Source organism: Carassius auratus, unplaced genomic scaffold (assembly GCF_003368295.1).
Source record: "Carassius auratus strain Wakin unplaced genomic scaffold, ASM336829v1 scaf_tig00215408, whole genome shotgun sequence".
NCBI classification, from domain to species: domain Eukaryota; kingdom Metazoa; phylum Chordata; class Actinopteri; order Cypriniformes; family Cyprinidae; genus Carassius; species Carassius auratus.
The window spans coordinates 57,088-129,176 of record NW_020528074.1 but is presented as its reverse complement, the minus strand read 5'-3'; the positions used below and the strand labels follow the sequence as shown (position 1 = coordinate 129,176).

The following is a 72,089-nucleotide window of genomic DNA, read 5'->3' as shown; positions in this document are numbered from 1 at the left end:
CAAGCAGATAATAGTGATGCACAAGGCATTTGACCGTGATTCAGTTTTGGACACAGTGGGAATGAGAATGGGTTGCAAATTCCAAGTCTTCTGGGGACAGTTGCATAAACATAGCAACCATGTTAAGACTGAAGAGGAACTATCAGGTTATGCAGATTAATGAACAAATTATTCTTTTAAACTTTTTTTTTTTTCTTTTTTGATTTTTAAATTCTGTTAATTATAAGTAAATTTGCACCTACATTAAACTGTTATTCGAGTATTAGGAAACTGGTAGGTTGACATAAGTTGACGCCAAAGTTAATTCTAGTCAGTGTAATGTCTAAAGGGCACCACTGAAGTAAAGTGTTGCCATTATACTTCCATGGAATTTTAACATTGTTTTTGATGCTTAAACATCTGCTGATTCATAAATATTTGCATGGAAAAGAGGCGAATCAATCAAAATATTTTAATTTTTTGTGTACCACAATAAAAAGTCAGTCCTACAGGTTTGAATCGACGTGAGGTTTAGTAAATGATAGCACGTTCATTTTTGGTGAACTATCCTTTTAAATGCATGTTGAATTTGCCCTCTTTGGATGTCTCATGTCTGCATTTGTTTACCGCCCCTCTCTTTTGCTCTCCCCTCACTCCGTCCCTTTCCACAAGAACAAGGTTTTAGTTTACTCATAAATTCATCAGGCGCAAGATTTGCACATAGCAATTTGTGACTCGCGTGTCTTCATTTCAGGGATCGTAGGACATGGCCACCGCTGAATACTGTTATGAACTTGATTTTTTTTAATGTTTCTGCCACACAGGATAAAATAAGGCAGGCTAATCACAAACACCAGCCCACCCCTCAATAGATTGCTATTTATTTTGACTGGAAGCTCAGGCTAAAAGGGATAGCAGTGAGCGTGAAGCATTTTCAGTCGAATCAGAGCTCATTAGATGTTGATTTTGTGTTTATGTGTGTCTGGCAATGTTAAATTCCTCACTGAATGACGAAACGTTATGTGTGCTTTGTTCACATAGGTACTTCATCGTGACCTTCTACTTTTTTATTTTTACAGGTAGTAAAATGTCTATTAACACAATGGCTGTATTTCCCTGTGGTTGGCATGGAAATAGTTATCAGGGTATTGTTAACTTTTAATGCATCTATAAATGTATCATTAGATGGGTTCTAAGCCGTGGAGAGTGCTGCCTTCGCCAGACTGTTTCTCCACAGGGTGGTGATAGCATGTTGGTGTTGTCCTGAAGCTTGCCTGAAGACTGCCTTGAGGGGAACTCCTCAGAGGAGTCCATGAGTTTAGTGAACTTCCCTCCCTGCACTCCACATCAGCCAATCGGCTTCCAGCAACTACTCGAGCCTGGCTAACCGCTTTGGAAGATGTTTCTTCTGAAATGTAGGTAGAAATATGAGTGGGTGTATTTGCTCGGTTTTAATTTTAATGAAGTGAAAATGCAGGAAAGCACATTTGCATGGGGGAATGGGAATAGTTAACCACATTATCCTTTTAGATTTTCAAAGATTGTTTCAAGTTCAAAACAAGTTTAGCTCTGTCTACAACATTGGTGGCATGCTATGGATTACCACAGACAATAATTTTGGCTCTGTTCTTAGTTTGTAAAAACAAACAATTAGATTTATAGTAATGCACTTTACTTAAAACAATCAAAAATCTTTTTCATTAAATTAAATCATGTTGAAATACTAGCTATTCACTGAAAATATAACAAATACAAACAAAGCTAAATATTTAATCTCTTCATGTGTGGGTACTAGGGAAGTGAATCTTTCGGTAGGCAGCGATTCAAATCGATTCACGATTCATAGGTTTTTGATTCGATTCAAGAATGATTTTTGCAAATTTAGAACGATTCAATTTGATTCGATTCACAATTAAATTCGATTTGATTTGATTATAACGATTCGATTCTGCATTACAAGATTATTTAAATGCTTCCCCTAAAAAAAACATGCCCAGTTGTCTGTTTGCTAAAGCAACGAACGCTACTTTCATGCATCTGATTATCAGATAAACCATGCGCTCTTATTTCAAGGTTGTTCTTAATGCTGTGATTATTTTAACAGTTTCCTTCATACATTCAGTTCATCAGCATTGTTAAAACACATTATTATTCAATGGAACTGTGCGTATGATCTAGACATTTACGTTTCTGCTCCGTCAATGCAATAAGCAGCTTTCGACAGCTCAGGCAACGCTGTCGGTAAGATGCAGAGAGCCATTGAAAAACTAAAGAAAAGTAAAACTACTTCACTTTAGTATTACTGGCCATGAGTCCTGAGGGGAGATCACAGGTCATCAGCTGGTGTCAGAGAGGAACGGAGCTCAAGCGCAATCCTGTGACAGTCACAGGTACAGTGGAGCACATGAAGGATAGATGCGAGGCACCAGCACAGGTCAAGCTCTCCATTCATTTGTGCGTGTAGAAATTTAATGTGTAGGCTATATATTTTGAAAGCATTGAATCGCTATAGAAATCGCGATTCATTTGATTCTTAGCATTTTAAGTTGATTTAAAGCGATTCACGATTTAAAAAAAAATCATGTTTCAAGATCGATGCATATTGGCAGGGTTTGTAATCGATGCATCGAGAAAACGAGTTCATACATATTTATGTATATATTTATTTTTTGAGGTTTTGTTTGTTGAATTAGGTGCATGCATTTGATGCGTAGCTAAATTATTTAATTGTTAAACTTTAATGATTCAGCATGTATTTATACATGATTGACATACTCTCTATTACAGTATACTCATCTATCAAATACTTGTTTTAATTTATGTATTTATAAATTTAGGTTAATTATATTATTTATTTATTTATTTTTCGGGTGGGGTTGGGGTGCATTGGGAACATTATTTTTAACCCTTCTTTATTTTTATCCTTTTATTATTGTAATAGTTCAATAAACAAATTAAGCAAAAAAAAAAAAAAAAAAAAAAAAAGAATAACATTTTATATATATATATATATATATATATATATATATATATATATATATATATATATATATATATATATATATATATATATATATATTTTTTTTTTTTTTTCTATTTGTGAAAGCCAGTAATAATTTTTGTTATGGCCGAACACCAATATATTAATTATATAAATAATACATAAGATTTCATCTTGATAAATTCGAAAAATAGTTAGTAATTAGAAATAAGCCTCATCAACTGAATTTAGGCATGATTTACATAAAATGTATATTAATTTTGAGATTTGCTAAATATAACATTTGTGTTAATAAAATGATTCATCTGTTTTAAATTTTACTTTGTCTTTACCATGGCATGAAAGCGCTGACTTGACTTCATTTATTGATTAAATGGGACACAAACCATATTATATCTTTGCCATCTTCAAATGATAACTGATAGACTGGCTAATCATTTTACACTCTTGCTCTGCACTTATCCTGCTCAGAACAATCAAACACACCTCTGTGTCTCTGTCTCTCACACACAGACACACATATAAGTTAAAAAACCACTGCCTCTGGTCCCCAGGCTAGAATCAACAGCTCCTCCTGATGACACATATACGTGCGATCTCCCACCTTTGTTAATCACCTCTTCACACAAACCGCTCGCTTCACAGCGCAATCACATCCGTTAACAGCCACCCTCATGCTCTCTGTGCAAATGGAGCATGACTCCAACCCACCAGAACCCACCCTGCCTCTGCGTAAGGGCGAAAACATGCCTCTGTGCCCTGCAATAACTGGCATAGCATCAGTCAGTGTCCACTGCACCATGGGAATAAATCTTTGCTTTTTAAGTATCAAGAGGGGAACATTTCTGGCAAAATGTGGGCTGTAAATTTGCATTTATAGCTCCCAAAAATCCTGGTGCTTTGGTTTGGACTGGGCTTCAATTAAATTAAGATCCTTCTGGCTTGTGGGACTCAGATCTTTGGTCAAACACATTAACTGCCATCTCACTGCCAGGATATCCAGAGGCATGTCTTTAGGGCTCCTGAGAAGTAAGAAAGCCGTTCTTTATAAGACACAGAGGGAGAAATGGACATTATTGGAAAACCCTGGGCAAGAATACAAAATGTTGCCACTGTTTATTCAAACAGCCTGAAATCTCTCAGAAAGACTCTTAACTTGTTATGCAAGGGGAAATTTTTTAATTATTATTATTTTATTATTTTTACATGCACATTACACTGTAAAAAAAAAAAAAAAAGGTTAGAATGTACCGTGTTATTAAGGAGGAATTTTCCGTATTTATTTTTCTACATGTGTTTTACCTGTATTTTGAATTTAGCAATTTTATTTATGAAATAATGAACAAATAAATAAATAAATAAATATATAAACAGTGTATTTAGCTTTCTTTAAGAATTTGTTCACATAGAAATGGATATTATAATTTACCTAGTCCTTTTTAACTCGATTAACTTCTTTCATTTGACTCACTTCTCACCAGTTTTGTTTCTCACACAGATCTTGACTGCTTTAGTCTTCATTCTCATTTGTTAAACAGAACTAGTTTGGATTTTCTTGTGTTGTTTGTTTTCGTTTTACCGTGTTTTTTCTCATTTTTGTTTGAATTAGTTTTTTGTTTGTTTTTAGTTTTATTTATCTATTACTTTTGTGCTTTAGATTTTTATTTCTATTTTGTTTTAATTGGTGTTTTCTTCATTTTTTCATTTATTTATTTATGTGCATTTCATGCAAATATTTGTAATTTGCTTCCCTTTTAAATATTGTGCCGTTTTGATTATAGTCCAGCAAAAAACATGTTGTTCAGTAATCTATTCCTGCTCTAATCTTGTAGCCTGTAGCATGACAGTTATCACCTCATTTTCAGCTCTAATGCAGTTGTTGTTTTTGGGTGCTGGTGTAATCACCAGCTTGCCATGTCCTTGCTTGACCAGATCATGGCATGTTCAACACTTCACCATCTGTTGTCTCTTCTTTTTCCACGGCGCCTAATTGCATGCATGCTCAACTCATCATGGACATACACCCTGCTTGTTGTTGTTGTTGTTGTTTTGGATGTTGTGCTAATGGTGTGTTTGTGTGCGTGTGTTTAGAGGAAGATGAGCCCTGTTGGTTTGTCCAAAATGTCCTTGGAGATCATATCTGTGCTTCTTCCCTGTAATGAAGCTCCACAGAGGGCGTTTGAAGGGAGAGGACCATGTTCCTCTGGGTCACTATGCTTTTAATTGGGTCTTAGTGGTCTCTTAATGTTGGAGATTCCATGACCTCCTGTGGCCACTTTGTAGTCAATATACTAGAATTGTTCATGAGGCTCTACAAAACAATAGGGATCTCATAGCTAAGTTTTGGACCTCTGTTGCAATATCGGTTTTATTTATTTTTAAGGAAGTAATATAGCACATATGGCATGCTTGTTGGCATCACCGGTAAGGAACTGTTGCCTATTCATTTCCATACCCCGCTTTTCCTGCTTGTTTTCAGATTTTTCAGAGGTAATTTATGGAGCATGTCAGGGCTTCCTTAAAAATATATTTTGCTTTTCACTTTTATTAGGCTGACTCTAGACAGCGCTGGCTGTGTGGTGAGAGCTGATTGTTGGGTGGAAGTGTTCCATTGGAGAGCAGCATCACAGCATCAAAGCCCCCTGTCAGCTTAAAGCTAGACAGCACCGGGGTAGATGGTTTTATTTTGAAACAACAGACAGGAGCTGTCAGCGTGACAGAAGTGTTGGCTAATTGATACAAAAGCATCTGATGTTGACCTACAAAAAATTACAACTGGGAAATATATTTTTTTTTTTCTTTTTTTTTTTTTTTTTACAAAATTCAAACAACAAATACCATTTTGATTCTCTTTAAGATGGTGCAACAGTTCACTAGGTGCTTCAGTTCAAGAAGAAAACTGAACTATCGGTATCAGCCGATATCATTCTGAATAATCAGTGTCAGCTGAGAAATTTAAATATTTAAGCATTTTTCCATAATCGGCTATCGGTTTTGTAATATCGGATTCGCCGATTTACGGCGCCATCTTGTGGCCGTTTTGAGATTTCCGCCATTGCACCCCGGGCGTCTGAGGAGAAAAGTCAACAACAACTCAGTGCACAGGTAAAGTATATGTTCTACTTGGTTTGCTTTAATTAATCAACTTTATTTAACATAACAGACATGCACAAATGAGATCTGAGACATAAATTCCTGATATAGTTAATTTATGCAGCTTGTTTCTAAACAATTGAGACGAACTCATTGAGTCACGTAGTGTTCGTCATGTCCTGCCCCAATAAAGACGTATCTTTACATGAATTAAATAAAACAGACATGAATGAGTGCATGTTGAAAATAAAAGCGTTGAATTTAATTCTCTATCTGTTGTATTTGCTCACCATTAGTCTAGAAGAGAAGGTTCGTTCATAGCAACTGACGGATGATCTGGAGGCTTAAGCACGGCCACTGAATTAAACTTTTGACAAGATTATCTTGTTTAAACACCCTAGATTATATTTTCATTTACTACATAACAATTATTTCGCTAATACACATATAAATATAGCCTACCGCTTTGTGGAAATTAATTATTTATTATCTCCATGCGCGATCGCGGTTGATTAAGTTATAGTCAAACAGCACTTTGTCAGTTGGCATTTCATGATTAAACATTAGATTACATTTAGATCATAAAATGCCAACTGACAAGTGCTGTTTAACATTATATAGTCTCGGGAAAAAAGTTCGTTCATATTGCTCAGCACCTGACTGGGTTGATGATCAGGAAGCCTCAAGCAATGCCACTGAATGAAACTTTTGACAAGATTATCTTGTTTAAACACACTAGATTATATTATCATTTACTACATAACAATTATTTCGCTAATACACATATACATATACCGCTTTGTGGAAATTAATTATTTATTACCTCCATGCGCGATCGCGGTTGATTAAATTATAGTCAAACAGCACTTTGTCAGTTGGCATTTCATGATCTAACGTTAGATTTAATCTAGATCATAAAATGCCAACTGACAAGTGCTGTTTAATTTTATATAGTCTCGGGATAAAAGTTTGTTCATATTTCTCAGCACCTGACTGGGTTGATGATCAGGAAGCCTCATGCACGGCCACTGCATGACATTTTTGAAGGAAGCAGGCTTACAGGGCAGAATGCTGAAAGACTCTGTTTTCTACACTAAAACCTAGTTCTGCTTAACTGGGAGTATTAAGTTACACTACTAAATAGCTATGCACTCCTAAATAGCCCTCCCGCCCCCACCAATATGTTAGAATCATTTTTGTGCTTTATTTTTTTACCTGTTTTTATTTTTTTACCTCATCAAAGCTTTTATTTAAAACAAAAACACTTAGTAACAGTGCACTTAAATTTTTTGGACTCAGACCCCTCTATTTATTTGTGTATAAATATAAAGTTTTTTGTATGCAAGGAGGGAGTGATATAAATAAAATGTTTTTTTTTTCAGCTCATTTGTGTTGTAATAATTGTCAGAAACAGAAGTATAACAGTAAATAAATATCGGTTCTGCATATCGGTTATCGGGTACATAAACATGCAAATAATCGGTATCGGTATCGGTTATAAAAAATCAATATCGGTCGATCACTAATATATATATATTGTGTATATATTATTAAATTAAAATATATTAACTTTTTCATTGTTATGATAAAATTATAGCCTAAATATTAAACTAAAACCGCCAGTAGGTGTCAGCAAGTCAAAATGAGTAAGTCTTTCAGCCATGAATTTAACCGATTCATACAAACAAATTATTATTTTGGAAACAAACCAAATGACTGACTTTTTTTTTTGTCCTCATTTCTTGAATTTTCCATACGTATTACTGCAATCTAATGTTACAGTACATAACGCATTCAGTTGTCATACGATGATAACTCATAGCTTGCAAAATTTTGTCAACCTATAGATATAATAAAAAAAAATCAAATTCAACTGCCATTCTACCACAAGATAAACAAGTGTTTCATTTCATTGCTGTTACTGTGTTTACGGGTTATTTTATTCCGACTTGTGGAGCCCTTTGTTGACCAATGAATGTCCAACTTGAACGTACAACGAACTATTCATTTTAGAATATAGCTATATTCCATGTTGAAAGGAGAAGCACAGAGCAAGATGCAGAGTATTTCCACAATCTCCCTGTGTCATCCTTAGTCATCCATTAGTTTTGATGTCTTAGAGATGGACGACTATCTTACCTAATGCCCATAACGCTGTACATTTTTCTTAGTCTCTGAAGTGCCTTATTTTTGCCTTTAGAAATATAAATTTTATATTTAAGAGCAAGTCAAATAAATAAATAAATAAATGAAATATTGTTGCCAGACTTGGGCCCTGGATTCATCTTCACTCTGGGTTCAGATTTCACTTTTGGGACCAGCGTGGCAGATCAGATGACACAAAGTGAGCCAAGAAGTAGTGTGCCCTTGACTACATGACTTTCTTTGTGTGTGTGTGTGTGTGTGTGTTTCTCTCCACCTCTCTCATCCTCTGTTTATCATGTGCAGGTTCCGCTTTTTGTGTACGTCCTGTCTGTCTCAGACTGGTTGGAAAGGTTGGAAGATTGCTGATTTCCCTGAAGAACAAACAGTACCTGCAGGCCCCATTAAAGCCATCTGTAGAGTGCGTCCATGTTTATCTGCTCTCCCATCCTCCGGGAAGACTCCCAAACACCCCCACCCCCCCACCGTACCACCGGAGTCCAGCTCCTTACCGAAGACCTATGGCACGTGTCCCCAAAGTGCCTGGCCTTGATGGCCCCCTGTAGGTTGGAGCCATGGTGTGCCAACTCCCTTCCTCTGCCAGCAACCTTCAGGTCCATTACCATTCGCTATCAGCAGGGACCAAGCTGGGGGAGCCGACAAAAGTGGCATTTCCAGAGCGCATCAACATACTATTCCTCAAGCGCTCCAGGCCTCGTAAAATTGGACTTATGGCTCAGTTGCCAGCATAAATAAGTCCCTTTGATAGTTAGGGGAAGAAGTTATGACACTCTTGGGTACGCGTGAGGGACAGTGGCACTGTCATCTCATTCCTGCTACCCTGGCACCCTGGTGCCTCTGATCTTTCTGCCGATTCAGGGCACGCTCTCTTCATTACAGCCGGCCACCGGGGACTTGTTTTTTCTGTAAGATTAATGAGTGCCGCGGAAATTCTCCAGCGCATCTCGATAATTAAGTCTTTGTTTATCAAAAAACAAGTTATATTAGGAGCAGGAAATTCGCAGTAATTATTCATAATCCTAACAATTCAAGTGTAGCTACCTCATTTGCCTGTGTAATTCTGCTTTTTAATTTCTTGCATACATTTGCATATTAATTTTGCCCGTTGGCTGCTGCAGGCCTCTGACAGTAATTTTTTTTTCCCCCTTTCCGCGTGATGTTTTTCACAGGGTGAGGCTCAGTCGGGTGGCATTTCGGCTGGGTGTAATGATAAATTATGAATTTTTCTAATTTGCTGCATAATGAAGTAACCCCTTCCAATCCATTTCCTCTTCCTGCGCTGCGGCTTTAGGCCCATCAGATGGTTGTCGGAGCGTGTTTCTTTATCTCTTTGAAATGGCCATGTGGTCATTAGAGATGGCGGTGCCATGCGGGTGTCAAAGGCTGTTTCTCCAGCCGGGGTGAGAGATCGTCAGTTCCCTGGCATCCGCTCTAGCTATGTGCAATTCCTATCCTCATTTCCACTTTGCAAATGGTGTCAACTCCCATTTTCATCGAGCCACTACAGAAAAGTCACAGGACCTGTGTCCAGTGCAAGTTTTGTACACTGTGTATAAGCGTTCAGTTGATGAGTGCATCTTCAAGACAGACTGACGTCCTCAAATTTTTCAGTGCGGTCTTTAAAGCGTTTACTGTTACTCAAAGTCAACTTGGGCTGTCAGAACAGAATGAATATTGATGATCTTAAGCATCATGAAAGCAGGATGTTATGCTTGAGATTCATCAGCCCACTTAAAGCACATCAAAGCCACATCGCACACTGAGGCACTTTGGAACTTTTATGATAAAATTTTGGGGTTCTGTTATGTGTTTGACAGATAATCATTTGAATACAGTCAGGGATGAGTGGACATGTTAAAATGCTTGAGCCAACATTTAAAGAAATAGGTTGTTTTATGTTTTTTTTTTCAGAGTGCTCTTTTCCATTTGATTATAATAAGAACAGACCCCCAAAAAGCTGATATTTACTGGAAATCAGCTATGTTGGATACTTGAATGAATCATCATTTTGAGTTGGTTAATTTCAGTGCGTAGTTGATTTGGTTCACACAATGCAAAATGATATGAATGATTTACTCAAGAAATAACGAATAATGTGCCTATTTAGGTTAAACAAATATATTGCATGGCTTCAGAAGACTTTAGTATGGGCCACTTTAATGAAAACTTAGGACAGAAAAAAAAAACTGCTTTAAAATATTCATTCTCAATTAATTTAATTGCACAGGAAAGAGCAATGTGAACTGTTTACAAAATTCCTGTGTAGTTTTAAGAATTCCTTTAAAAAACATTTTCTCTTATTTCAAGAAAAACTTAAAAGCTGCTTTTAGTTCCTAAACCACTTGATTTTTAGCCGTCTGCCTCTCCTCTGCACAAGAAATCTCAGCACTTTCCACTTCGTAAAACGGCTTGTCAGACAGCAAAATTTGTATTCCATAGTGCCGTTTATGTTGTCTGTAGGCAGTGCAACAGATGTGAGAGTAGCCAGACTGCTATATGATACAATGATACCGGCGTAACTAGAAAATGAGTCCTCTGAGTCTCCTCTGTTTTTCCTCCATATTCCCATTTTACTGCCTGTGAATCTCGATTCTTAGTGTGTTTACTGTAGTCAAACAGATATGGGGTCTATTTTCTCTAATCTAGTCTCCTTGTGACTTTGATAGTGGGTCCGCAGGGTTATTTTTTGCTGTGTTGATGTCCATATTGCTGCACCATGTGCAGATTACACTATATGCTTTCCTCTTGTATTCAGTAGATTTTGAAGCTTAAAGGCATAGTTCACCCCAAAATTATGTTATTTATTGCTCCCCTTTGTGCTGTTCCAAACCTGAATGACTTTTTTCATAATATTTTTACAGGTCACCGTTTGTCATGCAATGGTTGGGTTCTATCGAACTTAAAAAATTATGCAAAACCATTTTAAAAGTATAACAAAAGTGGTCCATATGACTCTAGCTCTATGATTCAATGCTTCTGAAGCCATCCAATAAAGCTCACACTAAGATTTAAGACATTACTCAATAAGTTATCCTTGGTGTCTTCAAAAGAGTTCATGAAGTAGCAATGTATTTAATTTGCAATAAAGGAATAATTCTTTTGAGTTTAATCATTTCAGTTAAACATTGATCCAGTTCATAAAACCAATTAATCATACAATTAATCATCTAGTTTGGTAACTGATAACAGCTTGAGAATGACAGTGAATACATTGATTTATCCATCATATTTAATGTAAAAGCTGTATGGACCACATTTCTAATCAATTTTATGGTATTTTGTGTCCTTTTTGAAGCTTGAAATTCAAATTAATTGTAGTTGCATGGGAAATAGCAACCATTGCAAACCTTCTCATTTTGTGTACCAAAGATTTTTAACTATGAAGGTGAGTAAATTTTAATTACAAAAACTAAGCAATAATTAGTGAACTCCAAATTATACTCTTATAGACAAAACAACCCTTGTGTTTATACCTTTTTGTTGCCAGAAACAATTGAACACTATGACAATGGCCCAGAGGGCGGCATTCTTTGCCTTTTAGTTTGTGCATTTATATGTCAGGACCTCGCACATATGATAATGCCAGCTTTGTACACAGGTTGCGCACAACTGACCTGCACTTGATTTCTATCTTATTTTCTGATGTCCGTATGTCTAGCTCCTATTAATGAGGCCATGCTGGTCATTATCGAAATCTAATCAATCTGGTTGAGGGGGCATATGCATAAATAATGATAAAGAAAGAGGGCAGCTGACTGTGAAGGTTAGACAGAGATGACTGTAGAGAAAGGCCAATATTGTCTGATAATATGGCGGTAGCACGGTTCTGTAATTATGAGGTGTTGCCCCATGCAGCTGCTTCCGTCCTGGTGACACCAGAGCGAAATATAGCACGGAGGTCTCTCCAAACAGCCCTAGTGTCAAAGGGGTTGACATTTGAATTCTGATGTGCCCAGAGACATTTACATACTGCTCTCATTTCAGACAACATACACAGTTCACATCGACTTTTACTGTTGAAATGCAATTAGTGATGGTGTTTCTGTTTTCTTTTTAATGAAAGGACAATGGAGAGGGGATGGGGATTGGTGGAAGGGACCAGGACACTATGCAAGCCATAATCGAACCTGCGTTTCCCGCACGAGAACCAAGGCTGAACTTATTTGCCAAATGGGCACTAACACTAAGGTATTTTTTACCGTTAGGAGTTGATGTTCATCAGAAAGGTTTCACAGTAATCAGACTCTGCAGAAAGATGTTTGCATAAGGGCAGGATTTTCCAAACAGAGGTTTGTGAGTTGAAAAGCTAATAATTATTTAAACTGAACGTAACATTAAAATAAACAAATGGGGCTGCACAATTAATCAAAATAAAACTTCTTAAAATCAGGATAATCAAAACAAAAGCTGTGATATAAACAAGAATATTGTCAAGAGAAGAGCAGCACTGGTGTTTGTTAACACGTGGAAGCTCATAATACTGTATTTTCAGAGTGGCTTAAATGCAAGGTACAATAACAAGTCAAACGCTTACTAAAAATATTTCATATATGTATTTTTTGTTCTGTTAATTTGCATGTCATGAAACCACCAACCGTCATTAGAGAACCATGAACAAGCAAATATTTGTGTAAAATTCAAGTTTGGCGTGGCTGCCAAAAATGTTTGGGAGCACCTGATTTAAACATTTTATGAGTCAAAATTAGCCCTTGCCTATTTTAAAATGCCCATTTTTCTCCCAATGTTTCCAGAACAGACTGAACTAGAGCTTTGGTTTACATAACTGGATACGTGGGGGCAAGATCACTGGGGTGAAAAGGTTCCTCCGAGAGAAAAAAGAAAGAGAGAGAGAGAGAGAGTTGGAGGGGGGTTTGACGTTGAAGTTGAAGCCTGTTCTTTTGTGCAAGCGCTCTTGATCATTTACATCAAGTTGACATTCGGAGAGTTTACTCTGGGGTCTGTAATTGTATTCTTTCTCCAGTTCTGCATTGCCAACCGTGAAAATGGAATCTTATCAACCCTGACCAATTTTTAATGTACAAAATGAATTGGCAGGGGTTCAAAAAAAGTGAGCTACAATTCAAATCAGGTGAATGATACATGCATTTTTTCCTCTCTGAAATCCTCCTAAATGCCCTACACCCCCACCACCACCACAATCAGCCCCCACTCACTGCTATCATATTACAATGGATTTATTTTTCTTTCAGGGGAAGGGCAGGAGCCAAGAGGGCTGAAGGAGGGTAATAGGAGGTGTTCTAAACAGGAGGAAGAGGTTGAATTGCTCAGATTTATTGTAGTCTTAGCGGTGGATGAACTAATTGAATTGATGACCTAAAACAAGGACGAACACTTTCTATTTGCTGAGATCACTCTATCAGAGAGATTGAGAGCCATATTTCATTCATCGTACTGTACCATAGGTTAGCACACTGAGTTACTGATCCAAGGATCCTTTCTCTTTCTGATACCTTAATACGGTGCACCTAATTGTAATAAAGGCTAGATCAGGCAAAAATGGATGTGACCTTAATGTGATTTTCACCATGATGATTCAAGTTTCCTGGAGAAAAGGTCACTGTGGTGTTAACGGTCACACCTCAGCTGGTTGTACTTCCATTTAAGGTCCCTAACTAGACAAAGTTTTGATAGTACGGGCAGGACCTTGATAGAATCTTTGGATGGCAATCCTATATTAGTGATTTGAACTTATAGTGATGCATCAAATTAGCATTTTCTCTGAAAATAGAATTCTTTTTCTTCTCCCTGTTAAAATGATATCAGTGGAAAAAAAACAAAGGGGGCGAAACGAAAGTTATACATATGTTAAAATCACATTGGTGACAAAGATCATGTAGAATTGAACAGCATCCTCAGTCATGCTTGTGGTGCTAATCTCTCTTTTTTAAATCAAAATTAGATTTGGAGCAATGGAACAAACAGGGGGCGAGACTTTGGCGTAATATTTTAATCAAATTGTCATGAATGACTGGATACAATTAGAGAAGCTGTCAATCAGAAATGCAGGGACCCTTTTGTTGCTCATCTGTCAGAGACTCGGATGCAGACAGGGCATGATGGGCCGGCATCGGAGATGACCTTTTCTGACATCAACATACATGAGCTAATTTCTCCTTTTCTGGTCAGTTCCTTTCTATTTCTTAACTTCTTTTTATGTGGAATGGGAGTGTTCTGCTCACTGTCAGGCTTATCTTTTGAGGGCTGTGATTGGCTGATGCATCATCAGACGGCAGTGAGGGACAAATCTGCTAATCTTTTTAAATGACATTAGAGCTCATGCAGAGCTGCATAGGCACGTTTGAGAAGGAACACCATCAGAAAAATGACTGCCGTGGATGACATATTCACCCTTATTAAAAGGAACAGCAGCAAGCTCTCCATAACCAAACCCCCCACCCCCTTTCTTTTTTCCCCACCCTTTTATTGTATTTTGCATGAGCACTTTAAAAACTAAACAAGTGTGAAAACGATCACTTATTAGAGCAATTTGGGCTCGAGAGTCCTTGACAGTGTGAATAAACGGCCTGATTTGGCTTAGCAGCAATAATCTTTGAACATTGGGGTGTCTGCGCATGGTGAGATAATCAATTTTTGACCCACCTAAAGAAAACAAGCATTTTCTTTCCTTAATTGGGCTATTATAAGTGCATGAGGCATAGACAAACAAGAAAAGCATTTTTTCATCGCTGACTTTTGGGAGGTATGTGTTTGTTTCCCTTCAGTTGCTTTGCTTTTTCTACTTCAATAGAAGAAAACTATTTTTGTTTTTTTATGATATGTATGAAAAAAAAATTAAATAATAATAACATACCACAAAATAGTTGTTCCCAAACAAAAGACTCTGCCAAGTCGCACATGTATATATATTTTTATTCTAGGGTACTTAGCTACAGTTCATTCCCTTGGGTCTAGCACTAATAATATGTGTTATTATCCATGAGTCGGTATATGTTCATGACTGATATGTTAACCGCCTTGACAGTAATCTCCATTAATTATGTAATGGTGAAGTATATTAATTTGTTCAAAAATTAATGATTGATTATATATACTGCCTTGGAGATAAAAAGTGCACGCAATCATGCATATGTATTTAACTAACGGGTACATGTCCCTGCACCTGGTGCAATTATAATATGATTCCACACATGATGTGCTGCTGCTGGAACCATCCACTGGTGTGACTGACTGATCATGTGACATCAGACAGAATATTTCACTCTCACATCATGGTGTCTGTATGATTGAATATAAATATTGCTAAATAAAATCATCAGAAATGGTTAGGTAGTAGTAGTAATAATAATAATAATAATAAAAACTTTATCAGCATCTAATTATTCTATGAATCAATTAACTGTGTATTCACACCAGTCTGTCTATATATGTATCTATCTATCTCTGTGTATAACTGTCTCTGTGTCTGTTTCAGTTTTTATTTAGTTACCTGTATGTATATGTCTGTCTGTGTCTATCTCAGTCTCCATCCATCCATCCATCCAAGTATGTCTGTCTGTAGGTATAGTTGTCTGTCTATCCATTTATGTATCTATTGGTCTTTCTCTCCGTCTGTTTTTAAGTTATCGATTTGCCTTGCTTTTGGATTGTTTGATTTTTCTTCACTTTCAGTCTCATTTATTCACATCAAGGGCTTCTTTCAGTTTGGAGATTGAACTGCAGCCAGCCTTTACCACTTAATCAGGGGGTTAATACCACACTCAGTGATGGTGGTGTGTTGGACATATTGATATGTCAACCCATTTACAAAGTGTGCATAGGAAATTACAGAGGTCCTGTGTCATTTACCCTCCACCTGCCCCCTGACACATTAAAACTGAGAAGGGTGGGATCTAGGAGGGACAAAGAGATTCTTGGACTGGCCGGCACCCTCTCCTTTTCCCCAGTTTTCTTTCCCCCCTCTTCCCAGCTCTGTCGGAACACGGAGGCAGCCGATCCTGTGAAATATAACTTGTGGTGTTGGCGGCCCGCGCACGCGCTCCAGAAATATGCTCTCACTCAATCAGATTTGCATAAGTAAGCTCTCAGCAGGCCTGCTCCACTGCCCAGGTGCAGGCTTATTTGCATATAGAGCTGTGAGAGGGCTCCCTAGAGTCACTTTAGACTCCAGTGGCTGCTGAGTGAGCTTACGGGCCGCGGCACTGGAGATGAAATTTGAATTAAAAACCTTGGCCATGCTGTTTTTTTTTTTTCTTTTTTCTTTATGTGCAAAGGAGGAAATGGGGCCGGCGATGAGGCACATAGGCATTGAGCTCGGAGACCGATAGATGGCCCGGGATGGGTAGATGGATGGCTGGACAGAGGAAGCTGGATGGGCTGCTTGGAAAGGCACGGTGAATCTTAACGTGGTGTGATTTTGACTTATGTGTTTGCCATGAGCTTGCTTGTCAGTCATACATCCCCCATTGGTGACTTTATGAAGTCATAGTGAGCAGATGTATTGTTATGTAATTTAAGGTTATCTTCTGAGGCATTACAATATGATAAGTGCTGTTTGAATTTTTTTTGTCAATGTATTTGTTCACGTAAACACACTACAAGACTAAATCTTTCACCCTGTTTAAAGGGACAAATGCCTGATCTGTAAGCACTTATCCATTGAGAAACAAGTTTTTCTTAATATTTTGAATTTGTTTTATATTTTATTTTTTTATATTTTAAATTTTAATTGAAGTTTGTGTTATTAATTTTGTTCTATTTTTGTCTTTTATTATAATTTTTTATCAGTTTTTGTATGCCTATATTTTTTATTTATTTATAAAAAAAAAAAAATCAGTTTTAGTCTTTAGTTTATGCATCACATTAAACTAAATGAAAATAAGATATTTGACATTGGAAACTAGCCAAAATATTATTATTATTTCCATTAAAGTAATAAAATTCAATTCAAGTTTTTCAGTTTAATTCATGTTTATTTGTACATGTGCTGGTCATTTAATTAGAATATCATCAAAAAGTTGATTTATTTCACTAATTCCATTCAAAAAGTGAATATTGTATACTATATTAATTCATTACACACAGACTTATATATTTAAAAATGTTTATTTCTTTTAATTTTGATGTTTATAACTGACAACTAAGGAAAACCCAAATTCATTATCTCAGAAAATTTGAATATTGTGAAAAGGTTCAATATTGAAGACACCTGGTGCCACATTCTAATCAGCTAATTAACTCAAATCACGTGCAAAGCCTTTAAATGGTCTCTCAATCTAGTTCTGTAGGCCACACAATCATGGGGAAGACTGCAAAAGACGACCATTGACACCTTGCACAAGGAGGGCAAGACACAAAAGGTCATTGCAAAAGAGGCTGGCTGTGCACATATCTCTGTGTCCAAGCACATTAATAGAGATGCGAAGGGAAGGAAAAGATGTGGTAGAAAAAAAAGTGTACAAGCAATAGAGATAACCACACCCTGAAGAGGATTGTGAAACGAAACCCATTTAAAAATGTGGGGGAGATTCACAAAGAGTGGACTGCAGCTGGAGTCATTGCTTCAAGAGCCACTAAGCACAGACATATGCAAGACATGGGTTTCAGCTATTGCATTTCCTTGTGTCAAGCCACTCTTGAACAACAGACAGCATCAGAAGCATAAAGACAAAAAGGACTGGACTGCTGCCGAGTGTCCCACAGTTATGTTCTCTGATGAAAGTAAATTTTGCATTTCCTTTGGATATCAGGGTCCCAGTCTGGAGGAAGAGAGGAGAGGCACACAATCTGCTTTGCTTTTGGTCCCGTGTAATGTTTCCACAGTCAGTGATTGTTTGGGGTGCCATGTCATCTGCTGGTTTTGGTCCATTGTGTTTTCTGAGGTCTAAGGTCAACACAGTCGTATACCAGGAAGTTTTAGAGCACTTCATGCTGCCTGCTGCTAACCAACTTTATGGAGATGCAGATTTCATTTTCAAACAGGACTTGGCACCTGCACACAGTGCCAAAGCTACCAGTACCTGATTTAAGGACCACGGTATCCCTGTTCTTACTTGTCCAGCAACTCACCTGACCTTAACCCCATAGAAAATCTATGGGGTATTAGGAAGAGGAAGATGCGATATGCCAGACCCAAAAATGCATAAGAGCTAGGGCCACTATCAGAGCAAGCTGGGCTCTCATAACACCTGAGCTGTGCCACAGACTGATCAGGCAATTGCTGCAGTAATTCAGGCAAAAGGAGCCCCAACTAGGTATTGAGTGATGTACATGCTCAAACTTTTCTTTTTCATACTTTTTAGTTGGCCAAGATTTCTAAAAACCCTTTCTTTGTATTGGTCTTAAGTTATATTGTAATTTTCTGAGATACTGAATTTGGGATTTTCCTTAGTTGTCAGTTATAATCGTCAAAATTAAACAAAATAAACTTTCGAAATATATCAGTCTGTATGTAATGAATGAATATAATATACAAGTTTCACTTTTTGAATGAAATTAGTGAAATAAATCAACTTGTTGATGATGTTCTAATTATATGACCAGCACCTGTATAGTGCTTTCACAATGAAAATTTTTGCAAATCAGCTTTACAGAAAATTAAAGTTTCTACATTATATTTAGTAATAGCTTATCAGTGGTGATATAATTAATGTCCAAATGACAGAAAAATATGGTAAAAATCAAGCAGTTAGTTAATGTCATGTAATCAAACAGACGGTAAACACTATTAACAGCAATGATTATATTTTGCAATCAAACTTATATCAAAATTTGGTTGTTTTGTATGTTGTCTGAGGGGTTCGTCATCTCCGGTCTTTGTAAGGGCTGGATCCAGATTTAAGATTGTGTAATTCCTAGTTACCATGGGATGTCAAAATTGAGAAAATTTAGCGTAGCTGCTGTTCCAACTAAGCAAAAAATGATGTGTTCAACCCAAGCTAAAGAATGATAATGTACATTTGATCAGATGTAACTGAAGTACAGGGTTATGAGATATATTATGAGAATGCTTGGCTAAAGAGATGTCTTTAATCTAAATTTAAACCGAGAGAGTGTGTCTGAACATTATCAGGAAGGCCATTCCAGAGTTTGGGAGCCAAATGTGTAAAAGCTCCATCTCCTTTTATGGACTTTGCTATCCTAGGAACTACCAAAAGTCCAGAGTTAACATGATTTAATTTGTATTATTATTGTTTAAATTATTTTATTTTTAGTTATGCAGTTATATAACATACATACCAAAACAAGGTGTTTGTGAATGAGCTTTGGTCTTGAAGTGTCACTTCTTTTTATTTATTTATACTGCTGACAGTAGCAGTGATATTTGAAAGCACCCATTGCATTTCCATATGGTGTATAATGAGTACATAAAAAGAAACTGTTTAACTATTCTAGATTGAAGGGGTTTGTATGTTTAGCGATTTTTGTAATGTCTGGCAACACTCTCTGATTATTTCAAATACATTGGAACTGCATAATCTGGAGGTCAAATGTGTATGACCTTCAACATCTCCACCTCTAAACTGATTGCTAGAAATAGTGTGTATCAGTTTAATGCTAAATTATTCAGAATTTATAAAAAAATGCAGTAGAATTGGTGGATATGAAACATTGATCAATTTCAAACTGCACGACATATTTAATCTGTAAAAAAAAAAAAAAAAAAAAAACAGCCTGACCTTTGAATGGGTGCTTCAGTTTGATTGTGGCTTGGGGTCAGTTATCATTTCTTAAATTTTATATTTTTTGTCTGGTTCCAGGGTTTTTTTTTTTTTTTTTAAACAGGGAACCAAGGACTCCGAGGCCATCAAGAAAAGATAGATTTTATGCACGTGCAAATGGATTGACACAACCTATACGCTGTCTATGAATTCCATGTACAGTATTGACTATATTCAAGCTGAACATGAAAGGATTGATGGGAAAAGTGCACCCACACTGCAAGCTCTTTATTTCTCATGATTGCCATGTACAGTATAGACTATATTCAAACTGAACATGAAAGACTGGATGAAAAAGGATGCATCCACACCACACACTCTTTATTTCACATGTATAAAAACTGCAAACCTCTGACCAGTCGGCCCTTATCTGTGTGGCCAGATACCATCACAAAAGAGGCCTGTAATGGGCACATGCTTTCTTTGATAATCCAAAAGCCTTGTCCAGAGATAGGAATTATTTATTTGATATTTTCCAGGTCCCAGGCTGGGGTCTTATGGTCTGGAGAGAGCAAGTGAATTACCTATACAAAGGAAATGCATTTTGGTCCCTGTGCTCCTCAGACTGGGTTAACATTATGACTTTCATTCTGCCCCTTGCCTTGTTTTTGATTGATACTTTCTATTACGGTCTCTTCAACCACCCCCCCCCCCTCTTCCAGCCAACATTCAAAATGCTTTTTCTCCCTGACGTCTGTGATAACTTCAAACATTTAGGGGGTTACAGGAGCACCAGTAACCCTGTTTAGCTGGTGCAGTAAATTGGTTCCATGTTCAACATAATAGCAGTGACAGGGTTTTGCTAGGGAAATCAGTCCAGCAAAGGGACATGCCAATGATAAGACATCCAGCTTTGAAATTCTATTTCTTGGTATCAGAATTAAATCTGGACGTTATATTTCTTTGCCAGCAAGGCACTCTGTAGTTGCCTCCCGTCTATGCTATTTGATCATTGGTTGACAAGTAATACTAACCCAGCCTGTCCTGTCTCTTCCTTTAACACTTTTTTTGGGGAGGGATGTTTGCTCTTTTGCAATGTTTAATCAAGAAAACCTGTATTTTAAAATCATGAATTGTGTTGTTTCTGCTGTGGAACAACTTTTTGTTGATGTTTTGAAGATATCCTGTAGGAACCTCTTCACTGCATAAAATCATATTTTTTAACACTTTTTTAAATCTTATTTTCCAGTTATAATATAATATAAATATAAATATAAAATCCTTAAAATAAACACATTTTACTAAGAAACCCACTGTGTATTGGGTTTTCTAAATATAAATGAATTTATGACAGTGCTTTGTGTGTGTGTGTGTGTGTGTGTGTGTGTGTGTGTGTATTATTTATTTTTATTTTATTTTTTTAAGGAAGAACAAGTTTTTAAAAAATTCACTGATTAAAAACTCAAGTCTTTTTTGTGCAGTGTACTTGTTGAACTTCATGCATTATATTATAAACTCATTATGGATTCAAATTGCTTAGTGTTGCTCTCTGAAAAAAGTGGAAATTGCTAGTAAATTTCACAATTAATTGCAAAGAAACAGCAAGTAACACTGAATTAAACTTGACATTTTGAAATAGAAGACTGTATTAGTATGTAAAACAACTTCAGTAATCAGAAAGTTTTATTTAGAACTAAGAATTCTATTTTTTACAGTAAATGAAGCAGTTTTCTTGACATACTATTTTTTTTCTATCATAAATTTATCATGAAGAGATAACTCAGTGTGACATAAAGATTGGTGTATAAACAAAGCCTTTGAAATTGTTGATACATTTAATAATATTTTCAGAAGAAGTAAAACATGGAGTTAAATTACACTGAAAAAGAAAGACTAAAATAGTATTTTTTTTTTTATGTAAAATACATTGCAAAAATCTTTTAATTGAATATTTTAACTATATATATATATATATATATATATATATATATATATATATATATATATATATATATATATATATATATATATATATATAATATTGTATTTATCTCATTTTTACCTGTTAACAAAAACATGATGATGACAGGTCGCCGTGATTTTGCCAAGATATGCTCCTGGATCAACATTTTCTGATGATCCTGGATCAACATTATTTTCCAAAAATATAGACTTAACCCAATCCCTACCCCTAATCAGAGGGAAATGATAGCTAATTAACAAGGCTGTAGATCCACCTAACTCTGTTTGTAAGCCTAAAACAGATATTTTCTGAAAAGTTATATCTCAGTTCTGATTGGTTGATTGGAATGTTGTTCCAGGATCAACAAGAATGTTGATCCAGGAACATATTGTACTTGGTGAAATCATGCTTCCCATGATGACAGATGAACTGAAACCTGCAGTTGTCTCAGAACAACTTCCCAATTCTTAAGAAATAGACTCTTTTCTAATCCTTAGCGATACCAAAGCGTTCTGTGCCCTAATACCATTAATTATCATTTCCAATTGGATAGTTTCAACTGTGTCATCCCCAGCTGTTTCATTAGGCCAAATTTTTCTGGGAAAGATTCCCTCTCGCTCGCTCTCTGACTAGCGTTGCGTCCCTCATCAATTCACTCCTAACAAATGCGCCCCATTCGCATCAACTGCTCAATTTTGGGAAGTTGAGGAATTGGATTCATTCATGTTAAGTATTTGAACTGTGTCTTCGGGATTGTGTATGATGTCTCACCATAATATGTACTAATTTCTAGTGCATGTTACTTAATCTTAACAGTAGAAATGGTGAGGAAAGTTTAACAAATGCTTCATATAACATCTCAACATCAGTAACCCGCTGGGTTGGTTCTCGAGGTGCCCATGTTCATACTGTAGGGACAGACTGACAGGTGCATTTTGAGGGGATTAGGGATTCCAGGCATGTTCGGGGAGGTGTAGAGAGAGCTCCTCCTCAGTTCACCCTGACATTGTGAGTGTCAGCATCAGATCACTTTAATCAGGCAAGGGATATGCATGATAAAACGGATAAGGGACTTTAATCAAAAAAATTCGCTGGTCTGGAAACGTGACACACTCCGATAAGCACGCCTCATCCCTGCCGCACCCCCGTGTCACTGCCAGGCGTGAGCTCGTCATGAATATGCATGGCAGGAAGGCAAGGTACCACATTAAAATGTGCTATTGTTTGTTCAGCTGCATGGTCACCAGAAGAAATAACCAACAGATGCATACAAGATAAGTGTACTAAAATCCATCAGAAAATCCCATAAGTATGTACTCATAAACTTAAAAAGACAAACACAAGGAGGTTCACATGCCTTGATCTGACCTATTAACCATTAACCATAGTACTTTGATATGTTCGGTAGTTCTGAATAATTAGCATATTCAAATAGTGCAGTCTGTAGAAGGTAATTGAGGATTGGCTAATATCAGAACCTATTTCTGGCATCTGTTGAATAATTTATTTGTTATTAATTTCTGTGTATCTATTACGTGCAATGCTAATTATTATTATTATTATTATTATTATTAATATGTAGTTTTATTTTTATATTAAAAATTTAAATATTTTGTGTGTATAAAGAGGACAACTAAATTATTAAATAGATTTAAATAATTTCATTTTTAATAATCTTTCCACCTGTCTATCTAGCTACATGTAATATATACATATAATTAATTATAATTGCTCTTTATATTTACATGTGTGTGTGTATATAAAATTTAATTGTACGAACTATTTAAACAATTAATTATATATATATATATATATATATATATATATATATATATATATATATATATATATATATATATATATATATATATATATATATTAGTTTTTGCACAAACTACAAATATTTATATAAAAATAATATTAATTTTTATATTACTTTTGTAATTGTATGTACCACATATACCATGTACATTTCCTTGATAACTCGATATTAGGTTGTAAGTTTTGCGTTCCATTAACATTATAGATGACAGTTTTCATGATGACCTACATTTATAGAGAAGCTAGAAATATAAACACAGTTGTCTTTGATGAAAATCAGTCTAAACAGCCGCAAGAGCAGATGTAAACTGACAGCTCACTGGAATCCATGCCCAAACTCACACTTCAACGTCAAGCTAATGAAGTATGTTTAAGTGCCATTGATGTGCTAAAACAGTAACATGTGACTGCCTCTTGAGCAGTTGTAATTAATGAGCTTACATGAGTTGTACGATGCCAGCACTACATGTAAGGCAGATGGTCTTTAAACAAAAACATGTCTAACTCTTTATAGTATTTAAATGACCAAATAAAAAAGTTAACCTTCATTACAACTGATTTGAATTGTTCTCCCGTATCTTACTTCTTTAACGTGGTGTATTAAAGGGGGGGGGGGGGGGGTGAAATGCTATTTCATGCATACTGAGTTTTTAAAACTGTTAAAGAGTTGGATTCCCATGCTAAACATGGACAAAGTTTCAAAAATTAAGTTGTACGTTTGAAGGAGTATTTTTGTTCCAAAAAAGTTTGTCACAGGTTTCGGAAAGTTTTTTTCGAGTATGGCTCTGTGTGACGTTAGATGGAGCGGAATTTCCTTATATGGGTCCTAAGGGCACTTCTCCCGGAAGAGCGCACGCTCCCGTAGAGCAGAGACGAGACATTCACTGACCAGAGCGAGAGTGAAATGTCACAAAAGAAGTGTGTTTTTAGTTGCGAGGGCAAGACAACCCTGCACAGATTACCAAAAAAAAAAAATATCAAGGGACCAGTGGACGGAGTTTATTTTTAAAGAGCATCGACGGAGTTGTGCAAATGTTTTTGTTTGTTCCCTGCATTTCGAAGATGCTTGTTTTACAAACAAGTCCCAGTTTGACACCGATTTGCATATCATTTATTTCTTAAGGATAATGCAGTCCCAACGAAAAAGGGTCATGATCGTGTGTTGGAACCGCAGGCGGAGAGTAAAACTGCTTCAAATATCTCTGTGTTGTTAACTTAGCTATCGGCGCGTAAGCACATCAAGTAAACCTCTTGTACACCTTTAAAGAAAAAAAAAAGATGCCATAAAGTGGAACTTAATAATTTTCCAAAACCGCTAAGTGTAACGGAGGCCAGCGAGTTAGTGTTGTGCAGGTAAACCTCCCCGATCTCAAGAGACGCACTGGCAACAGACGCTAGTGGCTGTTACCATTTAGCCTCCTTGTTAGAGGAGACCCGGGTTCGAGTCCCGCTCAGAGCGAGTGCGAGGAGCGTCAGAAAGGACCCGGGAGAGAGGGGTTACATAAGCAAATATATACAGTTTCAATACATACCACATAGAGACGCTGTTGTAGTCCTTGCTGCTGCTGCTCTCGTTCAGTTTCAGCCTTGGGATCTGATTCTCTCAACGCAAAAGCCCACTCGCGCTCGTGATTCTTTAGCTCCGCCCACACATCACGCCTCCAGCGGCTCGTGTTTTTCCGGAAAAAATCGGCACAGACTATTTTTCTCTTATAAATATAATAAAATTAAAGACTTTTTGGAGATATGAAGGATGCAGTACTACTCTATAGGTACTCAAGATTAACAGGAGATTGAGTGAAAATGAGCATTTCAACCCCCCCCCCCCCCCCCCCCCTTATAGAAACAATTGTCTCTTTAATTCTGAACTTTATGTGGATGTTTGGTTTTGATGTGTCTGTCAGGGTTGACTGCGATTCACAACAGTGTCGGCGTGTTCGACTGTTTGATTGTTTACTTGAAGAAATATTAGTTGTGGTTTGTATGTTTGTTTACTTTGGCAGTCTTCTAAGTGATTGAATATGCAAAGCGATTTTTAGTGATTATTTTGTGCTAATTCGAAGGCCTCTGTCTTTTGTGCCTACTCAGTTATTGGTTCACCCTCCTGAACAAATCCCTAGAATTCAGAGGATCATCATTTGGAGAGAAGGGAGCTTGTTAACCTAATGATTAAGTTTAACCAGGCCTTGAAGAATATATGGATGTGGTTCAGCTGAGCAGAACTGAGTAATGGGTTGTAAATGAGGGGTGTTGGCGAGGGAAGGTTCTTTGAATATGGAGGTGCTGCTCTGTGCAGGTCAAGGAGCTTCCAAAAATAACTCCAGAAATAACCTGAGCGAGAGGGAACAGGATGAGAAAACCAGAGCGACAAGGAACTGATTACGATATCAGAAAGAAGTGTGCTTGTTTCTCTCTATTTTCTGCATTTATCTCACTACATGAGAAGTGCTATTCAGAAATGCCATTTCATTGATTGAAGTTTGTTTTTATATTACTATATTAGCTTAAGCAAACATCACTACAAGCATTTATTACATAAAATGTTTATGTCCCTATCAAATGTCTACAAATATATGGGATTTTTGTTAAATATTTAAATTATACTAGGTAGATTAATCACAATTAAGTGCATGTAGGGGTGCATTTAAATTATTTTAACTTTTAATATTCATTCATTCATTTGTTCATTCATCATTCATATTTTCTAGTTCTATTACTGAATGTATATAACTATTATTATTTTCTATTATTATTATTAGTAATAGTTAGTAATAGTTTTTCTTGCATGTGTCCTCAATAATATCACTTACCATTGTTATTTTTTTGTGAGAACTTTAGATAACAAAAAACAGTGATATTATTTTGGGAGGGAAAAGAACAAACATCAGTAAGTGTTATCAGTGGATATGATGATTTATTTGTATTTAATTTTTTTCCAAAATTTGTTGGTTTGTCTTACTCTTTAACACCCCATCCAGAAGACGATATGATGATTTATACATATCAGAAAAAATGATCTTAGGATTTCCTAAGTGATAGATTCTGTCTTTCCATAAATAATTCTGTAAAATATATTCTGAAAGGTTTATACATATTTATATATGTTTATATATATATATATATATATATATATATATATATATATATATATATATATATATATATATATATATATTTTTTTTTTTTTTTATTGTCTGAGTGTCTTTATAAAAGTACTTTAAATCCCAACAGATATTCTGTTGTATTTTTTTTTTTTTTTTTTAACAACGGAAATAAAATGGTAATGGAATGCCCTGAATAATAATAGCTGTATTATGTACTATGAATGACTTTATATTGCTCTCACAATATCCATAATATGTAAACCTGTTTTTTTATTTTATATACAGTATATACTGTATCGATCCTAAGCTCATGTCAGTGTGATATTGTATATAAATTCATTGCTGAATCAGGTTTGCTTTGGGAAAAGTCTGTTCCAGTTACTATTTCTGCTCAATTCAGAGCAGACATGACTTGATAAAATCGGCTAAATTCATTCATAGTTTTAGATCATAGGTTAAACGATCTATAATCAACAATGTCTATATCCAAAAGGATTTGTGGTTTATGTTTTGAGCCTCTGCATGTGGGATGATCTCGGGTGATACCTCTCACCGCAACCTGTCAGCAAAACACTTTACCCACAATTAACCAAAATAAATAGAGAAAACCATGAACAAAGCAGAGACATGTTCCTAAACACTGGTGTCTGTGTTGTGCTCAGGTGAGCATGTGGATACAGTCGAGTGAAGCTGTACATCAGGTTCGGAGGGCAAGTGCTCTGAGTGAAATTACAGCCGCTGGTCAGACAAGTTGCAGGGAGTTTGTTACAGAAATGGGTCCTACAGTGGAGAGGGAATATTGAACGCTGAAGAAAGGGATACAGCGGCAGAGGATGTTTGCTGTAATACGCAGGCCAGGTTCCTCCACTCTGAAGTGGACAGATCAGATGCAGACGAGATTAGATTTCCTTTAAAAGCCTTTCCCTCGCACTAATGGCATGAGGCCTCTCACTCAAGAGGCCAGAGTAAGGTCAGTGGCATGGAATTGAATGCCCCCAGGATAATCTCGCTTCTCACATCCCAAAGCTTGGAAAGTGACACGGGATTTAATTTGGCAGAAGTGTGCATACATATTGAGATCTCAGTGATGACAGGATAAACATGCATTTTTGTGGGGCGAAAAAATATTGTTTGGAAAATGCATTGGATTCGTTTAGCATCTGCGAATGCTTTTTGCCTTAATATTTGGGACAGTTTGTTGTAAAGAGTTACTGTATTTGAGGACTGTTTGAATTGGCCTTTTAAAGTGGCCAGCACTGATCAGCTTTCTGATACCTGTGCTTTAGGCTATGTTTGAGGTTTTCACTTAAATTCTTGGTTTTCATCCAGGTGAATGTGGTTGGATATTGTGGCATAGTGGTTAATGTTCAACAAAGATTCCTGGTTAAACCTCCAAATGGAGAAAGTCATGAATTATCACCGGAGTTACTCAAATGTCTCATATTATATTAGAATAAGTGTAAATCTGCAGTCATGCTGCCCTTAAAAAAAAAAAAAAAACAGTAAGCTAAACCAACAAGTTATATAGATCCAGTTATGATATTTAGAGGGCATTATTTCATTTAATATAATTAATATTTTTTTATTAATATGAATATAACATTAAGATACTGAATTTACTATGAATACAGTGGCTATTTTTTATTTTATGTTTAGAACTATTGAAAACAGTGATGAACAGCAGCATTTAACTAAATGTGTTGTTCTACAGCAAATTTAGTGTTGCAGCGTGACAGAACACTGACATTTATTTTGATTTAATGGTTGGATTCAACTCCAATTTATTGATATAGTGCTTTATACAATACAGATTGTTTCAAAGCAGCATCACAGTAATAAACAGTAAAATAACTTTAATAATGAAAACTTCATCATATATATATATATATATATATATATATATATATATATATATATATATATATATATATATATATATATATATTATTCAGCTCTATATACAGATACCATATCAGTATCTAAAACATGTTTTGACCTTACCTTTAAATAAATTAAGACTTTGCAAGAAAGTAACTTTGTCATATGACATTGCTAAAAAATAACATTATTTTGTATATTTGGTGTAATGCAATGTGTTTATGCAGATTAGGGTAAAGAAAAAAAACACAATATTTTACAGATACTGTAGATTATTGTTGCTCGTCTATGCCCTCCCTTTCTGAAACACATCGATTTTTAAAAAGCTCAGCGTTCTGAAAAGCGAGGTGTGCTCTGATTGGCCAGCTATCCAGTGTGTTGTGATTGGCCATATACCTCAAGGGTGTGACAAAAAATGTATACCCCTTACCTTATGAAAATGTAGCCTTCTTAAAGACTGTGAGTCAGAAGCACCTGACTGTCCTTGCAAAGTTGGAATTACCCCACTTTATAGAAACAGCCTAACAAAGGCCAAACAAAGTAATTTCGCTTTCACAACGAAACAACCTCTCCACGGCGTGGTGACGGCAGCAACAATACTAAAGTGAGAAAAAAAGTTACACCTTCTTTAGCTTCATGAACATTTGGGCAGTCTTATGCAAATCTTCCCACATAGTGGAGTAGATGTGAGGGGGGTGGGGGGGGGAGATAAGACTTTAGTCTTTGCAACTTTATGTATATTATCTATGCACAAACAGCTTGTAACACTCCAAAGAGAAAGAAAAACTTGAAATTGCATCATATGACCCCCTTTAAGATTACCTTTCACTTCCATTATGCATATTATTCCCCCAGAATTCAGTAAGCCAAGGTGTCATGTATAAAAGCTGCTTGTTTTTATCTCTGCCAAAACCCCTTCTGAACACGGTATGCATAATCAACAGTTTACAACAAACTGTCTATGTTTTTTTGTGCTGTCCATGACCTAGAGCAAACTTTATGAAATTTTCCATCAAATATCATACGGCAGTGTGTGGAGAGTAACCCTCAAGGTGTCCTTGTGCATATGTTCATTTAGGCTTCAGAGAACTGTAAGTTAATTTCTGATATGAAGCTTCTTCGGTGATTGAGTACAACGGCTGGTCTGATTGACTGTTGTTGAAGTTAAGAGACAGGGGGCATTGAGTATTTTATCAACTTTTTACAGACAACAGCACTCGGAAACCGAATGTTTGGGAAATTAAAATTATTTTTAATCCTAGTTCAGCCAGGCAATTTGCTTTTTGAGGAATTATTCCTATTTCTTGCAGAATTCTCAGGTGTTCCCTCAACTTTTAAAAGATAGATAACCACTGTTTATTGGCAGGAGTTATTCATTTAATAAGGGTTAGTTTCAGAAGCACTTGTAGAAATCATTTAGTTGGAATTAAGTCATTTTATTCACTCTTGAGATTAGCAAGCCATTAATGTATTATTTGAAAAAAAATATTAAAAACTTCAATGCAAGCACGAATGACATAACCGAAAAGAAAAGTTGAAAGCCCATAAGAATTTTGACCAAATTTGACATTATCTTGACATGCAGACTTCAAATTTCTCTAATTTGTTTTCCTTTTCGTTAGGAGATATTGTATTTTTTTATTTTTTATTATACACACACACACACACACACACGCACACATATATATATATGTATGTATATATATATATATATATATATATATATATATATATATATATATATACACTCACTAGTCACTTATTAGGTACACCATGCTAGTACAGGGTTGGACCCCCTTTTGCCTTCAGAACTGCCTTAAATCTTCGTGGCATAGATTCAGAAAGGTTTAAGAAACATTCATCAGAGATTTTGGTCCATATTAACATAATAGCATCACACAGTAGCTGCAGATTTGTTGGCTGCACATCCGTGAAGTGAATCTCCCATTCCACCACATCCCAAAGGTGCTCCATTAGATTGAGATCTGGTGACTGCGGAGGCCATTTGAGTAAAGTGAACTCATTGTCATGGCCAAGAAACCAGTCTGAGATGATTTGAGCTTTGTAACAGATCAGAAGATGGCTACACTGTAGTCATAAATTGTTGGACATGGTCAGCAACAATACTCGGGTAGGCTGTGGCATTTAAACAATGCTCAGCTGGTACTAAGGGGCCCAAAGTGTGCCAAGAAAATATCCCCCATACCATTACACCACCACCACCAGCCAGAACCATTGAGACAAGGCATGATGGATCCATGCTTTCATGTTCTATATGCCAAATTCTGACCCTACCGTCTGAATTACACAGCAGAAATCGAGACCAGGCAGCATTTTTCAAATCTTCTATTGCCCAATTTTGGTGAGCCTGTGCAAATTGCAGCCTCCGTTTCCTGTTCTTAGCTGACAGGAGCAGCACCTGGTGTGGTCTTCTGCTGCTGTAGCCTATCCGCTTTAGAGTTCGATGTGTTGTGCATTTAGAGATGGAATTCTGCATACCTTGGTTGTAACGAGTAGTTATTTGAGTTACTGTTGCCTTTCTATCATCTCTAACCAGTCTGTCCATTGTTAGACAGACTGTCTCCTCTGACATCAACCAGGCATTTTTGTCCACAACTGCTGCTCACTGGATATTTTCATTTTTTCGGACCATTCTCTGTAAACCCTAGAGATGGTTGTGCGTGAAAATCCCAGTAGGATTTATTTTTATGTTATCAAGCAATTCGTGTACCTAATAAAGTGGCTGGTGAGTGTCCAGTACAAATATGTTCCGTTATTGTGTAAATAAATAAACTACACTGTAAAAAATTTCACGTAAAATCAACAGTAACTTACTGGCAACAAATAGCCAGCAAGCTTCAGTATTTTATTCCACGGTAATATTACTGTAAACCTGACTACAGTAGTTCACAACATACTGTATAATAACTTACAGTATATTTATACTGTAAAATTAATTACAGTTCATGTTTTTGCACTGTATTTTAAAATACTGTAAAGTTACTATGCAGTATAACTGATTACGGTAGTTTTTATATTTTGCTGCCTATAGAGAACAAAACACAAAAATTAAGTTGCACTACAGCTTGACCGACATCAATGTGATAAACAGACTTGAAAATGACTTACCTCTTTATTAACTCATCAGCACGCTGCAATGTCGAACAACATACACGCTGAAAGAAATGAAAAACATATTCAACACTGCATAGACCTACACAGAGATAATCGTTTCACAATGCATCTCCAGATGTGGAAGTGAGAGAACATCCCATATCCTGGCATGTCATATTAACACCACTGTGTGATTTGTCAGCACTTGGTGTAATCACTGCATGGTTACGATACATATGTGTACGAAGGCCAACGGCAGTTTTGAAGTTACATGGACACTGGAAAAATCCACAAGAGAATCTATAGTTTGCAAGATTCCTGTGTTCCTTAGCAAGTCTGACAAATTCTGGAATAGACTTTACAGAGTACTGACACACTTTGCAAGATAAAGGCATTTCTAATCTTATTTCCAAACAATTTTAACTTTAGATGCAGTACTTACCCATCCACATCTGGTGACTTCACCAATGATTTTTACCTGTAAGACAAAGAGAAACATGGATAATTTAAAACATAAAAAGGTTAAAAAACAATTCCAATATATAGAATCAAATTAAATAATTTGAAAAGAAAGAAAACTAATTTCAAAGACCAGAAATGACAAGCTATCAACTTAAATGCAACTTAAAAATAGCACAACAAAAACTTAACATATAATTTAAGTAAATCAAATAATTGAATACTAGTATTAATTATTCAACCTGTGCATTTCATTTATTACTTGTAAAAAATGGCTAATCTATTAAATTATTATTATTTATTTATGTACCTATTACAATTAATTTGAGATCTCTTGGTGTCCTAACAGAGAGCCGATTTCGAGGGAGAACCTGATTTGTCACAAATAAGAAATGAGAAGCACCCAAAGTAACAAGAATACGGGGATTATAATAGCCATTATCGTGAATATCAAACAATATCAAATATACAACTAAATTATCCACAGTGCGTTGGCAGTGGCTGTATTCAGATATTAATGCACTTGAAGAAGTTAATGAAAACGAGTGAGCAAAATCATGGGAACGTCTGGTCTGAAGAAGGACTATACCGAGACGAGGGAATTAAACCGGCCCGACTTTCACTGCCTGTGTATTCACTTTAAATGAATACATCGGTTGTACTCACGCAATAAATGTATAATATGACTGAAAACACTGTGATTGTCCCTTCAAGTCGTGCATAACATTAGTGTAATAGGTCGATTTCGAACATAGCTTTAGGTTTAGGCGCGTAAGGCCTCGATCGCGACAGGACACACGCACACGGTGTAAGTTACACACAAATGTTCATAAAGAAGAACATTTCGATTACTTTGTTCTAAACTTGAAATTATTAACTAACATTAACAGCAAACCTTGTGATAATTAATATTTGGTTAACGTTAGAATGTTTGTGTTACAGACTACTATCAAACTCACCACCGATTATTTAGTGGTAACGTTAAAACGAATATCTTCCCTTTGGGGTGAAACTTTTTGAAATACACATCTTTAAGATATTGAATAAAATTGTATATCTCACCTGACTGGTTCTCGTTGGTCTTGTTCATCCTCAAAGGCTCAGAAAATGAATTGGAAAATGAGTGCAGGCTGACGGTTTAGATGATTGGTTGCCAGGTATATCGCGTACGATTCCGCTCTTTATGTAATTAGTGTGTTTAATAGAAAGCAAAATAATAATATTAAAAATATATCATGGGAATTGATTTTATCTATTTACCTAGCCTATATTTTTGACATCTACATCTCTACAACTACCTCCCACCCACAAAATTGTTGGCTATAACCTATGAGATTAGGTGGGTTTTGTGTCAAAATCTGGCAACCATAAAGATACGCAATTAAAAAACACCCACATAAATAATTCAACTTTTTTTAACTATATGCCAAATGCCTTAATATATGGGTTACCATATGAAACAATGTATTATAAAATTCCTTATAAATAAATATATAATTAATAAATAAAATTCCTTATAAGTTGGATTATTACTGTCATCAATTTAACAGTAATATAAGGATTACTGTAGGCTAATTATTTTCCCACTCTATTGTTTTTTTTTTTTTCAAAGAATAGCATAAATTGACAGCAACTGTCCTGTAAATAGTTTCTACAGTAAGACAAAGCTGGAAATACAGCAATAATACTGCAAAAGTTATAAAATTGACAGCAACTTACTGTAAACTGTTTCTACAGTAAGCTTTCTCTGATAATACAGCAATAATACTGTGAAAACAACAGAAATCGTTTACAGTGTATAGATTCTGTTATTCTGTTATAAATAAACGTTTTCATATCATGCTAAATTGTATGCGATTATCAACATATGAAATCTGTATCAACATGCCCTACCTGATTTTGATGGAAAATTTCAATGCTTTAAACTTGCAGGGTGTAAGATAATAATTGCAAACCAATTCCCCTCATTTAATTTGAGAAATAATAATGCTTACATGTCATAAAGAAAAATCTCTGGTATCTGAAGTGTGTACATGAGATGAGAATCTGCAGTGACTGACGTCCTGAACTGCACATGCCATTGCACATTCATTCTGCTGCCCACCAGGATCTCTTTCAGAGCTCCCTATTCCCCTGCAGCGTAGCTCATACCACTGGCATGATATCTGTGAAACCAGAAGGCACCTGAAGTCTCTCCAGCCAGGCCCTGGTTCAAAGTCAGCTGACCCGTTCCAAATGCACCCCTGAACCATGCATCAAAATAGCGGCACAGCCAGTAGCTCAGTGGGCATGGTGCGCGGGCCGCGGGTTGGCCTGTGCCAGTGCAGGCCTGGGTGAACACATCAGATTGATTTATGTGACGTGTGGCCCTCCCTGACCCCTGTTTGTGGGCAAGCCGGTTGAACTGTCTCCCATGGCTGGTGTCCACCTGTTCTCTGGTCTAAAATATTGCTCTTCGCACTGGGCAAGGGCAATGACGGCAGCTCCAGGGTCACTGATCACTATTCAGATCAGGAGTATAAATTGAGGTTGTAGAATGTGTATGAAGTATTTTTTTTTTTTCTTGATTCCATCAGGAGGACATTAATAAAGAAAGAAAACGCTTTTCTAGCCCTTCACTAGCAACTATCCAGAGTTGTGTCAAAGGATCTCTCCAAAATAATGTTTGGCACTAACAAAACATGTTGGTTGGTTGATTGGTGGACAAGAAAGTTGATTCAGTCAGTGCCGGGGAGTAAGTAGAAACGTTTCTAACTAAACTAGATTTTCGGAACTGTAAATGTCATCCATTTGTTTTCAAAATAATATAGCTTTTCCAGTGACAAGCTATTTTTTCCGACAAGTGCACATTTCACAACACATAGTTTGCGGATTACAGCCAAGCAAGGAAAGATAACTGTTTTCTTGTTATGTTGGATTGGAAATAAAAATTCATTCAAGTGGATCAGGTTGTTTGAAAAAAAATAAAATAAATAAACAAGGCATTTTAGGTCTGCTCTCCCCCCAAATATATTTTAGTATGTCCTAATATTTTAATCCACAACAAACAACCTGTGCGTAGATAACCCGAAAATATTTTACTGCTGTACAAGATGGCAAGTTCCATTTGGAGAAAAAAAAAAAAAAAATAGCATTACCATGATTAACTCTTCATTTCAGCACTGTCTTACTGGCTTGGTGAGATAAGTATCAGTGTCATGCCCTTGTGGAAGTTTGCAGAGGATGAGAAAGTTGAGACAGTTATGAAACCTTGCGCAGGGCCGGCCTCCTCAGCAGGGGTTATAATTAGGTTGTCTTAGAGTTCCACCAGATTGTCCAAGTGGAAAAACAATGAAATTGAGAGAATCATTGGCCATCGATACCCAATTATAAGACTGGGACCCCAGTACTTTTAAATTCTTTCACAGCACGACAATCGCAGTGATTTGATGTTCTTATCCTCGGGACGCTGCTTGCACATGTACAATCAACCGAGAGGAACACATTAACAGTCTACTAGATACGTCAAGGCAATAAAAGAAATGTAATGAACTTAATGCTTCCCGTATAAAGCCACATTAAATCCACTGCAAAATTTCCAATGAAGTTCTCATTATTTTCTGCTGCTGTTATTAAAGTCCTATAGTATATGATGATATTTAACATTTCTAAATGGTTATAAATCTTTTAAAAAATATATATTGAAAAATTTCACATTCGTTATATCAGTCTTCATAAGTAATATATTTTTTACAATTTAAAATTATGTTTTTCCATAAAAAACAATGCAGTACTTTCTACTTAATATTTAATTAATGTTGTTTATTTTGTAATCAGTCCATCGATTTACACCAGTCTGACCCATCCAGGCACAACTTTAATATTTTGAATTTCTGACTGACTGTACATCCTCCTGGTTAACTGACATTTTCATACTTCCCATCATTTTAATTATTATCATCATTTGTGAGAACATTCTTTTTTAGGGTGGCATAACTCATGTCAAAACTGGTTGTTAAATACGATAAGATATGATCGTGTACTGTCAAGGACTGCTTCAAATTAGACATTTCTTTTGAATTCGATATTTCTTGATAGCCTAAATTTTAACGAACGGCACCCCTCGCATGTTTGGGGTTTGATATGAAATGATGCATTGGTGTCCTTGATCTCCTGCAGTCATCCTCGAGGTGTTCTGTAATATGTCTGAAAGTGACACGCCTCGACAGTTAGCATTTGCACATCAATAAGGCAATGCAGAGCTTTAACCCAATTACAGGAGCTGGAGCTCTGGTGGGTTTAGCTGGGGAGCCTCACACTCAGTTCAGCAGGGTCATGGGGAGCTGGGTCACTCCATCCGCTCTCGGCTCTCAGTCTCAGAGTCAGCCGTTGGTCAGGAGATGAGAGAAAGCACTGCCTTTAGCCTTTGAGTGCTGTCATCTTTTTCTCTTAACTTCCTCTCTTCATCTGCCTCTTTGTCATAGACACATGCACACATCTCGTCTTTTGCTGAATATTGGGAATCTTGCCTTTTACAAACTCACACACCAGGGGTGTTTTCTGTGAATAGGTAAAAGTAGATATTAATTTCACATTATACAGTGTATATTATTATTACATTGTGTTTATATGTTATGGTTGTAATAAATAGTATATATACGATAATTGTAATAATTTCTGAGTAACTTATATACAGTTAATTGTAATAAATAATATATATATATATATATGTCATTGTTATAGTTATATATTTAGTTATATAGTTTTTATATATCTCATTGGTTTTATTGAATAGTATATATAATAACACCTTTTTATATGTAATTAATAGTATTTTTACATATTTCAATATCTATTTTTCACACACGCACATACACTTTTTTAAAAATAAATAGTATTATGTAAAAATTTTAATATTGAATATTGTATGCAAAGTTTTTTATGTATATTTTTTGTTTTAATGTGTGTTATCTACACACACACACACACACCACACACGCACACACACACACACACACACACACACACACACACACACACACACACACACACACACACACACACACACACACACACACACACACTCATCATGCTGAGAAGTGACCTGTCAGTCAGCCCATTCCCACAATCCTTCACCTCAGAGAGGAGTGGAGGAAGACTTCTCTCAGTTCCATGCCTTGGTAGATCTATCATCTTTTTAATTAATAGTGTTTTTATGGCAGCATCTGAACTGTGTCATTTCCATTATTTGAAAACCCAACACGATTAATGAATAATTTTCATTTTTGATCCATTATATCATGCAAGTTGATCTTTTTTCCGCACGGCTGAATGATAGCATCGCTTTCTGCCCCTCGATCAAATTTAATTTGGCCCTCTATTATATTACAATGTTGTGACTGAAGTGTCAATTTTTGTCAGGCAATTAGAAGCTATAACCTGTAAAGCTAAGTTTGATAGGTATTGTAGTTGGATTGTTTCAGCAATAGCTTGAAACGCTTCTAGTTCTTTTTTCCCCTTTTCACTCCTTCCTGGCTTCTGATAGTAATTCTTCCTATGTGTGTAACTTCAGAAAACAAAAAGATGGTGGTCTAAAGGGGGGAGCTGAGAGTGCTTCCCTGGCAGAAACTCCCCCTTTTTACCACCTTCCCAATTTGCATGGATTTGCTGTAGGTCTTTTTCTGCTTCTGTGGTAGATGTTTGTCTGTTCATCTTGAATCTGCAAGAAAGGCATAGTGCTATATTTAAAGCTCTGCAGAATTGTGGTCTTTGTGGACTGTGACATGGATGTGGAGATTGGAAAGAAAAACTAAAAAAGTAAAAAAAAAAGAAAAAGAAAAGTGGAACACACTTCAAAATGGCGGCGAGGATTTCCCCGAGGGTAAGTGCTTAGGGAAGTTTGCAAGTGTGTGTTTAAAAGTGAACTGGAACGCAGCCAGAGCCATTTTGGACAAAATTATTCGCTAGAACGAGTAATATCTTCCAGTGCTACATACTGTAGGTGACAGAACCATTGACAGTATGTGTGTGAAAGAGACAGAGTTAAGGATATATTAAATGAGAGGCAGACATATAAAGAATTACTTATTTTTCTGAAAGATTAATGAATAGATTGTAGGATGTTTTTATTATTATTATTATTATTATTATTATTATTATTATTATTATTATTATTATTATTATTATTATTATTAAGTAAATACAAATCTCTGGTCCACACTCCAGTACAGCAGGTAGCAGTTATGCACCTTAAAAAGTAGTTGTCTTCCACCAATTAAAAGAAGAAGAAGAAGAAGAAGAAGAAGAAAGAGACAGAGAGGGGTACGTTTAGGTGAGTGCATTGAATTACTCCTTTAGCTCAGACGTTAAAAACATCAATTTAGCGTTTGGTTGTGCTACAAGTACACTATTTCGAAAATTGTGTCGGATAAATCGTGTTTATGAGTTGAACGCACATGAACGCCACCACAAATTTGTAGATTTCCGAGCCCCGAGCCCCCGGATTCGTAGGCTTGAGTTTCCGAGTTGGTGGCGTGTCAATGAGAAACATAACAGAATTAATGGATCAATGCAACGTCTGTTATTTACAGTAAAAAATAAATAAATATATATTTCATTGACAGACAGGATTGCAATATAACAATTAATAAGTTGTATGCGATACAGATTAAAGTGGCATCATAAATTATTTTTAAAAAAAAAATATTTTGCTCTTCATTTTCTATAAGCAGAGTGTATTTTCTTGTAACTTATTAAAAGAAGGTACTCCTCCATCTTGTGCCGACTAAACTGACTTGTGAACCGACTTGTGAACTCGTAAGTACGAACTTCCCAGGAGGACTTGAACACAGCATACAGTAAGTACTTGCTGTCTCACTACTGAAGAATACCTCTCTTAAGGGGTAGTTCACCTTAAGCTATTGACTTCCATAGTATGGAAAAACCCCACTATGCAAGTCAATGTTATTAAGTCAGTCTTATTATATCAAAATGTTCATAGACTTTAGACAGAATAAATTAAGTATGTATAAGCATTTTTACTGTGGCCCTCTATAAACCATTTAATGTCACCATATCTTTAGTAGCCCATGGTTATAAATGCACAAAATGGTCATGCATGTCAGAAGTGTATTAAACTCCAGAGCAAAACTGAGGTGCAGAGTCATGTTAGATGAGCTCAAGATATGCACAGTGTCTCTGATGAGAACTGTTAAAAACCTTCTCCTGTGTTGAGTGTTCTACCCTTTATGGCAAAAAGGAGGACCTTTTTAGTCAGAAAGTAAATTAGGCCTATCATAACGTCCTATTTTTTTTGTCTCCCTTCCTTTCTCAGCATGTCAAGAACTGTGACATGGAGTGCATTGGCCAAATTAATGAGCAGTTCCTAGTAGGGCTTCAGAAACACATTAAAACACTCTTGAAATGAGCCGTATTCAGATTTTAGGCACATTTCTGTTAGTGTTCCTGTAGCTCAGTTGGTTGAGCATTGTGCTATCAAGTACAAGGTTGGGGGTTTGATTCCCCGGGAACACATGATAGGTGAAAATTGATAGCCTGAATGCACTGTAAGTCGCTTTGGATAAAAGCGTCTGCTAAATGCATAAATTTATTTATTTTATTTACATATGTGAGAATTGGTACCCTCCGTCAAATGTGTTTTTGTGGACTTGGTTATAACAGTGATACTCCTTCAGTAGGAGCATCTGAATCAGAATGACAAATGTTTTATGATTTGCCCTTTCAGCTGGAAATGCAGGTATCTTTGTTAGAAATTCACGATGGTCAGAAAAGCTGCTCCTACAGTACATGTAATTACCGAAAGATTTTTGGCATACAAATCAAATGATTCCAACCACCCAACCAACAACCCCCAAGCTTTCCTCAGGAGTCTCAGTAAACACTTTCCCCTTCCTTCACAGTAGGAGAAGTAAAATTATACATTTGGTAGAATGAATCTGAGATGTGTTTTGTTTCCATAAAACTCAAGTTTTATCTAAGTGATGTCACTTTGCATAGTTAATTTCTGTCGAGTTTGTTTCTGTTAGTTAATCTATAGCTTTTTCCTTTTCCCCAGCAGCACTGCAGGCCATACTGTAGTTGATATGTCTCTATAGACAGTCATTATTATTCATGCTTTGGCTCATAGAGACATTTGCCTATCAGACATGCCTGGATTAACATGTGGCTTTTTAGCACCTGGAGCAGAGATGCTCTTTAAGGGGGAGCAGGCATTTGAAGGTGCTCAAAGAGCATAAGGAGAGGGGGTGGAAGTCGGAAAGATTGTTTGTGCTAGATGGCCCCCCTCCTTGCTCTCGGAGCAGCAGTCCCATCGCTCCTGGCAACACCCCGGGTGACATGGGCACTGCTGATGCCTCCTGGGACAGACTGTGTCACCTCTCAGCGAGGCATCAGGCTTTTGTTTCATCTTGAACCAGGGCTGGATAATCACGCATGCATGTTGAAAGTGAAAAGAAGAAAATTAAAACAAGATGTAGTGACAAAAAATAAAATAAAATAAATAAATAAATAAGATGTTAAAGGTCATTATCAAATGTGTTTAAATATATACTGTAGGAAATCATGTGCCGTTTCTGCAAATATAAAGCCTGTTTTATTCTATTACAATCAATTTTTTTTCACTTTAACCAGTAATATGCAAAAAAAAAAAAAAAAAAAAACTTGCTCTCATTTATTTGATTTTATGTAAGTAATGTTTTCATTGGCAAATTGTATGTGTTTAAGTACCTCTCTCTCTCTCTCATACACACTTTATCTACCTGGTATCAGTCAAACAGGAAATGCCTTGCTTATTGTGTGCACCTTTTTTTGTGCCAGTGGAGGGCAGAATTACATTTCTGAAATTCAATCCGGCAAAGTTGATTAAAATGCAACGAGAACGGCTCTCCTGCTAATGTTGTTGATATCGAGTATAGTTCCTCCACTTTTCCTAAAGGATACACAGCCCGTAACAGGCAATAATTCCAGTCACTCAGATTAAAATACACACCATTGGCATGCTGATGAGACTGAAGACTCTAACCGTTCGCTGTGTCATATGTACAGCTTTAAAAGGGGGTATTTGTCTCTTTAAGTATGCATTTAACTGTATAAGTTGATGATAACTTGCTTAATGTAGCTTTGTGTCTTAATTATACGTTATAACATGGGAGGGGAGATCTCAATGCCGAAATCTCTGACCCCAGAGCATGCTCTTTCTTGTGCTGCGCAATGATTTGTTTTTATTTCAGCATTTATCATATAATGAAGATAAACTCGAGATCCAGATCAGTTTGAATGAAAGCAAACTGGAGATTTCTACAGAGCCATAAATATCTTTAATGCTCCTCAGGCAGTGCAGTAGAGACGCAGAGTCTGTTTGAGTGGCATTAAAGGGAAAGATCTGGGCCTCCCCTTAGCACCTAACCTACTGGCACTTAAGAAGCGTGTTGCATTATGCCACCCTGCATTTGCCACTTGGATCAACCAAATTATCTGACAGGAAAGAGGGAAGGTTCAAAATTGAAAATCCAGCTTGAAGCTTCATTCATTTAAACATGGCAGACCACTTTGTGTATATTCAACTTGTGCCGGTGACATCACTGTAACACTGGCCAGGCCGGGTGTTTATTGGGCGCCTTGAAAACAAATCTTGGCAGAGATCTGGTTGCATGATAATAAATAGAATATGCCAGTCAAATTAGGGTTGTGTGTCAGTTTGGACTGGAGAGCCAGGTTCCAGTGGTGCAAACTGAGTGCATCAATTGCTCATTTTAAAGGTGACGCTGGCCTCATTTGTGTATATTTGGTACTGTATGATTTTTGAATTTTAATGAGAACAGCATTTTTTTTTTTTCTTTTTTTGGAGATTGTTCGGTGAACGTTATGAACACTGGGGAATCATTCTGTATGTTTATGCAAATTTAGGCAGGATGAGGTGACGGCCCTACTAGTCAGGTAGACTGAAGATTTAATCAGTCCAAAAAACTAATTTAGTCAAAACTGGGATATTTGTTTGGTATTAAATTAAATATGCATTTAATTTAGACTAAACTTGAAGACCTATTCATTCATTAATTCATTATTTAATTTCTTAATTAAAAAATGTGTCAATATCATTTAGTATATTATTTAATGACTTTATATATATATATATATATATATATATATATATATATATATATATATATATATATATATATATATATATATATATATATATATATATATAAACATAATCAAAGAGTGAGCCATTATGGCCTTTATGTAATATGTTAAGTCTCTGCTATTATAAGTCTTAAATTAATAAAACGGTAAAATAGTAGCATATTGATGCTTGAGAAAATATTCAATTAGCCCCTCTGTATTATATATTCTCACATACGACTGCGCTGAGGCTTGTTAAATTGAGATTAATTTAAAATTCACACTTACAGTGTGATCACAGATCAGAGTCTTGTTTTAATTTTCTTACTCTTGGTTACTTCACTGGGACTTAACAGAGGAGCTCATATTTTTTTAGCATTCTAAATAGACTGACTGAACAAAATTTCCAAGCCATTAAAACAGGCACAGACCTCCATCATATCACATTATCAGACTGCACAAAAGTTTACAGTTAAATCTAGGGTAATGCATTTGATTTTTCTGTGGCCATATGAGTTTTAGTATTTCGTATTATTATGTGGTATGGACATTTTGTATCAAATATCTTTTTTTTTTTTTCTTGTTTATCCTTGTTCATACATGATCGTTGCTCTTTTGCTTACACAAAAATATTTCAGAGACCGTGCAATCAGTCTTACTTTGGCACACATTTCTGAATGGAACTGCATTGATGCTGTTGGTAAATTAGATCTTTGTATTGCTTCTTCACAGAAGCAACCAAACATGGCACACTTTTATGACATCAGCAGAAGTATGTTAATCTTTCTTTGTGAATTATAACAAGGCGTTTCTTCATTCTGTAAAAGAAGGTGTCTGGCTTGTCAGAATGATGCATGGTTTACTTATGTGAATGTGATCTTACTCATAGTGGCACGATGACTGATCTCCAGTGCATTCCAGAAAAACAATGGCAGCTCATTAGAAATGTATTAAGCACACAGATGTAGCCTTTTGCCAAAGGAGACAGGAAGGGCTTGAGCAGAACAGAAAAGTAAAAAATAAATAAAAAAAATGATAATAATTAAAAATAAAAAAGTGCAAATGATCTGATCAATAGTATGAATTTTCATATGTGCTGTGTCATTTTACCCACAAAATAAAAATCGTCATCATATTTTCATCGTCATTTAAATCTCTGTAAAATCAAATAAATTTAACATAAAGGTTTTATGAAGTGTTTTTTATTTTTTTTTTATTTTTTTTTAACTTTCCATTGCATAGCCAAGAGCAGCTTGGATGTTCTGCTAAACATATTCTTTTGTTTTCCACAGAAGAAAAAAGTCCTATTGGTTTGTTACATAATAATGAGTCAATTATGTAATGATTCTTTAGGCCTACAAAAACTACGGTATCATATATGATATGGAAATCTTTACGGCCTCTAAATGATCAACATGATCAAAACTGCTGACTTTACATTCTGAGTATCAAATCTGATACATTATGAGGAACGTTTATTTGTACATCTCTCAATCATCACTGTACTGTATTGCCTTATATATTTTGCCCCCACAATAAAAGCAACAAAGGTTTGATCAAAATTAACTTTGTATAACATTCTAAGACATATTATAAGGAGATATAGAGTGACAACTGATATTCATAGTATTTTATTCAAGTAGTCTGTTATACTGTTTTAAAGATCTGATTGCTTTACATTGCAGACAAATGTAAAAAATAAAATATAAACCTTTTTTTAACAATATCAATCTTTGCTATTCATTCTTATCAATGTAACACATCCTAGCTGAATAAATGTTTTTCAATATAGTGTATATTGTAGGAAAATTTTTTATTTTAAATAAATGCTCTTCTTTTTATTAAAACGTTTATTAATCAAAGAATCCTGAAAAAAAGTATCACAGATTCCAAAAAAAAAAAAAATAATAATAATAATAATAAGCAGTGCAACAGTTTCCAGCACTGATAATAAATCAGCATATTACAATGATTTATGAAGGATCATGTGACACTGAAGACTGGAGTGATGATGCTGAAAATGTTATGTTTTGCATCACAGGAATAAATTAGATTTTAATGTATATATATATATATTTATATATATATATATATATATATATATATATATATATATATATATATATATATATATATATATATATATGATCAAATAAATGCAGCTTTGATGAGCATAAGAAACTCCTTTAAAGGGCGTCATATGATGCGATTTCAAGTTTTGCTTTCTCTTAGTGTTACAAGCTCTTGGTGCATGTAGAAGATCTTTAAAGTTGCACAGACTAGTATCAAATCCAAAGTTAAGACTTGTCCATGCCTTCCTAAAATACTTCGTTTAAACACGCTCCCACGTCTACGTCACTGTGTGGAAAGATTTGCATAACACCGTCCAAATGTTCACGCAAGGAAAAAAGGCATAACTTTTAATATCGCTGTTGTATTGTTGCTGCCGCCATGTTGTGGAGATGATGTGTTTCATTGTGAAAGTGAAATTACTTTGTTTGGCCTTCCAAAAGAGGACCATATCCGTTCATCATATTAATCATGCCTAAAGCGTATCTATACATACAGGAAATACATCAACTTTTCTCTACGGATTGCCGGATTGGTGCTCACCATGGGTCTTCACATTCAATTCAATTCAATTCAAGTTTATTTGTATAGCGCTTTTTACAAAACAAATCGTTACAAAGCAACTTTACAGAAAATTATGTTTCTACAATATTTAGTAGTAGCTAGTAGTTTGTGCACATTTGACAGGATTTTAGAAAAACTAAAAAAATTATAATAATACAAGACGTAGTCAGCTAGACGATGAACTATCAATATTATTAAGTTATTATATGATTAAGTCACACAATTAGGAATAATTGTTAGTTCTGTTTGTTCATTCAGGGTTAGCATCATCTGGGGTCCTCTGAGGGTCAGCATCATCTCTTCTCAGGTGTTCTGGATCCAGACTGGAGCTTGTGTAAATCCTAGTTACCACGGGATGTGAATCCCGTGGCAAAACATAGAAACAAAATACAGACATCATTAGCATAGCTGCTGATCCAACAAAGTAAAATTAGTTTAACCCAAGGTAATGAATAAAAATGCACCTTTGATCAGATGCAACTACACTCACAATTAAAAAGATACATTATTCGAATGCTTGGCGAAAGAGATGTGTTTTTAATCTAGATTTAAACAAAGAGAGTGTGTCTGAACCCCGAACATTATCAGGAAGGCTATTCCAGAGTTTGGGAGCCAAATGTGAGAAGGCTCTACCTCCTTTAGTGGACTTTGCTATCCTAGGAACTACCAAAAGTCCAGCGTTTTGTGACCTTAGGGTGCGTGATGGGTTGTAACGTGGTAGAAGGCTAGTTAGGTACGCTGGAGCTAAACCATTTAGGGCCTTATAGGTAAGTAATGATAATTTGTAACTGATGCGGAACTTAATAGGTAGCCAGTGCAGAGACTGTAAAATTGGGGTAATATGATCATATTTTCTTGACCTCGTAAGGACTCTAGCTGCTGCATTTTGGACGACCTGTAGCTTGTTTATTGAAGAAGCAGGACAACCACCTAGGAGTGCATTACAATAGTCCAGTCTAGAGGTCATGAATGCATGAACTAGCTTTTCTGCATCAGAAACAGATAACATGTTTCGTAGCTTGGCAATGTTTCTAAGATGGAAGAATGCAATTTTTGTAACATTGGAAATATGATTTTCAAAAGACAAATTGCTGTCTAATATAACACCCAGATTTCTGACTGTAGAGGAAGTAACAGTACATCCGTCTAGTTGCAGATTGTAATCTACAAGATTCTGTGTAGTGTTTTTTGGTCCAATAATTAATATCTCCGTCTTATCCGAATTTAATTGGAAAAAATTCTTTGTCATCCAATCTTTTACATTTTTAACACACTCTGTTAGCTTAGATAATTGGGAAGTTTCATCTGGTCTCGTTGATATATATAGCTGAGTATCATCAGCATAACAGTGGAAGCTAATTCCATATTTTCTAATAATATTACCAAGGGGCAACATGTATATTGAAAATAGAAGGGGACCTAGGACGGATCCTTGTGGCACTCCATATTTTACTGATGATAAATGAGATGACTCCCCATTTAAGTAAACAAAATGGTAGCGATCGGACAGGTAGGATCTAAACCATCTTAGAGCCTGCCCTTGAATACCTGTATAGTTTTGTAATCGATCTATGAGTATGTCATGATCTATGGTGTCGAACGCAGCACTAAGATCAAGTAAGACTAGAAATGAGATGCAGCCTTGGTCTGACGCAAGGAGCAGGTCATTTGTAATTTTAACAAGTGCAGTTTCTGTGCTATGGTGGGGCCTAAAACCTGACTGAAATTCTTCATACAGATCCATAAAATGGATTCACATGTGTCCTTCGTTCAAATCCACCATCCGTGCCGTTCTCTAACCCGCCAGCCGTTCCTGACTCAAGCCTGCACTGTGTGACGCATTTTATGGAGCACTGTCAAGGGCTGTTCTGTAAAGTGAGGCAGTTTCAACTTTCTGTTCTGTATGTTTTATTGCCTTATTCAGGTGATTTAACATTTTTAGTTTTTCACGAACCACGCATAACATTTTTCAAAAATAATCATGTAGATACATGCTGCTCACATATTATTATAGCCCAGTTTGTGCTGAAAACAGTGAGATTAGACTTTAGCCATTTGGAAGTTAAAAAACTGAAAAAAAAAAAAATGTCAGAGCATGACAACTTCTGCAGGCCCTAATAATACCCTTAGACCTCAAAAGGGTTAAGAGGTAGCAAGTGCAGAGACTGTAAAATTATATATTTTCTTGACCTGGTAAGGACTCTAGCCACTGCATTTTGGACTACCTGTCGCTCGTTTATTGAAGATGCTGGACAACCACCTATTGTAGAAGTGCATTACAATAGTACAGTCTAGAGGTCATGAATGCACGAACTAGCATTTCTGCATCAGAAACCGGTAACATGTTTTATAGCTTGGCAAGATGTCCAAGATGGAAGAATGCAGTTTTTGTAGCTTGGGAAATATGGTTTTAAAAAGAAAAGTTGCTGACTAATAGACCACCCATATTTATGACGGTAAGTTAACGATACAGCGGTCTAATTGCAAACTGTAGACTTCTAGATTCTGCGTACTGTTTTTTTTGGTCCAATAAGTAATATGTCTTGGGCAAGTTTAATAGGGGAAACCTTCTTAGAGCCTGCATCAATCGGAGCAGGTCATGATCTATGGTGTCAAATACAGCACTAAGATGAAGTGAGACTAGCAAATGATAGGAGTTTAATCCTTGGAGCACAAACCGAAAGGGTTTAAACTAGACAAGAGCAGAAGCAGGAACAAGGTTTTCCATTTATTTAAAATCAGCAATAGGGTTTTCCCCATTTATTGAAGTCCAGCTAAAGTCTTCTGTCGCCCTTGAACCATTACAGGACCAAGTGAGGCCTTGCCTTCCCACTGAACACCTAGGAAAGGCAAATACTCAAGTTAAGTGGAGCATGCGAAGTATCAAAAACGATCTTAAAGCAGCCACCTACCCCCAATAGGAGCATCACTTCCCCCATCAGGACCACATGTTGAGTCACAGCAAGCACAAACCTGGTGGTTCCCATCAGCAGCAAGCCACCTGCAACAAGAAAAATCAGACACAGCAGCTTCCTTGTGTTCTTAAGCAGCATGAACATACCCATTGGAAAAGGAACAGGATTTGTGGAGAGCGTCACTGGGTGCAGAAGCAAGAGTGGCCTTCACGGTACACGTTATGTAGATCTGCAAGAGACACCGGTAAGGGTTCATAAAACCAGAGCAGATTGGAAGAGGACTCCGATTCGGTCAATATAGTACATACAGAAGAACTGGATCCTCCCTGGAACATGAAAGTCTCTAGCTGGAACCAGATCTTGTCTTCCTGGGTTCGAGGCAAGAAGTGGGAGCTGGAAGCAGTAGCCTTTGCATCCACAAGGCACCTGATAAAGAGTTGGTGACAATTCAGTGCATCAAGTCACCGGACCTTACCATAGTTCTCAGGGACAAAGTGGGTAAAAGAGCAGCTCAAGAACACCAGCTTCATGCATCAAGTGCCATGATGTGTGCTGCATCCCAATGTGGCTAGTTCCTAAGCTCTGGAATGAACAAGTCACAATGGAGTCTTTAAACACTGCGGTCGCATAGTTGTATGCGCCCAGTAACTGTAAACTGGACGGTCACCATAGTTAACATCCTCCACATTATAAAGTTTAACTTCCTTACTGGAGAAAAATACCACATCTGCCAGCTGCGGTCTTCAAGTGACGAACTTTAAGAAAGAGTAAGACTTTATGCCCAAACAGGGGTTTACAACTGGTTGCCTAACACTGCAGTAATGGTTCATAGAGCAAAACCAATTCCTACACAGGACAGAGGATTGTGGGCAACATTAGTGCACACATCAACCTAAAATAGAACAGCCAGGGATTTCTGCCATACACTTTAGCAAGCTACGTTTGACAATTTTAATCTCACATATCATTTAGGATGGTAGCCTAGGTACCAAGTGCTCACTGAACAAATGTAATCGGTTCGAGAGAACCTAGTGACAGGATTTTACCCATGATTCTCAATGAAGGAATATCTCGGAACAGAAGGCACATCAGGTACTTGGGTGGCCACACAGCGGTCCACAAACACACGCAGTGGGACATGGTTGTACACCTTCACAGATGCCTCAACATTAATGGTGTCACCCAAGTAGTACAGATTTGAAGGCCTCTGATTGGACCAGTCATCTGAAAGAGGAAATAATGGTTTAGGCACAGCCTCATTCACAAGGCTTAAGATCTAAAGAAACTACACAAACCCATCATGAGGTTCATGGTGAACACCAAGACATCCTCGCCAACCTCTGATGAAGCATAAGGAACCCAAGTTGGCCTCAAAGCATTACTGCTTACATTATGGAGCCTGTCGTTCAAGGAGATACCAAACAAGCGTTCCAGATGCAACACCAAAATAAACACTGCTTAAAAAAGACATCCAGTCAGTCACTTACCTTTGATAGTGGCATTGAACGCCAACAACTGCACCCTCAGCGCGGATAATAGGTGTGCCAGCAAATGCCACATAAGTGTAGTTAAGAGCAAAGGTGTAGACTAGCTCATCCGCAGTCATCTGTAAGAGTTGGCAGTGGTTACCAAATGGGTTCCGTTCAACTACACTTAATAAGGCTCTAAATTGGGTTTAGTAGCCATGCCATAGAACTACTTTCAGTTCCACAAAGCATCTTTCGGTTACCAGATTTCAGTCATTCAACTAACAATTGACACCAATGAAGAACATTGGTTTTTAATTGGTTAATCCAGGAAAATGGAACTTCTTACCATCAGCACACTATTGCAGTCCTGTAGCGCATATTCAAAGATGAGCACCCCAGAGGCAGAGTCCTCACCAACAACAGGACAGCCTCCCATAGACAAACCAGATGGCTGGATCAGTTGACCATTGCTGAACATATCCTTTTTCACCTCCACATGAACCCGGCTCTCACTGCATTGAACAGCCACACTACTGGGAGTCACGGGTTGCTTCAACTGGAAGTTCACTGCCAACTCACGTTGCACCTCTGGAACGACGGGAAACTTCCAGTCCAAAGGCTTGACTGGACCCTGCAACAGCTGCTTCTCCTGAAGACCAAGAGGGTCTTGTGCAAATTGTCTGGAGTCAAGACTGGGAATCTGAGAAGCCTTTTGGAAAGGACTCAAGAGCCCTTGAGAAGAAAAAGCAGGACCTCTGGAAGCTGATTGTGGCTTTGTGATGCTGGGACTTTGATGGTGTTTCAAACTTCCCGATGCACTCTTCAGATCAAAAGCCACAATCACAACTAACACACTTTGCAGGAAGCCCATTCTAACAAACTTTGGCACAATACTGTTAATGGTAACATCATGTACACCTAAATACTCATATAAATGTGTAGAAAGGAAAACATTAGTAAATTGGCAAAATGGGAGGGACTAAGCAGCCCGGAAGTCACCTGTATAATTGTTCAGGTACAACAAGTGGGACTAAACATTATTATCCTTTTTTTATTCTTCATTGTGAATTTTTACTTCAGTGCATGTCAGTCCTTGTAATGTCTGTAGGTTTCATAGTGAGAGATATCCATCAGTATATTGCCAACATTTATTTTTTAAGAAAGATTAAGGGACTAGAAATATTTTAGATGTATTAAGTCTCCACATCTAATAGTGACTGAAACGTTTTATATGTTCTGAGACAACACTGTGATTCTCTTAAAATCCATCCATCATTAAGATCATTCCAGAAATACATTTTGATCTCACTCTACACAACCAAAACAGATGAGAATCCATCCGGGGTAAACAGCAGTTTTACTAGCTTCAAATGTAATGTGGTTAAAAGGTTACTAACATTTAAAATCACCAATATAAACAGTATCTGCCAAAAATCAGCCCTGAGCAGGGCTTTTACAGTCCAGTTTTCAGCTTTGTTCATTAATTGTCTTTACACTGACAATTGTCCACTCACATCAGCAAACCTCAAACACCGCAGCAGTTCGTATAAACCTAACCCAACAAAACTCAACATGAATTATGAAAAGGTTACAGACCGACATTGTGTTTTTACAACCATTTACTGCAAAACACTTAAATTACTTTTACCTCATAGTAATGACAGATAAATGCTGATTAACCCATTGTGTTGAAGGAGCTCAACCTGTGGATATGTTCAGATATTCTTAACAATAATTTTTTGTAATCATATTTCAGTCCGAAAAAAAAAAAAACAAAATATGTAATTTTATATTTTAGTCAATTCTAGGACAATGAAACTTTTCTGCATTGTTTCAGAACAATCAAGCAACTATTTGGCCTCAAAGTCTCACTATGGTCAGATGAAACCTAACATTGTTCGGGAGGCAGACACACTCTTGCAATTCAAATCTAGATTAAAGACCCATCTCTTTAACCTGACTTTTCACATAATACACTAATATGCTTCTAATACCCAAATCCGTTAAATGATTTTTAGGCTCCATTAATTAGGTAAACTGTAACCGGGAAAACTTCCCATAAGACCAGATGTAGAAGAATGGCATCTGTGCTAATATTAGTCCGTTTCTCTCTTATTCCGAGGTCACTGTAGCCACCAGATCCAGTCTGTATTCAGATCAGAGGGTCACTACAGTCACCCGGATCCAGTATGTATCCAGACCAGATGGTGGATCAGCATCTAGAAATTACCTCTACATCCCTGAAAGACAGCGGAGACCAGGACAACTATACGAGCCCCAGAGACCGATCCCCTGTAAAGACCTTGTCTCAGTCGACCACCGGCACAGACCAAAGGAAACAGATGATTCTTCTGCACATTCTGACTTTGCTGCAGCCTGGAATTGAACTGCTTGTTTCATCTGGCCAGAGGAGAACTGGTCCCCCGACTGAGCCTGGTTTCTCCCAAGGTTTTTTCTCCATTCTGTCACCGATGGAGTTTTGGTTCCTTGCCGCTGTCGCCTCTGGCTTGCTCTGACACTTTTTTTACAGTGATATTGTTTATTTGAAATGCAAATGATCTCACAGATACTATTTAAACTAAACTGAGCTGAATGATGGCATCAATGAATTCAGTGATGAACTCAAGGTGACTAGACTTCTTCCTGACCACCAGCCTGTAAGTACATGTTTTATATTTAAAGAATTTGCCACTGACTATTTAAACGTGAGTTTTTAACAGTGTAGAGTAGCGCTTGTTGTTTGTAATTTCTCCGATCACAAATGCAGACATGGTTTTAGGTTTACGCTATTTGATACACAGGACACAAGTCATTATAATTAGTCATTATGTCCCCACTGGATGCAACAAATGCCTAATTTGTAATGGGTTTTAATGGTTTTGTCTGGTTGTGCTGGGAGACGGCATCACAGTTTGTTAAGGGGCGTAACATTTCCGTCACACACTTGAGGTATAGACAACGCACTGGACAGCTGGCCAATCAGCGTAAACCTCAATTTTCAGAACAGTGAGCTTTGTAAAAATCAACGCATTTCAGAATGGCAGGGCATATAAGAGAAACAATAATATATATTATGTAGAAAATATAATTCATTCTGATCCCAAACTTTGGAACAAAAGTGTGTGTTTGTGTGTGTTTCAATAAACTGTACAGGCTTTACAGGGTTAAGCTGAAGAGTTAATCTAATAATATCTCAGAGTTGCCATTCAAATCTGCACTGTTTCATAATCAAAGTTTCAGTGTTGACTTATCTTTTCTCCAGGCTTTAAAGTTCATGCAGAAGGCAGGAATAATTGGCGGGGTTATAGCTGGAGCAGGAAACTCTCAGACGCACAAAGCAAAGGTTTCCATTCCACTCCAAGCAGCGCACATTTTGGGGGGAGGCACTTTCCTAAGCACCACCTTGTGCTATCATAAATGACTTTGGCACTTGATATACAGTGGCATCCTGCAATCTGTGGTGTGTTTTAGTGGAGATGGGAAAGGGATGGAAGTGGGGGTGAGGCTGGTCCCAAGAGAGGCACCACTTCCCCTTGTTTAAGGGGCATTCTAATTGGGACACTGTTGTCAGACAGTCTGATGTGACTTCTAAGGCTCCGATTCCCTGAGAAGTGTGTGTTTGGGTGTTAGCTTATGTGCACACATAGTGTTCAAACTCTGCTGCTTGCCCTGTGGCTTCCTCTGCTGTTTCCTGCCTCAGCGGCCCAGGCTGCCTAGGCTTGCTCGCCCTCCTCCTCCTCCTCCTCCAAACGCATCTCCGACACCGCACGAATGTGGAGGTGCGCCCACCTGTGCTCAGCCCGGCATTAACCCGCAGGTTCGGAGTGCTGGATGGCAGGAACGTCCCGCTGCCACCCCCCTCTTCTCACTCTGCTGCTTCCAGCTGAGGAAGAGTGGGTGAGAACGCCGCCAAACTTTACCTGCTACACCACATTCATATTTATAGCTTGGTTTTTTGTGCTACCTGCTTACCGACTGACAGTGATTTTTATCTTGTTCTCGTGCTTGGTAGTGACACAGATGCTGTACACACAACATCCCGGCAACATGCAAAGAGGCAAAAGTACATAACCAATCATAAATAGGTCATCTGTGCTATTTTTATACAATAACACTTGGAGTAAAGTAGGATATTTTAAATTTCTTGAATTTTAAAAGTGGTGAGTTAATATTCATTTCATAATAGTAATTTGAAACCCCATTCAAAGTTCTACTACAAAGGGTATATTTATTTTATATGAGTAGCTTTTTTATATATATATAGTTTATATATGCAAGTAGGGCTGTTAATTAAATGTGTTAATTGAATAATAAAACATCTATTTTCTAAAAAACTTTCATATACAAAATCTCAAAGTGGTTTAAGGGTGAAAACAAAAAAGAAAAGCATATTAAATACTTAAATAAGTGTGATTAATTATTTATAAAAGAGATAAAATAATTAACACATTTATTCATGCCCCCTGACCTGTTCATAAATGCATTACGAATAAACATTTTTCTAGCATTGAAGCAATTCAAGCTTGATGTGTCACCTTTAAGAGATTTTTTGTTTTTTTGCAAGTTCTGGCAACTACCGCCAACACATCTCACCAAACCACACTTACCAAGAACAGGATGAACACAGAACGAGCAAAGTCGTTCAAACAGGATGTCTTTTTACATTCAGTAACAGCTAGATGGCACTCAACAGAATGGAACAGAATGCAGGGGTCTTGAAAATGTCAAATTGAACAGCTTAATTCTTAAAAAAAACTTGCACAAATAATGTAAGATGCAAAAAAAAAAAAAAAAAAAAAAAAAAGATTTCACACCAGCAACACAATGACCAAAGATAACAACAATGGTTGTGAAAGAATACAAGTCACTCGTTCTATATAAACAAAAAAAACAAACAAAAAAAATAGCTTTTAAAGCTACTTTTTTTAATGTATACTCAATGATTTATATGTCTGCCACATTGATTGATCCTTAAATGATCTTTTTTTTTTTTTTGAGGGGAGTTTTGCCTCCAAATGTTGATACATGCAATTAATTGTGATTAATTTGATTAATTAATTGTCATATCATGTAATTCATTCAATTAAAAGTTGTAATCGACTGACAGCCCTAGTTGTTAAAGAACATGTTTAGTTTTGAAGATAACTTTGAGAACTGGGCGCAAATCAGAAAGACAAAACAAAAACAAAGGCAGAAATAATCTTTGTTTGGCAGTTTGAAATCAAACAGCTGTGAGAATAGACTGTGTGAGAGAAAAATAGGGGTCCACTCTGGGGGTGAAAATGCACCAGTTAACATCCTGTAAACAGGGCCAACAAAGGCGAGATTTGAATAATAGTGCAGAACAGTACATGGAGGTTACCAATTATTTTTGCATAAGCAGTTTGAGATATCTCTCTCTCCCTCCCTCACCCCCTCTGTGTTTAGCATTAAACATCTCTTTCTCCACTCTCTGCTCCTCAGACAGAAATCTTTGTGCACGGGGTAAAGCTTTGTTTTCTGTGATTTGATGGCATTGCAATCCCAGTTGCTTTAAATAATTCATCACGTGTGGATTTGCTTTAAAATAAATTAGATTGTTTTCTTTGAGAACTGACTCTAAAATACTTTTATCTAAATAGAGCGCTATGATAATTTTGACTTTGAAAGTTTTATTTTTTTCAAAGATCATTTGTATTTAGTAAATCTTAATATGAAGTCACTACTGTATTTTTTAAAACAGTGTAATCACTTTGTTAATATACACAAGAATAGAAATAACACATTCACAATTAAAAAATGATCTTACTTTATTTTACACATTTTATGAAAAATAAATCGTTTTTGGAATTTCATAATAAAAAATAATGATATAATAAAACCAATAATAATATATATATTTTTTTGTTATTATTAATAATATTCTTATTATTCTTATTATTAAATTATTTAATTAAAATGAGTAATACGGTTTTAATCACTCACTTATTTCCTGTATATTAAAATATTGTCACTTGGCTTTTGGGTTAAACTCATTTCTTCAGTTTACAAAAACAGCATACTTAAAACACATCTGATTGGACAGAGAAAGCCATAATCTGTAGTAATAACTAAAGTGTATATTTATGTATTTTCCACTTATGCAACTCATTTCTACAGAATTTAAAGCTGCGGTAGGGAACTTTTGATGCTCTAGCGGTTAATAAACAGAACTGCTTGCGTCTTGCGGAAGAACATCGTTGCCGGAACTACTTCTCTCTGTTTATGACCTTTGTCACAGAATCACAAAGGTACTGGATTACTCCGCCGCGGTACCCCTGAAGCAATCTAAAATAGTCAGAATACAAACATTTATTATAGGTGCACCCTAGTGATTCAGGACAAGCTAAAAACACGGTTTGGAAAATGGATTCATGGTGTACTCGTTTATTATATACATTTTTCTACATTTTGAACACAAACAAAGTTACGGACCGCAGCTCTGATTGGTTGTTTCTTACCGGGAGCGGATGACTTTCTGCAAATGGCAATAGGACCACTGGGAGGAGCCAGAGGAGCTTGATTTTTTTCACAGATTATCTGTCTCATATTCTACTGTCAGGAAATAATGACAGGTTTAACAAATATGTAAAAAATATATATTTACAAAAGTTACCTACTGCAGCTTTAAGTAAGAGTTGAAGAGGAAAACTAATTGATTGTGTTCACTTCAAAAAACATAATTTTAATTAAAAAAAATAAATAATAATAATTGTATTTCACTATTGCTGCTATGAAAATCTGCTGACTGTTTGAAATCTTGCTGGGTCAGATCAGTTTATGAAAACCCCGTGTAAATCTGAAATACTTAACAGGATGTGCTGTCTGATTCTGAGAACCATGTTCGTATGTCTATACGCTGTCTCTCCGTCCTGTACACATCATGTCGAAACTCATCTTGAGCTGTACACCTCCTGTTTCTGAAGTCATAGTTCACTACGAAAACACTCCACTTCATTCTGGTGACTCTATTAAGCTGAATTTTGCAAGGCATGTATCCTTTATTCATATTGGTCTCAGAAATCACAAGGGTTTCACACTCATGCATAGTTAACTGTTAATGCAAAATGCTTGTATCAAGCAGTACCAATCATTGTCTCACAATAACCCCAAAGAATTATGCGATCAAACATGTCAGAAAGCCTCTTTATGAGCACCCGAACTCAAATAAACCAGCAGTTTACTTCTCACTCGCAGGTCTGATGGGGTAAATGAAGTCTCGCTTCTATAGAGAAAAAACCCACAAGCTATTCTTTTTTTATTTTCTCTCTGCTCGGTTCATATAATGGCAAACAGCTGTTACACCTGCCATAGTGAAAAAAAAAATATATATATATATAATTAATATACGTCATAAACATTGATTTGGTTTATTCAAGCATAATTTTAATGAACATCTCAAAGGGAAAGAAAGACAGAAAGTAAGAAAGAAAGATTTAAAAATCTAATAAATCTTTGTACTCTTAAACTAAAAACAAAAATAAAACCACTGTATTTAAATTATGGGTAACACTTTATAATAACTGCATCATTAGTTAAGCATTTGGAAACAGTTAATTCATCATTTATAAAGCATTAATAGACATTTATAAGCAGTTTATAAATACAGATATAAATGCTTATACCTGATTTAAGAGCATATCTATAATGTATTTAATAATTGTTTTTTCATACTTTATTAATGATCAATTTATCATTTCTAAATTAAGTATAGCATTATTTACACACCAGTTATTAATGAGTTGTCAGTGGTTCATAAGATCACTTAGAAATTGTAAGTAAATGATTAATAAACTATTTAAATGTGCATTCATACATCTTTTTATTCAGACATATAGTAATAGTTACTTATAGTGTTAATAAATGGTTTATTAACATGTATTTCTATTGTAATTCAGGGTTAATTCAGGTAGTTATAAAACATATGTAGTTGTTAGTTATCTATTTTTGTGACCTCATCTAAAGTGAGGACTATTTATGCCTTGTAAAGCTTTTACAAATGAGATTTAAAGGCTGTTAATATTTCTATGTTCTGTATCACTGTGTTGTGTTTGTTTCCGTTTTTTGTTTAGAAGATAACTGAGCCTTTAAATATCCTTTATAAATGCTTTACAAGGCATAACTAGTCCTCACTTTAGATGAGCTCACATAAATAGTTAACTGACCACTACTAAATGCTTTATAACTACCTGAATTTACTACATTTCTTGTGATCTTATGAATCACTGGCAACTCCTAAATAACTGGTTTGTAAATAATGCTATACTTCATTGAGAAATTATGAATTGATCATGAATAAAGTATGAAAATACAATTATTAAACACATTATAGATATGCTTTTAAATCAAGAATAAAGAATTTATATCTGTATTTATAAACTGCTTATTACTGTCTATTAATGCTTTATAAATTATGAATTATCCGTTTACTAATGCTTAATTAATGATTAATAGTGTGCAGTTATTATAAAGTGTTACCAAATTATGCTTTTTTTGGTTGGTGTTTATTATAAAATAAAGAACTGAAAGGAAAATTGTTCAAGAAACATATGTTGTTTTTTAGGCAAGCTAGATTCTTATAATAGAACTTTAAAAAATAAAAGGTTTCTTGAATTTTGATACTGATCATATATCATTTGCTGAACACCCATGGCAAATAGAAAATAAATCAGGCCTTCTTATTTTCTTAACAATATGCTCACTGCAACATGTTTCCAAGTAAAGGCTACCAAGAAGTGAACTAAAGTGTGAAGAGTATTATTTTGTATAGAGTAATAAGAGAGAAGTGTTTTGTGCTTGCTTTATTTTTATCTTGCTCGGGAGCTGCGAGAGGAAATGACAGATTGAAGGATTCAGTGGGCGTCTGGTTTTCGCTCGAGTGTCCTGTGTGTAGTTAACACATGCCCACCGTCGCTCCTCACAGAACACCAAATGCCAAACGATTCACTGCTCAAAATGTCCAATAACAACCTGCAAGAAATGTGTCCAAATACGCTCCTTTTTATTTCCTAATTACACACTAATTTTGTTTTACTCGCTTCACTTAACTTTCCGCAAGACCATTAAAAATATAACATGCTTTATTTCTTTTTATGTAATGGACTGATATATAAAATAATGTAGTTTTTTATTTATTTATTGTTTTTTACATTTTACTTGTCAGTTTTACTTTTTGCAAATGTCTGGGTCAAAAAAAAAAAAAAAAAAAAAGCATACATACACCAGCCTGTCCCGCAACAACCTCCCGGAAAAAAAGAGAAAATAATCCCATGGAGGGATGGTGGGGAAAATCCTCCAGTAACTAAATTAACATCTTATTTCTGGGTTTGAGAAATTAAATCTAATGAACGTAGAGCCCTGCAACAACAGATGGTCTTCTTATACAAAATACAAAGATAGATTCCTTGTTTGAAGACCGCCTGATCAAATGCCAGTGGTTATCAATTAGGAGCAGAGTGATGGTTAGTGAGCAGGAACATAAAACACTGTCTCCCCTTCCACATACCCCCTCTCTACCTTTACAAACACACACAATGTTCACAAACCCTGCCGTCAAATCGTATAGCGTATAGCGCTATCTTGCATGTTAGAGTAAATGCAAAATTATCCTGATTGTGATATTTTTTTTATTTGCAAGGTTGTATTATACAACTTGTCATGTGTGTTCGAGACACTGATCTCCACTACAACTCTTCTGATCTCCAGGTTACCAAGATGCAGGGAAGAAACATTAAACACACTGTTGCTACTGCATTCTTTTCATATGAAAAAATGAATAAATAAAAATACACAGCACAAAATAAATAAATTGAGAGATTGAATATGTAAATTAATAAATTAGAAAATGAATACAAAAGGAAATGACCTTTCATCTTCATATTTGCAATATGAATCTCAGGCTCCATAAATAGTAATGGAGTGTGGTAATATATACTGCAGCCCAACTGGAGAGAGCAATTAAGAGACTGCTCAGATTTAGTAGAAATAAAGCTACTCGCAGAAGCCAAGAAGGTAATTGTGAGATTGTTTTGCAAAAAGATGCTTCCCCTTTAACTTTTTATACACTCTACAGAGACTCTATTTTAATGGAAATAAGTGAGTCTGAAAAAAAAGGGGTCTAATGTTTTTTAGCCTTTATTTGCTTCCCTAAATGCATTCTTAATCATATCAAAATTAAGGAAATAAGAATAATTAAAAAATTTAAAATTTGAGCACTTTCGGGAACGGCGAGGTCCTCGCGTCATACTGCTTCAAAGAAAAAAGATAAATGATGATGCCATTAAAAAGTGAACTAATTAAGGAAGGCTTCTTTTAAGAACTCATTAACTGCAACCTCATTTACATAATGATGCATATTAATTAAGTTTTAATGAATCTGAATTTCCACCAAGCCGCTTTTCTTTGGCTGTGGAACAAATTGAACAAATTATTTAAAAGTGTTCTTGAGTCTACTTTTCACACCAAAGGGGAGAGAATGCAATCATTTGTAGAAAATCATATTTTTTTAGGCAGGCCCATCTGTTAATTATTATTTTTATTTTAATGTAATAATTTACCCTTTTTTTCTAAACCTGAGAGATTTGTTGCCTTTCCACACAAATGACAAGGTTTGTGATTAAGGGTAAAAACACAGGAAAATAAATCTAATGAATTTAAGACTTTTCAACAAAAAAAAAAAAAAAAAAAAAAAAAGAGAGAGAGAGAGAGAGAGAGAGAGAAAGATTTGTATGTCCACACAGTCAACAAGTAATGCAAGAGAATGGCTTTTATTTTTCTCTTACACAGATGCTATTTAAACTGTACAGGACCTTTCTAATGAAAATAAACATGTTTGTATAATACATTTAATTTGATTAAAATATATAATGCAAAATAGAATATCAAAGAATTGAAAACATCATAAAGGGTTACCTTAAAGACCTCAACGGAACTTTTGTTGCTATCTGTTGCTGCCGTGGGGAAACTGGAACAAGAGAATGCATGTTTAACAGCACCAGCTGCTGCAATTTCAGGTGTTATTGTGGTGTGTGAGTGACTTAACACATGTGCTGCACAAACATCAGTATCATCTCCTTCCTTTCTGCATGCAGACCTCTATCTTTCTTCCTCTCTCTCTTTAACACTTAACGCTGCAATGCTACATGAATAAATCTGGGAATAAACACAGCCCATGGGACTGACAGTGCACAAAGTTTAGTGTTTTAGCCTTCTCGGGGGAGCGAGTGGAGGTGAGAAAGGAAGAAAGAGAGAGAGAACGAAAGAAGCTGATGAAAGCCATTGCAGGATGCTTAATGCAAAACTCACTTGCACCAAATGGAGCGACGGTGCCTTTCTCCCCTCCGTCTCCCAGATGCTGAGCTCCGGATGTGTCTCTGAGGTTAACCTGACACAAGCGACAGCTCCCCTCCCCGTCTGCCCACCTTGCGCAGCCCCCTCTTGCTCCTTCATCCGTTTCTTCCGCTTTAAAGGAATCACCTTTCTGTGGCGGTAGGATGCCGGGGGTTCTTCTGACAGTGAGCACCTTCCTCAGGGGAGGTCAGGAGTCAGGGATTCAGATGAGGCAAGCTGGCGATGCAGTGTAACTGAAAATGGAAAGCAGATGTTAGTTAATTAGGGAAAATGTGACTGACAAGACTTGAGCGGCAAGGTACACGAGCTAGCCGGCACCGAGCAGCTGTTGTTGCCGACTTCATTGTCAGTCTCATACACAAGTCACAACATCCCCACGGCGAAATGTGGCTGCATACGCAGACAATTATCAAAATAGAATTAAGCTTGATTTAATCATACCCATCTCTCCTTTGAGTTTTCGGCCATCGTCGGCCAGGCACGCGTTTTTCTCGCCTCCCTGTTTTCTTCCAGTTCATTTTCTGCATTTATCTCAACGCTGCGATGCACCCAGGGATGTGATTCTGCCGAGACTTTTGCTGAGAGGGTGGAGAGACAATAGACGGGGGGGAAATTTTGCAGACAAAATAAAACCTTCCTAATGAGCCACACGCAGTAATCTCTCACTTCTCTCTTCTAGAGTAGGAGGATGTAACAGCGGCGCTGAGATTTTTGGTGAAACGTCTCAGCGAAGTGAGAACGAAGAGGCGCAGAGCTCATCGATTCGATTGTCATGGATCCTTGGATGGAAAAACAGATTAATATGCATTAAATGTGGCACTGAGAAAATCACCTTTCCAAACTGATACCTCTAACCTTTTGTATCTACATGTACAGTTGGCCCCAAGATGTGTTTGGAGATCTCACTCAAAAAAAAAAAAAAAATTGTCATTGCCTCTCTTCTGTGGAAGATAATCATTTGTTTCAAACATGTATGAACACAAAAGAAGAAATATTGAAAAATGTATGTCTACACAATGAAAGCGAATAGAGTCCAATGTCATCTGGACTATTATATATATATACACACACACACTCAGTGTTAGGTCTTGCTTTCATTGTCCCGACAATAAGAGATGGATCATTCTTAAAATAATTTATTGTTCCCCAACAAAACAAAAAAAAAAAAGAAGTAAATTAGCAAATGATGACAAAATAAGAGATTTTTCATTTTAGGATGTACAGTGCCTTTAAGACACATCTCAATGCATATATAATACCAATTGATCTGCTCAAAATTGACACTTCTCTCATTTTCCGGGTTCTTATAAGTGTAGGTCACCATATTTGGGTAAACATCTATAGTGGTGAATAGAAACTAAAAAAAAAGATAAGCTATGCATTTCAATTTGCTCCAGTAGCACAAAAAAATAAATAAAATAAAAATAATAATAATAAAAAAATATTCCTAGAGATTGCTTCAGTTAGTCCGAAGAGAGAAAGATCTCAGTAATTGTATTAGAAACACTCATGCAGTAGCATTAACTAGTTTTCTGTCTTAATGCCAAGGTAATATAATAGTGTGTAGTTTCATGAATTTACATTTACAGTGAGGGCACTGTACATTAAATAATTACATAATTATATAAAAAATAATTTTTACACTTATTGACCAGCCAATGGTTGATCAGGCTCTCCCTGGGTCACTCATGCAAGTCTGAAAAGGATGTATATTGTAGGTTTGAACATCCATGCAAATTATGAAACTATGAAAGTTCATAGAATTGGTGTGTTTGTTGGTCACACTATTGTGTTAAGGAGTGTATAATTTACAGTCTTGATCATTGCTGTTTTGATATTCTGCTATTGATTGCTTTTTTATTTTCTTTGTGCCATCTTGGTTTATACATTCTGTTGCAACCGCAAATTGATATACGCATAGAAAGATTTCCCCCCTTTTCTTTGGAGTATGTTTTAGTTTAGACAGTGTTTAAAGGGTTTCTAAACAGTTTATTTAATTTCAAAGAAGCATCTTTGCTTAACCATCCATTAGTCATTTACTCACTCTCATGTTGTTCTAAACCTGTATGACTTACTTTCTTTGTTGTAACACTATATATATAGTCCAAATGACATTGGACTCTAGTCGTTTTCATTGTATGCATTTTTCAATTTTTCTTCTTTTGTGTTCATACATGTTTGAAACAAATGACATAATTTTCAGTTGTGAACTATCCCTTTAAAGCTCCATAGACAAAATATATCCAACTCTTCAAGAACACACTGCAGAGAGCCAAGCATTGCTCTAAACCATCGACTCTCTGTGCCCAAGTCTGGGCATGTTACATGAATCTCTGGTCAGCAATATTAGCCTGTGAAATTGATGAATTGCTAGACATTAGCCCCATTCAAACAACAGATGTTAATTCACTTCAGATGTGAATTATCTGATCATTTGTGTCAGGAAGCATAATATGAATGACACAGATTATCTCAAATTCGGCTCATCCCCTGGTAGACAGAACGTCCTTTGTCTCCTCAGGTAGAGGGCTCTGTAGTTAAGGAGGCAAACTCCAGAATGTTCCATTAGCCAGCCGTGTCTCTAAACATCTCATTAGGACCTCAACATGGCAGCCTTGGGCTCTGCTGTGGAGAGCGATTGCTTTGCTCTTTGATGAGAAAATATTAGTTATTCTGGCTTTGGATCCGTACACGTCCTGTTGTTTGGTTTCATTAACCAAGGACACTGAAACAATCATGATGGCCTTGGTTCTTAAGGTTGCACAGAAATGCCTCAGTTGTATAAGTACATCAGTTGTATTTCTAAATATACAGAATGTGTCCCAAATGTCTGAGAACACATTAAAAATCTGGGATTTCAAATTCAAAACTATAAACAACAAAATATTTTGATACAGATTTAATTTCAATAAACAAATATTTGAATATTGTTTATTTTATTTAAATTTTTTTGCTCTATGAGCCCAAATATTCAAATACAACACTGTAAAAAATTGTCCTGTAAATTAACGGTAGTATACTGGCAGCAGGGTTTCCAGCAGTGTACCGTAATTTTACAGTTTTATTACCGTTTTCTGAATTACGGCTTTTTTGTAAATTAACGGTAATATACTGGCAGCAGGGTTTCCAGCTGTGTACCGTTATTTTACAGTTTCCAGAATTACAGCTTTTCTGTAAATTAACGGTAATATACTGGCAGCAGGGTTTCCAGCTGTGTACCGTTATTTTACAGTTTTCTGAATTACAGCTTTTTTTGTAAATTAACAGTAATATACTGGCAGCAAGGTTTCCAGCGGTGTACCGTAATTTTTCAGGATCATTACTGTATTCTAGTTTTTTTTTTTTTCTAAACCGTAGAACTGGCAATTTTGCCAATCATTAACTTTATTAAAAATATCTGTATTTTAACAAATTCACAAACTGGCATTTCATTTATACTAAAAAGTGGCAGCAAATAGACAGAAAAGAGAAGACCAAGGGGGTATTTCTTATAGAACACTATTTATTTAAGTGCCCAACCAATAATTCAAATGCTTTCTCCAAAAAAAAATAAGCAATCAAAATGGAAGAGTCAGTCTTTGTATGTGTTAGAGAAAGATGAGATGAAGAGAGAAGAAAATTAACCAATTTACAAAACAGACAATGTGCAAAATGAACCCTGCAGAAGTCTGTGGACATATTTAAACAAATTTAAGTTGACCATATAAAACACAAAACAAGCAGCCATTTTAAGTCTAGCTTTGTGCTATGAGTATGACAATGCATGGGCATGGGCTTGGAGTGTACGTTCCCCTAAAAACAGCCTTTAAGAAATGGCAAACAACTTCTGAACAAGAATCTTATTTTGGTGTAATAAGTCAAAACCTGGCAAGGATTTGTAGAACAGTCCAAGAACGTTTCAGAAGCATAAAACTGTCACCAACTCTGATGCAAGTGTGGCCAGGGAGGGGTGTAGTCTGAAACATAAAAATTGAGAAAAATCCTTTTTAAGTTAAAATAACATCAGCAGAATTTTAATAGAACGTAACAAAAAACATGTATACTGCATAATAATATAAAACATTTCAGAAACTTAGGACCCTACGATTTCCACGATGTGAAAAACATGGAGGCAATCACGGAATCAAATCATGAAAACGGAATTAGGCAAATAATGTGGATTGTCACAGAATTTGTCACATTTGTGATGAATACAATAAAATAGTGTTGTACACTAACTGAAATCGCGATGTGGATTAGTGTATTAATTAATAAAAGTTGCAATATTATGTTAGAAGTTGTACTTATAATTTTTGTAAAGTTATCCAAAGGATTAATTAGCTAATCAAAATAGGGAACACTAGATTAAAGGGGGAAGTTTATTTACACTGTTAAAGAGTTGAATTCCCATGCTAAACATCGACAAAGTTTCAAAAATTAAGTTGTACGTTTGAACGTTTGTAAGTTTGAAGGAGTATTTTTGTTACAAAAATACTCCTTCCGGTTTGTCACAAGTTTCGGAAAGTTTTTTTCGAGTATGGGTCTGTGTGACGTTAGATGGAGCAGAATTTCCTTATATGGGTCCTAAGGGCACTTCTGCCGGAAGAGCGCGTGCTCACGTATAGCGAGGCTGAGCACAGACATTCCCTGATCAGAACGAGAGCGTCGCAAAATGTCACAAAAGAAGTGTGTTTTTGGTTGCCAGGGCAAGACAACCCTGCACAGATTACCAAAGAAAAAACAGCATTAAGGGACCAGTGGATGGAGTTTATTTTTACAGAGCATCAACGGAGTTGTGCAAGTGTTTGTGTTTGTTCCCCTGCATTTCGAAGATGCTTGTTTTACAAACAAGGCCCAGTTTGACGATGGATTTGCGTATCGTTTATTTCTTAAGGATGATGCAATCCCAACGAAAAAGGGTCACGATCGTGTGTTGGAACCGCAGGCGGTGAGTAAAACTGCTTAAAATATCTCTGCCTCCTTGTTAGTGTGTCCGCCTCCCATGCCGGAGACCCGGGTTCGAGCCCCGCTCGGAGCGAGTCGTTGCTGCTGCTGCTCTCGTTCAGTTTCAGCCTCAGGATCTGATTCTGGATCATAAATAAACGGCTGAATCTGACTGTTAACCATGGTTTGTTTTGGATGATGTTTTTTTTTCCTCACGCTAATGTCACAACTTCCAAACGCTCTCAATGCAAAAGCCTACTGGCGCTAGTGATTCTTTAGCTCCACCCACACGTCACATTAGTTTACAGAAAAGATAATCAATAGTTGCAGCTCTATCCCACATACACAAAAAAAAAAAAAAATCAAGTGTCTTCACATCAATCCTTCAAAATAAAGGTTCGGTCTAATGTGATGTGATTGTGACGGAAATATATCACTTTTGTACAGTAGAATGTGTCATTTTCAAAGTAATATAATAATACAAATAAGAATTATAGTAATAAAAATAATAATAATCATTAAAAATGATGTTTAAGGAATAATTACACAATTGTTATTCCATGTTTTAATTGTAACAGGAATAAAAATGGAATTTGAGAATAAAACGTATTTCTAAAATGTATTTTAACCATTAAGATGTAATTTGAAAAAGTTAAAACAAAACAAAAAAAATCATAAAACATATTTACTTAATTTCTTCATGAGTGTTAAGTTAAATATTAAGCAGACTTTGAGCAACATTAGTGGACCAACTAAACTGATTAATAGTGTGCATGTACTCAAAAAAAAAATAAAAAATAAAAAAATTCATGGTTTTAATAAAATCATTATATTATTTCAACCTCAAATTTTTTTTGTGTGTTTGGATAGTTTTTGTGTAACCTGGGACTGAACAGTCGCAACAACATAGGGGTTGTAATGAGTGCGGACTGTATCCTCTTCAGGGTAGTTCTCAGTGCCACTGACGACTTTTTTTTGGGTCAAATATAGGTTTGTGGATTTTATTTATAAAACCGTTTCTTTGCTGTAAATTATTTTATTTTATGTAATGCAAACTACAGGGACGCAACGTTAGTAACTAAAATGAGTCACACCAGTCTTTTTCAACTGACTACTTTTAAATGTTGATTTTTTTTTTGTTAAACAAGTTTAAATGTGAGAAATATTCTGTGTGTGTAAACTGTGAAATCAGTTGTATTAAGAACTGTATTTAATGAAAATGTATGTGTAACTTCACTTGCCTAGATGAAGTCCCATTTGAAGTCCATTCGATTTTTTTGTAGAGTGGCAACCTTTGGATTGACTGTAGTGGACTTCTTATTCACCACCTTCCCCGTCTTCTTGGAGACTACCTTGCCTCGGCAGGTCTTTGAGCCTCTTTCTGGGTTTATTCCATAGAATCATCTAAGGAAAGTTGCATTACACATTACCGAAGTGTATAATAACCATTTTTCAAAATTCTGATTAATTAATTTGGTTTAGAATTTAGATTAATTTTGTAAAACTTTATAATAAGTATAAAGTAATAAAGCACTTATAAATCATTTGCAAACGATCTATATATATATTCTGACTCGTTTGGATTTAATGTGGATCTACATGCCTTTCTCCTATTTTCTCCGTGTCTGGCATGCGAATAAAACCACATTTGACAGTGTTTCAGATGATGAACTGAAAAAACTGAAATGGAAGAACACAAGTAGAACACAGGAGAAAGGTTGAGGTAACTAGTTTGCAAATAATTTATTACTTTAATACTGTATACTTATTATAAAGTGTTACCACAGATTCTAAGAGAGTGATTAAAACATACGCAAAAAGGAAAACACTTACCTTTGAAAAAACTCTAACGTGCAACAAGCCTCCTCTTGATACTGCAGGTTGAAGATGTAGTGCACAGCAAACACTTGCAACTGCAGTCAAAAATGTTGACTGGACACTCACAAAAAAAAGAAAAAAAAGAAGCAATTTTAACAATTGCGCACAACACCAATGTTAACAATTTTAGATCTCAGCCATCAGTAAATGTTTCTTCTTCATCATGTGCAATGACACACTAACCCAGCAAAATCAGATGAGGATTGGCAGGTAGATTGAGTGTCTTCTCAACCTCAGATGCAGATGCTGCAACCTGTAGAGAACACACAATACACAAATAATAATATTACATAATATAATGTGGTGAAGTGGAAAGAAGAAAATTAAATACTTACATCTGCATGTGAAACCAGTCCATCTTCATGTTCCTGGAAGTGGGACATTAACATTAGAATCTTGACAAGCAGGTGTACCATATCTTTGTTCTCATCCTGGGACATCCTCCAACTTTTCATTAAAAACACTTAAAAATATTCTGTCTACTGCTCTCTCTCTAACTCTCTCTCTCTCACACACACACACACACACACACACACACTCACTCTCTCTCTCACACACACACACTCTCTCTCTCTCTCTCACACACACACACACACTCTCACACACACACAAAACTGTATTTGAGGCTGAGGAACAAGTTAGAATATAAGTGAATGAAGTAACGTTTCCTCTGTGATATAGAGATTTGTGCCAATAAATCCAGTGCAAAATTAAAATTAAAATGTGCTCACATACAAAGCCCACTTTATTAATAATAAGTTCGAATATATTTAGATTACACTCTAACTAGTTTTAGATACGACTTATATTGAAAGACTAATGTGTCACTCCGAAAAAAAAAAAAACGTTTCTCACCATAACGTTAACGCTACTCTTTCCATCTATACAGTCAAGTGCTCATGCAAAAGGCGATGAGTTTATGCTTCCTAAGTAAAATTAAGTTTACAGGCCTATTTTCGATTTCCCAATATATAAGGATAATATATAAGTTACCAACTTTATACGCACCTAACTTAGCAACATTAATGCAAATAAAACAAATCCTCCATTTTAAACTACACTGGGTTGGCGCCAATGCAAAATGTAAATATAATTGTGCAAATAAGTGTTTCAGAAAATCAGGAAAACACACTTACTTCATATCCTCGTTATCTGCAATCTGTAATCGAGATTATATTTGAGATAATATCCGTTTTATTCACAGAGACTTTTCTCTGGTATCAGACGCTAACCGTTGCTCCCCTCCCCCACCGATCACGTGCTCATCTTCTAAAGTTGCCAAATATGTTCAATTCATATCCAATTAAATAATCAGCGAACGCAAGTATTTTATATTTAACTATTTACAAGTTTAACATTTACAGGATTTTACACCAGGAAAAAAAAAAAAAACGATGCAAATCCTTCACAAACACACTCATACACACTTAACTTTCAGGAGAAATTTGTAAAAATTGCATACATGCTAGTTCACCGTCTTGGCAAGATTTGTCAAAGGTAAATTCAAATATTGTGCCCACATAAAAAAAAAACGCTGCAGTTTAAGATAAAAATGTATTCAGACTTTGATCTGCTTACCTGTAAATGAGCCTCAACTTGAGATGAAATCCATAAAACTTTGACTGAAACCATGCTCCTCCATGCGTCAGCTAGCCTTTGGTTCCCCCTCTCCCACCGATCACGTGTGCATTTACGGTAAGACACCGTAATTTTAGAAAACAGTTCAGTACTGTATATTTACGCTGTTAATATGCTGTAAATTTACAGAAATTTTTTACAGTGAATATATATATTTTTGAATGCCCATCATTAAATTTTACTAGTGGTCTCAGACTTTTGGACCCCCATTGCAGTCAGTTTCTTTGCCCCAGATTCAACATAAGAATGCAGTGTTCTGTGAACTAAGAGCACCACGCTGGTAAGAATGTGTTGCTAATCACCTCCGTCTTTGTTATTTCTGCAGTTGAATCCTTTTCAGCCCAGCTGATTTGATCAAGGCACCGCCGTTTCCAGACTTTGAGCAGTTTCTATTCCCCTCCCTCTAGAAAAAAAAGCATTTACTGAGAATCCAAAAGAAAAATATGGTGTTAGAACCTCCCCTTACTTCAACATAGTCTCATGGGAGCCGAGGAAAGGTATCAAAACAATGAAAATCAAAAATTTCAGACTAGATAATAACTTGGATTACAAAGAAGTGCGCAGCCCGAAGAACTAGTAATTGGGTCAAGAGTACTTCATGTGCAAAGAATGAAAATAATAAGATGAGATAAAATCCCTTGTGCTTGTTAACTTTGCAGGAGGTAAGGTTAGCGAAAACATGCCAATCTTCAGCAGTTTTTATTTTTTATTTTTAGCTTATTTCCACAGTGAGATAAGTCTAATTGCACAAAATGTTCATCAGTTTAAAGCATTGGACTTCATCTATGGTCTCTTGTGCACATGTGGCATCAGGCCATTGTCGATCCTGGTTACTTTGACCGTCTCTTCAGTTTTTAGACCATGTGTCTTTTAACTCCCACAGACCACTGAACGTCCGTGCACTCTGGCCGGACCATAATGCCTTCCTGTTCTCTACAGCCACGACTGGCCCCGGGGACTATCTAAGCCTCTTTGGCGGCCTTAATAGAAATAATTGTGTCGACAATTGCTGCGTGCTTTGCAAATGCATGTGACAGAACTTTTTTTGTCGTTCTGTCGCCCACAAGCCTGGCTAGCTATACATGCAGAATATGCTAAGCTAAGTAATCTCAGTCCTGATTAGTAAGTGCCATGAGTACTTTGGAGTGCTCACGCTGGATGCTAATGGCTCCATTCAGCGGTTGTGTGACCACGCTGGAAACCGTGGGACCTAATGCCTTGACATTATTCCACTTGACCGCTCTCGTGTAGGATGATGATGATGACCTTAATTGTGATAATTTAGCCTGGCTGCTTATCTGAATCTGTCCTTAATGTAGTTGATCGTTCATATAATAAAATCTTTTATCCTTTTTCATTAAAAAGCATGAAAAAGTACACTGACTTACTTAAAATAAGGTGTAAATGCTGATATATATATATATATATATATATATATATATATATATATATATATATATATATATATATATATATATATATATATATATATTTTTTTTTTTTTTTTTTTTTTTTTTTTTTTTTTTCCTTTATGTAATTACAAAAATGCAATTACAGCTAATTGCACATAATGTAATGTATAATGTAATGTGTCTTGGTCCAATATACATGTCTGTTCAACAAACCTAGTCAAGAAAATTAAATGTTCATTGTTTGACCAACAAATCCAGTGGATAGTTAGTGAAGTGGCAAGACCGCGGCAAATATGCAGACAGAAAACTACAATAACAACCCCTAAACGTGATTAAAAAAAAAAAGGCATGGGTAGATCGTTTTGGCCAATTTTTACAGGTTCCAGTCATTTTTGAAGTTGCCTCCTTAAGTTGTTTCATTCTTTCACCTCTTCTTTGGGAGTCTGCACCAATAGTGCCGCAGAGCAAATCTGCAGGCAGCTCAGTGCACCTATGTCAGACGCTAAATACTAGCTAACAAAAGACCCAAACAAACACATTCAAAAGCAACTCTCCTCAATTTTCCGAACGACTTGTCCATTTTATGACAATGCTTTTTCCCCCCGTTTTTGTGCCTAGCCAGTGTTTCTTTTTCTCCCCCCTTCTAGCGAAGGCAATCACCTCTCTCATATACATCTGTACAAATTGATTTCCTCTTTACAAGAGAAGATAAAGAGCACAGCAACAGAAATACCTGTAAGTGAGGTATAATTACTGCGAGAGACACCCCCTACTGAGGCCATTCAGCAAAGTCCCAACAACATGCATTTAAAACCTCAATAGCGCTCGACAGCCTCGTACGAATAAGCCAGAGATTTGATTAAAATTATAGCTCTTTTGCTCCTACTTCATCTATTAAGATAAGCATCTTGTTCAGGGCATTTTTATATATACATATGAAGAGTTCTGGTACAATTTAACAGTTTTCTCCTGCTGCTCCGTACAAAAGGATAACTGAGGGACCCCACTTCACTCCCACCTGTATAAAGCGGTTGGTGTCAGAGTGGCAAATGGCCATATTCAATAATATTCAGGAGCTCTATCTTTGACGGAGTCTCTAAAAGAATGCCTCTCCATTGTTTGCTTTTGAATGTGTAATGTGTCGGCACTGGCTTCAAAATCTGTCTCTGATCTTGTAATATGTGTATGTGTGTTGTTGTCAGAAAGAGCATAGAGTAATAGTAGAGCACACAAACTTATAGTTTTTAAATATTGTAAGACTTTTGAATGTCTTTGTTTTACCAGTTTAACCTGGCAACATATGGATTTGGATACACATATATTTTAATAATTCACCCAAAATGAAAATTTCGTCATCATTTACTTACTCTCATGTTGATCCACACCTGTATGACTTTCTGTTTTCCTCAGAAAAGCAAAAGCTTAAATTGATTAACTGTGTTGGTCAATATTTTCCATGCAATTACAATGTATGGGGACAGATACTTTCAAGTAACAAATTTGACTCAAAAGCACCA

General features: G+C 36.2%; 1 protein-coding gene and 2 long non-coding RNA genes across 3 annotated transcripts; all 3 read right to left on the bottom strand.

The window, feature by feature from the left end:
- Positions 1–31,687: 31,687 nt before the first annotated feature.
- On the bottom strand, positions 31,688–33,598 carry LOC113094547 (uncharacterized). Its single transcript, XR_003288122.1, has 3 exons — positions 33,277–33,598; positions 32,198–32,233; positions 31,688–31,817 (listed from the first exon to the last, which is right to left on the bottom strand). It is a non-coding gene; the product is annotated as an uncharacterized LOC113094547 (long non-coding RNA).
- Positions 33,599–36,026: 2,428 nt separating this feature from the next.
- On the bottom strand, positions 36,027–61,619 carry LOC113094545 (uncharacterized). Its single transcript, XR_003288121.1, has 3 exons — positions 61,163–61,619; positions 60,284–60,954; positions 36,027–36,753 (listed from the first exon to the last, which is right to left on the bottom strand). It is a non-coding gene; the product is annotated as an uncharacterized LOC113094545 (long non-coding RNA).
- LOC113094544 (zona pellucida sperm-binding protein 3-like) lies at positions 47,252–51,055 on the bottom strand. Its single transcript, XM_026260123.1, has 8 exons — positions 49,701–51,055; positions 49,373–49,491; positions 49,181–49,284; positions 48,932–49,109; positions 48,194–48,311; positions 48,032–48,114; positions 47,883–47,971; positions 47,252–47,810 (listed from the first exon to the last, which is right to left on the bottom strand). Exons 1-8 carry the CDS (start codon positions 50,223–50,225, stop codon positions 47,731–47,733), a joined length of 1,296 nt encoding a protein of 431 aa, XP_026115908.1. The 5' UTR covers positions 50,226–51,055; the 3' UTR covers positions 47,252–47,730.
- Positions 61,620–72,089: the final 10,470 nt, after the last annotated feature.

Excerpts from the sequence above, each read along its gene's own strand:
- LOC113094544 (XM_026260123.1), bottom strand. The coding sequence starts at position 50,225 with ATGGGCTTCCTGCAAAGTGTGTTAGTTGTGATTGTGGCTTTTGATCTG. Across the intron at positions 49,285-49,372 it reads GTTCAATGCCACTATCAAAG|GCTCCATAATGTAAGCAGTA; the intron begins GTAAGTGACTGA and ends CTTGAACGACAG. Across the intron at positions 47,811-47,882 it reads AAGTGATGCTCCTATTGGGG|GTGTTCAGTGGGAAGGCAAG; the intron begins GTAGGTGGCTGC and ends TGCCTTTCCTAG.